Genomic DNA, 72089 nt, shown 5'->3' on the forward strand with positions numbered 1-72089 from the left:
GTGTGTGTGCACGTACTATATATATATATATTTATATGTATGAATATATATACATACATATATAAGCATTTAATATAATGATTTAATGATTACCTACCATAAAAGTGTGTGTGTGTGTGTGTGTGTGTGTGTGTGTATACAGACAGTTAACCTTGTTAGAACTAGAACTACTTCTATAATGTGCATAGAGTCTGATCATTTATGTCCATTACTACGCTCTATTATTTCCCTGCCACTAGGTCCAGTAGGAGTCGCTAGTTTTCATGGTGCTTGCACTGTTCCTTTTCTACAGTGAAGTTTTTTTTTCTCTTTCTCCAGAATTCTATAAAAAGTAGAAAATAAAAGACAAATTCATACGGTGGTGTAATTTAATGTTTGCACCTAATTGAACTTACCATTTTCGTTTTCTGCCTGGTCTCTATAGGCATTTGTGCTTATAACACTAGATGTAGACCGTAAGACATGACACACAGAAGGAGGCTTAACATATCTTAACCAGCATCTGTCCTATTTATCACATTAAAGATGTGGGTGATGTTTGTTGGCATTGCTATGTCTGTAAATCATTAAATAAAATAATGACAACATTTCCTTTTGAACTCCATAGTTGAATTCTTTTTACAATTGAATCTAATAGTATGAGCAACATTTAGGAGAATTTAGACAAACATACTTGAACTATGTTACCCACCACAGTAGTTTCAAACTTAATGCTATGTTTTTGATTCCTAAAAGAGCACTTGTGACATACAATGTAATTACTTGTAATTGAATATTTTATTTCTATGAATAAAAAGAGTATTTGCAATGTGTTATTTGTGCTGAGGTACTTATCTGTAATAAACTGAAACCCTTGCTCTCACCTTGCTATTTTGTTATATAATACATAAAAACTAAATTAATAACCATGAAGACAACAAAAGATGAGTTTTAAAATAATCAAAGGGGTTCATATTCATGTGTGTTTTTTTTATTATTTATTTTAAAAGAGAGCGCATACATGGGGGAGGAGCAGAGAGAAGGAGAGAGAGAAAGAACTCAAGTAGGATCTGCACTGTCAGTGCCAAGCCTGATGCAGGGCTCAAACCCACGAAACATAAGATCACGACCTGAGCCAGAGTCAGATGCTTAACTGACTGAGACACCTAGATGCCCCTCATGTTTGTTTTTTTTTTTAAATTTTTTTTTTTTTCCAACGTTTATTTTTGGGACAGAGAGAGACAGAGCATGAACGGGGGAGGGGCAGAGAGAGAGGGAGACACAGAATCGGAAACAGGCTCCAGGCTCTGAGCCATCAGCCCAGAGCCTGACGCGGGGCTCGAACTCCCGGACCGCGAGATCGTGACCTGGCTGAAGTCGGACGCTTAACCGACTGCGCCACCCAGGCGCCCCTCATGTTTGTTTTTTTAAATGTCATAATTACAGACAAATTTCAATTTATATTAAACATAGATGTAGATATGGGTGCAAAACTAACCAAATAAACCATGGAATCGTCAATGCATTTGTAGACAAATCAAGTTTTCTTTTTGAAAGTACTGATTTAAATTAGATGAGACCCATTATCCTCCGGTTAAATATATCAGAGCAAAGGGATTTCCATCTGCATTGCCATCACTGAAATAATCAAAAGGAAACCAAGTAAATAAATTTCAAAAACAGGCAAAATGTGAAAACACCACTCATTAAAAAAAAAAACAAAAACATTTGAAATAGTCATAACACCTAACCACTAATTGGAAAGAATAGCTGTTGTAAAGTGTGAAACTTGAAACAAGTCAAGGGGTGATGATAAAGTAGATGAGGCAGATTCTCAGACTTGACTAGAGGTACGTTTCCCTCTGGATTATAATGTGAAGGTTTGTTCTTCTGGGATTCAATAGAGAAGCAGAAGAGCTCAGGTGTGAGTGTGGGAAACCTCTCATTTAGTAAGTTCTGTTTTCTCCTCTGATAGCTTATTAAATATTCTGTTAAGTGTTCGGTACCAAAGGAGGGTTTATATCTCATCCCATGGAGAGAAAGTCTTGTAATTTTCATCGTAAATCCATTTTTCAGCGTCAAGGATAAGAGTAAATGCTTCCATTAGAAAGTTATTTTCTTAATCACTTCTCCTGTTTCTCCTTAGTATTATGGTTAATTAAAGTAATTTGTTGGATTACGGTTACAAAAAGATAAGAAAGTATGAAGATAATTATGTGCCACCTGGGTTTAACTATTATGCCAGTGAAGATTGCTGCAGTCCTTATGTTAAACTTTTAAAATGAAATCTTGTGTAATAATTACATAGTCCTTGTTAAGTTACATTATATTGGAATAAAATATAATAAGCATAATGTTTGGGTTTTTTTTCAACCAAGAGTCAAGGACTTGTATTATCAAAATAATTATGAAAAAAGCATTTAATCCGACAAGTAAATATATTTGTAGTGTTGTCTACATATGCTATGCTGTCACACAGGAGAAGGAAGGGGACATCTTCCAGAAGGAATGCTCGTTAAACCTTATGATGTCCGTATTTCACCTGAAGGGATGAGTAAGACATGATGACTATTTGGTATCATTGAATAAGTAGTTCAGAGAAGCAATCAGCAATATGCATTCATTAGTTATTTCAGCAAACATTTAATAAGCATCTACCATCAGTCCAGCCCTGGTCAGCATCCTAATGGCAGAGAATAGACAAAGACTTATTCTAGAGGGATAAAAGATGGTAAGTATGGAAACAAAAACAGATACATCAATTTTAGGTTCTCTGAAGATAAAGGAAGGAAGAAATGAGAAAATGAGGGCTGGCTGCTATTTTCTGAAGGGGTAAGGAAGCCTCTCTGAGAGTTACAATCAAGCAGATACCTCAATGGAACAGGCTGCTTATCATTGACATACTTGATGATTCAGTTTGAATGCTGAGATTGTGTGAAATTTGTCCAGGTTATCAGTATATGAGTTTAGATATTTTGTATTCTCCATAAAGAGAGTACTTTGTACCACCATCAACACAACTGTAAAGATATGTATTGGGATTGTTTCCGGTAATATAAAAGCAATAGGAAGGGCTCTTAGGGGTACAATAACGCCATTATTTTTTTTTCAACGTTTATTTATTTTTGGGACAGAGGGAGACAGCATGAACGGGGAAGGGGCAGAGAGAGAGGGAGACACAGAATCGGAAACAGGCTCCAGGCTCTGAGCCATCAGCCCAGAGCCGGACGCGGGGCTCGAACTCACGGACCGCGAGATCGTGACCTGGCTGAAGTCGGACGCTTAACCGACTGCGCCACCCAGGCGCCCCAATAACGCCATTATTAAGTGCCTTCATACACTCATGAGAAATTTCGTTAATGAGTATTAATGGTTAAAGAGATGCCATCCTGTTAAAATCCATGTAACAGAATAACGTGTGAAACATGAACTAATTCTCTTAACTTTATTGTAACTCAGTTTTCTTATTTGTGTAAAGATTTTTTACTGTCAAATTTCTTTGAATACTGTATGGGCTTGAACTGACAGATTGCTGGGCTCTTGAGCTCCTTTGAAATGCAGATTGTTTTGAGGTTCTTGGGCACACAGGGCTCTGTAATTATGCCACAACAACAGGGAACCTCTAGCTCAAGAAAGACATTGAACAGCTGCGGTGACCGTGTACAAACGTTTTCTCAGTTTCCAAAACAAACAGAAACACACACTGTTCAATGGCCTTTATTAGCAGACTATTCTCTAATTTCGTCTCATAACAATCTGCCAGTGTTTTCTTTAAAATTGCTTTCTAAAAGAAAAAAATATATATTACTTAGCCATTTTAATTCAAGTGAGGCTAATGCTTGGCACTCCATCAAGACTGCTATTTGAGTCCACTTTTTCCCCTGCGAGACTATTAACTACTCATTATAAAGACCATGATAAAAACATATATATAAATACTAAACCTTAATATGTACAAGTAGATTACATGTACATGTACCATATGTACATGTAGAGTCACTTTGAATTTATCCTTTTTCATATCAACTCTGATGGAATCAGAATTTGTACATAAAATCTCATTGGTCTGGTCCACTGAATCTTACGTAAAGAAATGGCTCATTAATTCTAGGAGACAGTCCTACAGAATGATTAGAGCCAGGGGCCCTGGAACCTGGGTTCAGACCCTGACTCTGCCACTCATGAGGTGTTTGGCTGTGGACTGGTTACTTTGCATTTCTGAACTTCTGATTCCTTATCTATAAACTGTGAATGTTAAGAGCGCCAGCTTCATAGTGATGCTGAAGTGATAAATACATCTGGCTTTAAGAGCTTCCCCTGGATCCTGGTAAGAGCTCAGTGCACGTGGCTTCCTCCTGTTTGTGCTCTTTGAAGTCGGGGTGACTATACTGAGCACAAGTACAGAGTGTATCCACGCCCCTCAAAGTAAAAGGGATCCTTTGCTATTTGATTAGAGAAGAAATCATCAAATAGTTCTAGCAATCAGGAACATGTATGAGCGACAGAGACAGAAAGCCTGACTACGTTGAAGCCATATACTGCTTTCTCAGCTAACCGGGCCTGGGGAGATGTGCTGTTACTTGTCTAGGTTCATTTGCACTGTGGTGTTATCAGAGAACCTGGCTTGTAGCCTAATGATTGCAACATAGCTGCTACAGATGGATACACCAAGGAAGTCCTCAAGGCAGAAGGGGTATGGGAGTGGAGGCAATCTCTTCTGTTCTTGCTCTTTTATCAGGAAATCAACAGATTTCCCACAATTTACCATCTGAATTTTGTTGATGACTTACTGTTATTCTCTGTGTCATATGGCAATTCTCCACGGTAAGAGCTACTGAAATAGCAAGCTGGGACCTTGCAATCTCCAACAAATTTTAGGTTATATTAATAGGAATGGAGGTGAGAAATACAGGTTGGGTAATATTTTAGTGTGTGCCATAATAGCCATCCAGGGAAACATCAGAATTAAGTTAGACTTCCATATACTTATTTTATGGTTTGGTATTTATTGTTTTAATATCAAATTGCCTATTGGAGAGTGATACTATAAACTTTTCATTGCTTAATTCCTCTGAAGTTTTAATTTAGCAGTAGTACAAGATTTTATTTTGTAGCTGAAATGTTTTCATGTGCTTTTGTTTGTTCGTTTGTTTTCCTAAAAACCATCAGCAGTTGGGCAAGGTGTCCCTAGAGCTCACTCAGTTCATTCATCGCACTTCAGCTATACTGGCTTTCTATTTCTCAAATAGGCCAAGTTCGGCCCTACTTCGTGGCTTTCCCACTTGTTCTTCCTTCAGGTTTGGAAAGCACTCTTCCAGCCCAAACCTACACCTATCACCACCATCTGCCCACCTCTGATTCCTAACCTAGGTTTGGTTCAAATGTCTCTTTCTCAGAGGCTCCTTCTCTGATCTGACGCCCCTTCTAATCAGCCTCTATCTCACTAATCCTATCTTATTTTATTCATTCTCTTGTTTTAATTTTCTTTCTTTAAAACTGTCTTATTTTTTATGCACTTACTTAATTGTCTGACTCTTCCAAATTTACAGTAAGTTCCTCCAACTGAGGGACATTTGTCTGATTCATCACTACAGTTTCTCAACCTAAAACTGTACTTAGCACACAGTAGCAATTTAATAGATACTTGCAAGACAAAGGAAAGAATTCTTAACACAGGGTTGTTCATTAAAGCAAGAGGAGTGATTTAAATATTAAACACTGAAATGTTTGATTACAGCAAGAGAAAAATGGGTCAATCTCTCCATTCCAACAATTGGAATGTACTTGAGAATACGTCTTCTTACACCTAACACAACCTGAATGGACATGGTAACAGCTCTCACTTAAATTATACCATGGCTAAAAAACCTCCTTTTATTGACACAGACTTCCATTACCCCTGGTCAAATCTTGCTGGCTTCGGCATCATTGCCTTTGCCTATATCTGTCCTGAGGCATCAAATATTTATTTAAAAATGCAATTCTATCCAATTAAAAGATGGGCAAAATATCTGAACAGAAGTCTCAGTAGAGAAGATAAACAGATGGCAAATAAGCATATGAAAAGATGCTTAACATCATGTCATTAGGAAATTGCAAATTAAACCAACAGCGAGATACCACTACATGCCTGTTAGAATGGCAAAATTCCAAAACACTGGCAACACCAAATGCTGGTGAGGATGTGGGGCAACAAGAGCTGTTGTACGTTACTGACAGAAACGCAAAATGGCACATTTTGTAACCCAGTTTTGCAGAATTTCTGGCAAAACGTAGTATCATTTTGCCATATGACCTAGCAATCATGTTCTATGATATTTAACCATATGAGTTGAAAACTTATTACTCAAAAACATGAATATCAGCCTGCAGAGCAGCTTCATTCATAATTGCCAAAACTAAGAAGTAATCAAGATGCTCGTCAGTAAGTTAATGGACAAACAAACTTGGCACCTCGATGCAAAGGAATATTATTCAGCAATAAAAAAGTGAGCCATCAAGCTCCCACAAGACACGAGAAAACTTAAGTGCATATTGTTAAGTGAAAGAGGCCAATCTGATGATGCTACATGGTGTATGATTCCAACTATTTGACATTCTAGAAAAGGCAAAACTACGGAGACAGTAAAAAGATATGTAGATGCCCAGAATTTGAAGGGAAGAGAATAGACGACCTATACGATGTTAAACATAAAGAATGAACCTTAATTTAAACTATGGATCTTAATGAATAATAATGCATTAGTACTCACCAATATTAACAGATGTACTACAATAATGCAAGATGTTAATAATAGAGGAAACCAGAGGAAGGGTGTCGGGGAACATGGGAATACTTTGCCTATTCTGTATTTTTCTATAAACCTAAAATTACTCAAAATAACCCACCTAACATCTGTTTTTAAATAATGCTCACAGAGTAATATTTAAATACAGAGCACCTGTCTCTAGTGTCTTTGTATTAACAACTTGTAACATGAAAACTGGAAACAGTGATTGATTGGCTTGGCCATACCTATCCACAGAAGAATTGATTTATTCTCTTTCTCCCTTAGATTAGTTGAATAACCAAAGGCCAAAAACGTTACCAAACCCCATTTAATTCTGGACTGAGATTCAATGTTTTTCAAAGTTCTGTTTTGAATGGCTTTTATAAGTGTTAACTAAACAAAATGTCAGACTTCTCAGAGATCAGCATGTCTTGGGAAATTTTAATAAAAAATAATTGTAATAATAATTTTACTGTATTTTAACTAACAAGTAGATATTTCATTTTCTTCCTCAAAAAAAAGGACAATTTTGGCTTTGAGGAAAAAATAAAATTCTCAGGTACAGTAAAAATGTGCACAGATTGAAATGTGTCATTCCGTTATCCATGAAATAGAGAATAAAGATCTTGCTTACTTACTAGAAAAACAAATTTCAACCCTAGAAGAACACTAAAATTCAGATACTTTAATACCTCTTAATGCTTCTGGATTATATGGAACAATGTAGTGTAGCTCATGTTATTTCACATAAACATGGAGAATATTTCCTGTGGGCTTTTGATTTTTGGACACAATCCAGGATGAATCAAGGCTTGAAAGTTCAAATACATTAAAAATGAAAAAAAAATTAATTGATGTAATAGTCATCAGAGTTACCGGAAAGTTGTCATCTTCTATTAATCTTAATAATCACGATACTATGTAGCTTTATCACTGTTAACCAGTAGAGTAGTTTCACAATGGTTTTTCTTTCTTTTATTTATCTTTCCTAACAAATATCTATTGTGCAATAAAGGTTACAGATCATGAAACTGCCGTGTCATTTACAAAGCCTGAGTGATTCATTGATTGCTGGTCTCTTGACTCACCCTTATAACTATCTAAAAGGTTATCTTCTCCTTGATGAAAGTCTTCCAGCAGGCAAGGCGATAGAATGTATCGATGAAATGTCTAAAGGCAAAAAAAAAAAAAAATGCAATTGCAATCACTGTGAAATTCTAATTGGGAATCTGTTTTAAGACTTCATAGTTGAGAGACAGTTCCATTTGTTTTCTCCCGCTTGTAAGCCAGTGTCTTAAAGCCAGCTGATGCTGGGGGAAGCTGCAATAACTTATCCTAAATTTCTTTCCTAGCGATTTGATGGCACAATCCAAAAACTAGAGGTTCTTTTCTGATAGTCTCAACCTTAACTGAAACCCGACTCTTGCCAGGACCACATGCGTTTCCAGCTTTCTTTTTTAGAGGATAATGAAAAGTGCTGCATACGTGAGGTCTGCTACTGAGCCTTTAATAAAATTTATCTCATGCAACAAGATAATAACCCTCTGAAGTAGGCGTTACTGCCCTGTTGTATAGTTGAAGAACCAGAGACTCAAGAACTTACATATCCTATTCAATGTTTCAAAACTACACTATGGCAACAATTGATTTCTACGTCCCTGATTCTACGCTATACATCCCTGTTCCCCCTCCTGGTGTACTGCATAGACTCCTCTGATGCGCGCCTGTGGTTATCACTGTCAGGTTTCTTATGTGCAAAGCTCTACCTCTGAGTCATCACCATGCAGTCACGGTGGGTCTCCAATGCTTGTAACTATCTCCATGATTTTAGTCAGCTTCCATTCCTAGCCACCTCAACTGTGGCTGCAAATGTCACTTTCCCTTTAACTCCTCAAACCCTCCACCAAACAAGTATCTATCATCAGGCACATGCCTGCTCTCTCTCTCTCTCTCTCTCTCTCTCTCTCTCTCACACACACACACACACACACACACACACACACACACACGACTTTGCATCCTACTTTACAGAGTAAAATTCAGGTTTTCTGGCAAAAGATTTCTCAGCATGCTGTCTCTCCCTTAACCCTTTTTTGAACCTATATTCATCATCAAACCTGTCCTTTCTGTCCTAGCAAAACAGACATCCTCAATCTTCCTGTCCAAAGCTAATCTATACCTGGGCTCCTGAGTCCACCGCTCAGGAACTGGCTCAACATTTTCTTCTCTTTCATGATTTCATATACATACATCTTTTGGAGTTTCTACTAAATCTATGTATATGTAAATTTTAGGAATGATTTTTGCCTCCAAGTAACAGAAAACACTCTATATATGGCTTCAGGAAATAGGGGTGACTTTTCTCACATAGTAGGAAATCTAGAACTAGAAAGTTACTGTCATTGGTTTAAAAGCTTAGCAATATCAGGGGCGCCTGGGTGGCGCAGTCAGTTAAGCGTCCGACTTCAGCCAGGTCACGATCTCGCGGTCCGTGAGTTCGAGCCCCGCGTCGGGCTCTGGGCTGATGGCTCAGAGCCTGGAGCCTGTTTCTGATTCTGTGTCTCCCTCTCTCTCTGCCCCTCCCCCGTTCATGCTCTGTCTCTCTCTGTCCCAAAAATAAAAAAAAAAAATAAACGTTGAAAAAAAAATTTAAAAGCTTAGCAATATCAGGACAATGTATTCTTAAATTCTCTCCTCTGTATCCTGTCATGTAAATATGCTGCCATTGTTTTGTACATTACACCCTTTTAGAAAGATCTCCAAAAGGTTTCCACTCTGATCTTATTGGCTGGAATTCATCAGCCAAACTTGTTGCACAAAGCTACCCCAAATGCTTTAGAGAACGGGAAGGGCAGGTATGCAATTTTTTAAGGCTAAAGAGTGAAGGCAGGAGAGAAGGAAAGGAATTGGGAAAAGGTACTGTTTTAGTGAACCGACGCTGTCTGTCAAAGCACGTGTGCGTACTTTAGTGTCTTGTATCTTCGAAACAGGAGAGTTATGCAAAAGAAAACTGTGATAGATCCAGATTCTTGATTAGTGTCCCTGTGTTCAGCTTGTGTCTTGTTCCTCCTCTGTCGTACCTGGACTGCTTCAGCTCTGACCCTCTGCAGGAATTTGTTGGCAGTTCCCTAATTTCTGGATCCATCTCCTTGAACACTTGGAGCTGTGACCACTTCTGCCCAGACACAGGAGTCACCTCTTCTGTTCATTCGCTTCTATCTGAAAACACACGACGGAGCAGCCTTGTGTGCTCAGTCCTTTTGACTTTGCTTTGATGTTATTAGTTTTTTCCATATTTTATTTCTGTGTTGCCATTTTGGGACTGTAACTGGAGAGACATTGAAAACTGTGTTGAATCTGCCTTCTTTAACTGTGAGCTTTATCTTATTATGTTGAGTGATTATTTGTATGTCTGTATTGGCTCCTAGGTTCTGAATTATGGAGGCAGGGTCATTTATTTACTTTGTTTTAGTTCTTAATGTGCTGCACAGTTCTTAAGTACTCGATTATTGATGAATGTGAATATAAATTAATTAGTTAATCACTAAATGCTCAGAAGGATTTGAAATCCAAATACCAGACTTGGAGTACAGGATTGTCCCTTTCCACCTGCCTGAAGCAGCAAAGTTTATTTCACATCTCAGATCTTCAGTTTCTCAATATTTAAATTAAAAATAATACTAAATGCACCATGTACTTCATTCATAGTCTATCCTAAAATAAAACCAAATAACAGAGAAAGTTGCTTGTTGAATTACAAAATGTAAGCAGTTATTATTTGACACATTTTTCTTTTGAAAGTCTTTATGTAGAATCTGACAAAATGATTAATTAATCTAAAATTATTAATTGAAATTCATCAACAATTTAGTGAATATTTACTATGTACCAATCACTATTCTTGGCACAAGAAATATGGTGACCACTAGATCAGTTCCTGTTCACATGAAGCATACATCCTGGTGGGTGAAACAAGGTAGGTGTATTCATTTTCCATTTGCTGCTGTAACAACTTACCACGGGCTTACTGTTTAAAACAACAAGACTTAATTATCTTACATGGCCAAAGCCTGACAAGTTTCACAGATTAAAGTCGGGATGTAGGCTGGGCTGTTCTCTTTTCTGGAGTCTATAGAAAAGAATTTGTTTTTCCTTTCTGCTAACCACTCCCTGCTTTTTAAAAACACATTGATAGTAAGAATCCTGGGAATTCTTTCCCATACACCATTAGGATGCATTGGAAACTGATGAAAAATACAATACACTAGCATTGCCAAGAGTTTTTTTCAAAACCATTTATATTCTCTCTCTCTCTCTTTAATTTTTTTTAACGTTTATTTTTAAGACACAGAGAGACAGAGCATGAACGGGGGAGGGTCAGAGAGAGAGAGAGACACAGAATCTGAAACAGGCTCCAGGCTCTGAGCCATCAGCACAGAGCCCGGCATGGGGCTTGAACTCACCAACGCGAGATCATGACCTGAGCCGAAGTCGGACGCTTAACCGACTGAGCCACCCAGGCGCCCCTCTCTCTTTAATTTCTAACTGAAATCTCCTTATTTTAAAAGAATTACATACAAAATCAGTTTACTAAAATTCCTTCAGGGCTAAGTCAAGTAAGGTACATTTATTTCTACTACCAACCCAAGAAGGTGATTATTATTTCTATTTCCTCTTAACATATGAGAAAACTCATAAGTGTTCAAAAAACTGTAACTTACCCAAGAGATGCTACCAGCTGGAGGTTGGCCAGGATCTGGATGAAGGGCTGAGCAGCCATTGGTACCAGCCTTGTGGTACATATTAGGCAGGCGCACCCACCTGCCTGAAGTCTGTGGGCCTTTTCCATGGCATCGAAAAAGAGGTCACATGTTTAGGAAGAGTAGAAGAAATACCAATTTATAAACCACACCAGGTACAAGTTACATTTCTAAAAAAAACTTTCTCTTGGATAATTTGATGAAGACTAAGACCAGGGGTGCCTGGGTGGTTTAGTCGGTGAAGTGTCTGACTCTTCACTTTGGCTCACGTCATGATCTCCCAGTTTCGTGAGTTTGAGTCCTGTGTTGGGCTCTGTGCTGGCAGTGTGGAGCCTGCTTAGGATTCTCTCTCTCTCCCTCTCTCTCTGCCCCTTCCCCACTTGCACTGTCTCTGTCTCTGTCTCTCTCAAATAAATAAATAAATAAATAAACACTTAAAAAAAAGTGTGGCACAATGTGAAAGATCAGATAAGGGGAAGAGCTGGGAAGGCAGATACCACACCACTCTATTGTGCGATACATCTGCGCAAACAATGGGAATTGTAAAATGTTTTCAAAGAGTAAAGCCTTACAAAATGTCACAGGCCCAAAAAAGAACAAAAGAAAGAAAATACTGGAGCATAAAGCATTCAAGCCCAAGAATCGTTTTGACAAATGGCCTGCAGAATCCCAAACCTCAGTGGCTTTTGATTTGATTGCTGGATACAGAGCAGAATCTGTGTTGCAAAGATTCATATGGGATAAACTTTAGAAATGGTTTAAAAAAATTCTCAAATCTCAGTGGAGAAAACCGAGTCAGAGAATAATGGGGCTGCTCGGTGAACCACAAACGCCCATGGGCTATGAGGCTCAGTGGGAAAGGAAAGATTTATTCCTCACTTGAAATGCAATGTGAGGCCATTGCAAGGATACAGATTTTGGAATCAGACAGACTCCGCTCAAATCCAGACAGTTGTTCTGTGTAATGGTGATACTCTCTCTGAGTATCACTGTTTATGTGCCTGAAACAGGAATTAACCAAGATCGAATGCATTTAATGGTCACACATGGTCTCGTATACTAAATCTCAACACATGAAGCCTACTTATTCGTTCATTTGTGGATCATTCCCTGAGTGCCGGAGAACTTTGTTAAGGAATGATCAGTCTTGGGGATAAAAAAACAAGTAAAAAGGCAATGTATTACAGTACACAGTGATACACGCTTTAGGATGAGACTATGGCATGCTGGGAACACACAGGAGTATCACCCTGAATGCCTGGGGCGTAAATAAAGGCACCTAGGAAGGGCAATATCTCCTTAGATGCCAGCGATGCATAATGGCAGTTCGCGTGAGGAGACTGGAACATATTATGAGACTAGAGAAAGAATTAGGGTGCTGCAACAGTCCAGGAGGGTCTATCTCCAGCAATGGGAACCGGAAAATAAGAAATGTAGAGATCTGAAAGAAAAGACCCAGTTAGGAAGCTCATCCCTTTTCTTTCCCTCCTCTGTAAAGTTCAAGCCAGGTTAGGAGCAACCCATAACTCGTTTTCTCTTTCATCCTTTTTTCTACTTACACAGTTAGGAAAAGGCAAATATCAAATATTTGTCAAGACACCGGCGAATCAGAACAGTAGTTGTCTTGGCAATGGGGCAGGGTTCTAGGGGAAAGGAGTAAGAGGAAGCAGTGGAGAGTTTTAACTCAAATGAAAGCATAATATTTAACAACTGGCATGTCCATGTCATTGTACCATCTGAATTTGAGCCCTGGATCAGGTTAAACAACTGAGAAATAAGGTTGTCATCACTGACATTGATTTTTTATGTTGCACTTACTTTGTAGTAGGTTAACATCCTCCTCTATATAACCCGTGCACGTGCACGTGCACACACACCTCAGAACACTTTATATCCCAGCTATGAACAACTGGGTCAAATGTTGAAACAAAGCACATTATTTAATTTCACGGAATTAACTGATCTAAAGGTCGGTGATTCTGGCACCATTAAGACTGTGCCATCAGTCTCAAATGACCCACAATTCAGAGATGATATGATTAGTATAAGACTTTTCTAGTTTCAAAGCACTTTCACATTATCAAATGTAATCCTCACAATAGCACAGTGAGGTAGATAGAGCGGGAACTCGGTCATTTACAAATGCTCTGAAAGTCAATTTCCACCAGCTGAAAGATGGCCAGGAGCCAAAGAAGCAGGTGGTATCATGATGTGTACGTAGAAAATGAGAAAATTGAGACCTATCAAGATAAAACTGATATCCTTTAAATAATATGCACTACTCTTGAAATGAAAAGATACAAATAAAGGGACACAAACAGAAATTTATTATTAAAGACATTTCACAAGTTGAATGAAAAAGGACTGAGAATGTTAGAATTCAAATGACAGGACTAACTTCTTTTTCTAAAAGCTTTTATTTGTGGGCTATTTGGAGTTGCAAAGGATTACAATTGGGTTTTAGGCTCGCTAATTGATGTGTGTCTAGTTAAATCCTAAAACAGAATTTACATAGTATCCTGAGTGGACAGGAGGCAATGGCATGTTTTCCAAATAAGAACAAAATAGTGGAAAATCTGTTGCTTTCTTAACCAACATTGGTTTAAAAATATAGTCCCAGTTTTTGTGAGAGTTAGTACTGATGTCCACACAATTGTGATATTTTTATATAGTGTGGTCCACAAAATTCCAGGGTAAAGGCAACATTTCCTGAGGGATCAGGGCAGGTTTCCTTGGAGGAGTTGGTACCTTGAAGAATGGGCTAAATTAATCCAGGCGCCTTTCAGTTTCAACAACCATTTTGCCACAATACACCTCAACGTTTCTTTGGGATTTATTCACTCTTGCCTTCTGTCTAGACCACATTGCAACCTTGTCATTTTCAGCCAGAAGAATGAAGACATTTGTGAACAAATCAAGAGGAAAATTGTACCAACGAAGGGAGAATCAGTGAAATGAGAATACAGATATTCCTTTTGGTATCTGTTTAGGTTATCTAGTACACACTGAATAGAGTGGACTCTGGGAGGTGCTATATAGAGGAGGCATAAGCCCAAATTAAATCTAGACCTTGAGGAAACATAATATATGGCACAAATACATTATCTTATATGATATTTTATATTATATAGTGTATATCGTATTGCACTACGTTATCCTATGTATGATACAGTATATAATGATGCACGGGAGAAGATGTGATGAAATGACTTAGGAAGCATCTGAATATATTGTATGGGATTTTTGAACAGGTAGCAATTCATTTAAGCTTAAGGGGCAGAGGTGGGGTAAGTGACAACAAAGACACATGGAGATGGGGACACAAGGCAAAGGACTGCAGATACAGTGTATAGCAAAAGAAACAGGAAATGCAGGGCAGAGATAGGCAATCATGTGGCACTAATGTTAGGAGGCAAGCTTGAGGGCGGTGAGGTGGGACTGTTAAGCATTGGGGACTGGATCAAGGAAGCCCTTGAACATCCTTATCTGGAAAGAAATTGGGAGTCAATCTTTTGGAGGATTAGCCCCACAGCGCTCTGAAGGATGGTGCTTGGAAGGCATGAGAGAAGCCAGGAGTCTGTCTCCCTGGGAGAGCAGCAGCACCCCCCCCCCCCCCCAAAGACTTACTGAGTGTGAGACACCATGAAAACTCTGAATGGGACAAGCCTCATAAATAGGATTCTGCTTTTTATTATCACTTTTCATTAGTTTTCTGAAACAAGAAAACCAGATTCTACAGACAAGTCAGTGTCAAATCTGTATCAAATCTGACTGGGAGAAAAAAATCAGTATCAAATCCGACGCGGGGGGGGGGGGGTGGAGAACAATAAAAAAAAGGTCCATTGAGTCTGTAAGGCATTGAACAATGGGTGGTGTTTGACTTGGGTGGATTACTGATGTGTGTTTTTAAAAGATTTTATTCTGAAAGGGACAAAGCGTTCTCCTGAAAGACTGGCCTCTTTTCTCTCTAATTTTAGTCCCCGTTTTCTACTCTGCTATTATATTGCTCTAACTTTTAAAAGGAACATTTTACTAACTCTCCTCACACCAGGTAATTCTTTCATTGCCAGGACAGTTAGAAGGTCATTGCTATGTGCTCTTTTTCAATCAAAGAGTGACACCCAGACAAAAGTCCTCCCCCAGCACACTCCCATTGCTTGGCTGCACTGCCCGGGCTGAGCTGCAAATGTGTCTCCTGTAACAGTTTAGCATTCCCCAGAACCTGTCAGGGGCACTGAGCAAGAGCGGGAGAAAGGCTTGCTGATATATTCATGGTCATTTATAACGTCGACAGCCATGCCGAGCAATGAGAGCTGAGGCATTTCTAAAACTAAAGAAATGTAAAAACGCTTGCCCTTAATCAGTGTGTCTCATGCTTTTGCATGCATTGTTTTAAGCAAACGATTTCATCTGAAAGCATTCTATTCCTGACAGTACTCCCCTGGGAGAATGTTGAAAACTCTAAATCTCAAATCAAGTGTGAAATGTTGCACAATTTCTAATTACCGAGCTCCGTGGAAAGAGTAGATCCGATCGAATGTGACACCGGGGGACTTATGGCATGGCGTATTAGGAACACCTGTTGTCGGGCAAAGTGACATCTAAGATGCTGGCACAATCTCCCAATTAAGGTGGTTAAAGCTAGCTTAGGGTAAAGCCAATAAAATTCACAGTAAAACATGCTGTCGGCTGAAAGATAACTGCACAGAATGGGCCTGGTGGGGGGGGGGGTTTGCTGTTTTTGTTTGTTTTGCTTTTTGAATTTCCTGCCAGCACCATTACCACACGGTTTATTTTCCCAATGGCTCCTTGTTAATCTACAGAGGGTGCAACAAGTATATTAAACTACAGCCATCCTTTGCTGACCTGGACGTGAATGAATACGGGCAGACGTTTGTTTCTCATGAAAGGACACTACGTCCCGAACAGCAGGTTTTCAAATCTCCTTGGTGAATATCTTGGAAATAAAAGTTTTAAATGCAGTTGCTGCCGTTACTTTTTATTGCACAGGGTTCCTGCCTTCCCCTGAGCTCAGTCTGCTTTGTGGGTGTTACTGCGTTTGTCTTCACAGTATGGTGTGCAGTTGTAGGCTATTATTCTGGTTTTACAGATGTCAAAACAGACATGCCGGCAGGCTGTGACTTCCCCAACATCACGAAACAGAACTGAAGCTGCCATTCGTTCCTGGACCTACTCGATTACCCATACATTTAAAGGAGAAAGAGGAGGGTGCGAGGTAGTTAGAGAAGAGTCAGAAGAAGAAGATGGGTATAGTTTTTATTACCAACCATAATCTCTATTTTTACAGGCTCATTTAACCTTATTTGTCAGGTCTGTGTATGGGAAGACTTAGGGCTTTGGGCTTCTGAATCTTGTACATCATCACAAAGCACATTAAAAGGCAGAGCCAGCATTTGAACCAAGCTGACTCTTGAGACTTTTCACTGCATTTTGAAGGTAAGTTTGTCATTACTCCCCACGGTTTAGTTTTCTTTATCCGTCAGAGGGGCTGCACAGAAACAACAGCTGTTGCTTAGATAAATGGGCTTTATTTCTTTATAGAAGTTAGGGATAAATCCTAGAAAAGCAACAGAGGCCAGGTAGAGGAAAAACAGAGGTTTGGGTTTGAGTGAATGTGCGCATAAAGTACACCTCTGCTCCTCACTAGGTGATAAAATCTTTTTATCAGGTACTTAATTTTTATCCCTCTCTGTTTTTCCATCTGAAAAGAGATACAAGCCTACCTATTTTGAGGAACTGACATAATAATAAAAGATAATGTGATTTTCTAGTACATTTACATGTCCAATAAATAGAAGCCATCATTATTTCATGTAGTTCAGATGCGTTCATCAATCAAAGAGGGGATGTCACAATTGAATCTTACTTCTATAGGGTAATAGAGATGCTAACACGTTGTTAGGAAAATATGTATCATGTGATCGATTTTAGAAAGCATTCCTATTGTAAAGTATTTCCTGTTCCTAATTCTGTCTCCGTTTGCAATCTTACATTAATAAGTCCTATGTTTTAAATTAAAATGATACATGTAAGATTTAATTACGGAATTAAATATATTTTAAATGGTAATTTAGTCTGAGAACCAAAGCCAGTGAAAATTTTTGTAAACATGAAGCAATCAGTAGCTACTAAATTCTATTTATCATGAGGTAAATGTGACAATGGAGCCATTAGAAATTAAAGTTCCATTAAAAAGTTCAATAACAATTAACTATCTCTTTCTCAATTGAAAACAAGCAATTAAACACTAATATTCAGTAAAGAAATGTAGATATTTTTATACTTAGCAGCTTTATTTGTAGGAAGATCATCACTTCTACTACAGCTAAAAAAGGCGAGGCATGGGGCGCCTGGGTGGCGCAGTCGGTTGAGCGTCCGACTTCAGCCAGGTCACGATCTCGCGGTCCGTGAGTTCGAGCCCCGCGTCAGGCTCTGGGCTGATGGCTTGGGGCCTGGAGCCTGTTTCCGATTCTGTGTCTCCCTCTCTCTCTGCCCCTCCCCCGTTCATGCTCTGTCTCTCTCTGTCCCAAAAATAAATAAACGTTGAAAAAAAAAATTAAAAAAAAAAAAAGGCGAGGCAGAGTGTTCAAAGATGTGACTTCCAAGAATCTTACATTTTGCTAGCTTTTTACTCCTTACTTATTTGAAAGTGGTAAGGTGATTCTGCTATAAAAATTCTCCATAAAAATTTAATATTTTATAATGGAATACTGAATGTTAAGTACACTGAATTGGAGGGTAAGATTTTGTAGTTGTAAATCAAAGGCAAAAATAGAACAGTTTTGTTTGCACATAAACCAAATATCCTACAGATTGAAACATGACCAATGTACCAAAATGTTAGAAGGTATTCAGCGTCATTTCACCCTCAATAGTTCAGCTGTGAACATTACTGCTGTCATTTAATACCCCAAATTTGTTTTAGAATTAAAAATGTTCAATTTGGGATTGGATGAACCGAACAGGCCTTTTTACAATAGCCATCATAAGCCAATTTGAAATTTCTTGAGACAATAGGTACAGCTCAGACCAAGGAAATAAGAGAAATCCTCTATCATCTAAAACTTCTTAGTGGCCCGATGTCTTTAAAAGTGAGCTACAGTGGTCTACTGAGACTCGCTTCAGGAAAATCAGAAGACCTTTAAAATAAGGCAACCCAAGCAAGAGTTGAGAAATTAGCCTTCTGAGTGCTTTTAAGTTCATTCTAAGCACTCATTAATTTATGGAATGCTTACTAGAGTCTGCTTCAGTGTAAACAGAGGCATTTGAAGTCCAAATCAGGATTTTGAACAGGAAGCTCGTAACTTAGAGATCACAGAATCATTGATCCATGGGAACTTTGGAGATGATCTAGTCCAATCTTTTTCAATTGAGAGAGGAGAACATTAAAGGTGTTAAAAACTTCAAAAAGTTTTTGCATACATCAACTTACGCATTCTCAGAGCACCTTTTTCTATGTAGAGGCATAGATAATGGTCATGTCATTTTACAAAAAAGGGAAACAACTCATAGAAACTATCTCCTAGTTGGTCATTGGAAGAAACAAGCAACCCTGGGAAACTAAGGATACTAGGACCTTGAAGGCACCCACAGAAACTTCAGGAGTATCTGTAGAGATGAATGGTAACTGAGAATTACCAAAAGTCTATAGGACCATTTCCAAAGGAGATTCAGTTGGGATGTCCATTGGCCATAGCACTGTGAGCCCTACGGCTTTGGCAGGAGCCATTTAGCTACTAAAGTTGAGGAGCAGAATGAAATAAATGGGCAAGTGGACAAGTTAATCACAAGTTAATCAGTGTCCAGGTGAATTTTAAGCACCAAGAGAGCTGAGCAGCCATATTCCCCACGCAGTCAGAGGAAGAACCCAAATGATGGACTGCTTGCTACTGTGGATCCAGCAGAAGCCCAGGGAGGCTGAAAATGCAGTTATTATAAGAGGCTTGTAGCAAGACAAACACAGATGTGAGGTCAGGCTCTGCCTCTTTCTTTTGGCTTTGGATTTGGAGAAAATCACTTATTTCTCAGAGTCTGAGATTCTTCATAGTTTTGTCTCCAGAGAATTTGCTTTTTAAATAATATAATTCATGTTCAAAAGCTTTATTGCAGAGTGCTTAGAACGTAAAAGCTTGAAATAATAAAAAACCTCTTATTTTCGTTATTATTATTTAAAATATACCCGTTAAGGGGCGCCTGGGTGACTCAGTTGGTTAAGAGTCCAACTCTTGATCTCAGTTCAGGTCATGATCTCATGGTTTGTGAGTTCAAGCCCCATGTTGGGCTCTGGAGCCTGCTTCGGATTCTCTCTCTCCCTCTTTCTGCCCCTGCCTCACTCGTGCTGTCTCTGTCTCTCTCAAAATAAATAAATAAACTTTAAAAAATAAAAAAAATAAATAAAATATAAAATATACCCCTCGAGTCAAGAAGTTTTTTTTTTGTTTTGTTTTGTTTCCCCAATCACCAGGCCTATAAGCAACATGATGACATCTGAACATGGAATAGGTGGATGGCAAAGGGGTGGCAAAGGGGAATATATTCCTTCAACTTAGGTGACTAATCCAAATTATTGGAGACAGAATGGAAAGCAAGTTTCCTTCCTTCTAAGTCATTTATTCCCCTTTAATAAGCCATTAGAGTTTCACAAATTCTTTTTGCATTAAAAACAAAAAAAAGTCCCTTTGTTATTCTCAAAGCTGTATTTAAATTAACCCACAAATATCTAGTAGAACATTCATATCTGTTATTTTGAATTTTATGGAAACTCTACCACTGCTTTTGGTAAAGTTGCTAATTCAGTTAAACAATGGGAGGCTCTCACGTCACTATTTTAATGCTCTGCCTTGTTGACGTTTGTAAATATTCATGCAGAAGAGCCACTCAACATACTCAGTATTGTTGTCTTGACAGATAAATGCCTAGTCTTCAATTACAGGAGATTTTTTCCCCCCTGAAGCAAGCATTACATTTGACTAAAGCATGAAAGAAAAATCAAGTTTGTAAACAGATTTACCAATCAAAGGACATTTAAAAAAATTTTTAAAGCAAAAACTATACTTTTTTTTGCCAAATAACACAATATTTTTGGTTTTCCAACATATATGTCCTGACACTCCTGATCTTGATACAGCTTTTCCCTGCTCATGGCTCCTTTATCACATCTTACCAGAAAACTTATTAAGTCATTAATAAATTAGTTTTGACTGTTCTAGAATTTCAAATAAATGGAATCATACAATATGTACTTGTTTGTTTCAACTTCTTTCATTTAGCATATCTTGTGATATATACACACTACTACATGAATAAGTAGTTTTTCCCTTATTTCTGAGTAGCATCCCGTACACAGAATGATCGATTCGTTTATCCGTGAACCTTTCATGGACATTTACTTTGTTTTAGAGTTTTTGGTTATTACAAATGCAGCTTCTCTGAATATTCAGACACATGATTATTTTAAACACATTTTAGTTTTTATTAAGTAGGTATCTAAGAGTAGACGTATATGGTTGTAGGTTTGTTTGTTTTATAAGAAACGCTCAGACCAGTAGAATATTAATGGGTCCCTAAAACTCATTTTCTATAACTATGGTTGTCCAGGTAGCTATGGGCCTAAGTGGGAGAAAAGTGAATAAATAACTTAATCATATTACATGGTAGAAGCCAGAGCAAACACTTTCACCAAGAAACCTGGTTTAAGTGTTCCTGCTATTAAACAACACACGATCCTGCCTCTAAAATAGACTCTCTACGTGTTCCCATGATCATTGCAGCATTATTCACAATAGCCAAGACATGGAAACAACCTGTCCATCAATGGATGAATAGATCATGAAAATGTAGTGTGTGCATGTACATTTATATATATATGTGTATATATATGTGTGTGTGTGTGTATATACACATATGTATATATATGTATACATATGTATATATACACATATGTATATATATGTGTATATACACACACACATATATATACACACATACACACACACACACACATATATACACACTGAAATCCTCACATGTGTGACAACATGGATGAAATTTGTGGGTATTATTGTTAAGTGAAATAAATCAAAGACAAATTACTGTATGATCTCATTTATAGGTGGAATCTAAACAAATCAAACTCAGAAACAGAGAATAGATTGGTGGTTGCCTCCAGGGGCTCGAGTGTGGGAGAAATGAGGAGCTGTAGGTCAAAGTATACATACTTTCAATTACAAGAGGAATAGATTCTGGGTGTCTAATATATAACATATTGTATACTTGAAATTTGTTAAGAGGGGCGCCTGGGTGGCGCAGTCGGTTAAGCGTCTGACTTCAGCCAGGTCACGATCTCGCGGTCCGTGAGTTCGAGCCCCGCGTCAGGCTCTGGGCTGATGGCTCAGAGCCTGGAGCCTGTTTCCGATTCTGTGTCTCCCTCTCTCTCTGCCCCTCCCCCGTTCATGCTCTGTCTCTCTCTGTCCCAAAAATAAATAAACGTTGAAAAAAAAATTTAAAAAGAAATTTGTTAAGAGAGTTAATGTTCTCACCACACACACACACACACACACACACACACAAATGGTGACTACGTGAGGTGACGATATGTTAACTATCTTTATTGTGGTAATCATTTCACAATATGCAGATGTCGAATGATTATGTTATACACCTTAAAGTTACATGGTGTTGTTTGTTAATTATATCTCAATAAAGCTGGACAAAAATTTAAAAATTAAAAAGAAGTACACTCTTTATAACAGTGTGAGAACAAAGCCTGTAGTAGAGTGAAGAATGAGGGGACAGACTAAAACCGCATTTGTTCATTAGCTAAGAAATCACATTTTCAGCTGATTTTTCGTTTATTTAACTGTAGAACATCTTAGTACTAGGCCTGTGCTGCTATGTACAGTCTAGGCACAGTTAGCAAATTCTTAAGGATGCCAACTCAAAGTTTGACTTTATTATGTTGGACACAAAGGAAAGCCAGTAATCAAGAGAGGAGGATGGCCAAGATTTAGCTTCATAAGATTCTATGAAAGCATAGTTTGCACAGTCCTTCACACCATTACTTTCCCTTTCCCAACTCGGTCAGACCTGGAGACTGTCTAGATAAGGTCAGCCTGCACAGATATTCTCTCCTCCCAATATAATTCTGTTGAGTGAATCCAGCTCAGGTTTGTATATGCCTTTACTCATTTGGAATTGAGAATGATTTGCCTAATTTGACCATTGTATAAGTAAACACACTCATAAGATATAAGGAAAGTATTAGAACTTTTTTACATCTTTTTTTGAAAGTTTATTTACTCTGAGAGAGAGAGAGAGAGAGAGACAGAGAGACAGAGAGACAGAGAGCTGGGGAAGAACAGAGATAGAATCCCAAGCAGGCTCCACACTGCCAGCATGGAGTCCAACGTGGGGTTCGAACTTATGAACTGTGCAATCATGACCTGAGCCGAGATCATGACCTGAGCCGAAATCTCGAGTTGGATGCTTAACCACCAAGCCACCCAGATGCCTATGAACGTTTTTATATCTTTAACATGGGAGTGGTCATGCTGTTGCACTTATTTGTCAAAACTCAGCATTTTGCTAACAAGCACTTTTCAATAAAAATGTAGAAAAAAATAATGTAATTTGACATGAAAGTCAATTAGAGAAGCTTATTAAATTCTCTAGATTTGCCAGTAATCTGAATGATTACTGTATTGAATACATGTATTGAATAATTCATCAGCTGTTTATTACATTTAACCCTCCCCCAATTACTGGAAATTTTTTCTTTTCCTTTTTTATTTTGTAAAAGGATTAAATTTTTTCACCTGGGAGATGCCAGAAGTTTAATTGCAGTTTTATTAACATGAAGCTTTTGTTACTAGAAAGGGTTTTAGCTAACACTATGTTCTGTGCTCAAATTAAGGGACCTCACTACAGCATTAGGGTATTTATCATAAACCCTCAGTCTATTTATTTATAGGACAAGCAATGGCTAATTCTTTCCAGTATTGTAAGCCACAGATAGTTGGGTATTTTGCTTCTAATTGTCTGATCTACTAATTTGAAACAAATAAAAAATAGTTAAGTAATGCTGTTTTTAAGCTGAACCAGAATAATAAAATTTAAGGTAATTTCATTCTATGTAAGTGGACTGCTCTTCCAGAAATGTAAAAAAGAAAAAAAAAAAGATTAGTAAGATAAGTACATAAACATATATAGAATATACTAAAACATAATTAAATATCAGGTGAATGCATGATAACTTAAATTGTACTAAATAGAAATCATGTTATATTAACTAGGCTATCCTGTGCATCTGTTAATATTATACAATTTGACAATTTAAATAATCTGTCATGAATTCTTTTAAAATGCAAATTATTAATTTATACATATTTTATATTAATGTAACGAATTCCTATGATAAGCATGGGATGATTCTAGCATAAAGGCTCTTGCAGTCTATTTTATAGGCAAAGCTGAATTTCATATATGAATAAAACAAGAACTTACAACTGGCACTTAGAATCTGTCTATAAGGGGTGCCTGGGTGGTTCATCAGTTGAGCTTCTGACTTTGGCTCGGGTCATGATCTCATGATCTGTGAGTTCGAGCCCTGTGTCAGGCTGTGTGCTGACAGCTCAGAGCTTGGAGCCTGCTTCAGATTCTGTGTCTCCCTCTCTCTCACCCTCCCCCATTCATGCTCTGTCTCTCTCTGTCTCAAAAGTAAATAAACATTAAGAATTAAAAAAAAATCTGTCTTTAAGAATATAATACTCTAGGGGCGCCTGGGTGGCGCAGTCGGTTGAGCGTCCGACTTCAGCCAGGTCACGATCTCGCGGTCCGTGAGTTCGAGCCCCGCGTCGGGCTCTGGGCTGATGGCTCAGAGCCTGGAGCCTGTTTCCGATTCTGTGTCTCCCTCTCTCTCTGCCCCTCCCCCGTTCATGCTCTGTCTCTCTCTGTCCCAAAAATAAATAAACGTTGAAAAAAAAAAATTAAAAAAAAAAAAAAAAAAAAAAAAAAGAATATAATACTCTTACCTGGACCAGAATACAAATTTTGTCAGTATTTGTGGTATAAGTTAATAAGCAGAATATATTATTAATTTTTAACATGTGTTTGAGATTAATTTTAAAAAACCAGGTTTTAGATTGGTGACATTCATTAACATACTTGCTTTATTTCTTTTGAAAGATAAAAGCACCTCAATAGATTTTCTAAACTGCCAGCTTCCTAAAAAACACAACTGATTCTTTTCTTAATGTATATGAGTTTATAGGTCAAAGAAAATAAAAGATAAATTAGAATAAATGTAAGCATCTAAAATTACCTTGCTCCTTGCAATTCTGCACAGAAAGGCTTACATCTCTATAAAAATGGGACAATGGAGATCAAAATAAATTAATTCATCTACAGTGGTCTTGAAATTGAATCAAACACACAAAGGTAATTGTCTCCTACACCTACAGAACACGTTTCTCACATCCTTAAAATTTCAACATGATGTTTTCAGTAGGATTATGCGTGCCATATTATAAATGTTTTATAAGTTTGCAATTATAAGAAATAAAAAAAGACATTCTTCAGGTACATTATGTTCCCACCATGTTTTTGTAAGATTTTCCTAATGGAACATTTAGTGTTTATCAAGTCCTACTACGAGCTATTCAAGTTTTTCATTTGTCTGAATCTCAGGAAATCCAGATGATGTGCCATAATATAGCAACTAAGAGCTCTAGATTAGACTTTGACAAACTTGGCCCCAAGTTCTAGGTCAGTCTTTTGGCAATTGAGGACTCAGATTTCTGTCAAAACCCTGACAGTCTCATGGAATCGCCACCCTAATCGGAAATGCCTACTTCCAAACCTCTGGGTAAGAAAAATAAAATCTGTTTTAAGCCACTGTTTTCCAGATTTGTTATCTATGGCTAAATATGGTTATTAACTAATATGCTAATTGTGTCACTGTTGGTAGATTCTAATTCCATTCTGAACCTCCTTTTTATTCGTTCATAAAATAAGTATAGTAAATATTGAAAGAAATAATCGTACTGAGTGTGCTGGAAGAAGTAAATGAGAACACACATCCAAAGTGATTAACCCAATTGTTGGCAGTGAATTTGCACTCAACAGATTGCAAATATTAAATTTATGTACTGTTTAAGAGGCAAGGCTTCCTTTTCTTGCCCCATCCATTTTCAGTGTTACATTTGAGAGAAACTATCAGCAGTCAAATACTTGAAGATGGAAACAATCTTGTGTCTTCACATCTCTTTGTATTTTTTAACTCTAACAATACAACAAATCAGGAATCATAGAAATCAATCCAAAATTGCTGTGAATCTATGCCCTTGAGAAGTCTCCAGAGCAACACTGCTTACTCAAAATATAGAGAGGAACTGATGCTGTAAGGCTGGATGTAGTTCAACTTTAATGAAAGCAAAATGTGAGAAAATAAAGTACAATCAGATATTCCATACCTTATAAATGAATAAAGTTAGATGGTTTTATTTTTACAAGACTCTAAAAAGGCAGAAGTAATGTTAATTTAGACAGCTGAATTGTTTCAGATAAACAATGACTTGAGAGTAATTACCATAGCAAATGTGCTAATGATTTTGAAAAGATTATTCTAAGTAAAATCCATCTAACTGAGGAAATAAAAACACAAAGCATTAAATCTCAGATCCTTTTTAAAGTGAAGCATTACTTATTTACTGCTTTTAGGAGATTTTTCCTCAACAGAGCAATTAATTTTTCCTAATTTAATATATAATGAAGTTTCTTATGCATAATTATATTCCTTTCATTTACATTTCTAAGAAACCATTGAACTTCAAAATAAAAAGTTCATTACAATGCTAATATTTAACACTTCAAAAAAATCCCCCTGTGCAAGTAACTAAATTAGTTGCTTGATTAATTCTATTTACCATATTCCTTTTCTGTTTCAACCATGCCATTTTTTTCCCCAGATTCATTCAAGAGCTTAATTCTCTATGATTTATTGGAAAAGCAAACATTTTTCTTGGTTTATTTGGTTGACTTGTTTTCATGTGTGAACTCTGCATTTTTTATTTTCCTGCTGTCAATTACTTCCAAAAAGCAATTTTTAAAGTTGTCCATCAGGCATAAACTGTGCAAAGGTATATTTTGCCCACCAAACCCTTCTGAAAATCTTCCACGTATCACCCATTACTTAAAGTCTAAAATATGTTCCTAAAATCTTTGTAATATAAGATGAAGGTATCAGATTATAGAATAAAGTTGTTCTAAATAAGAGCTGACTTTGTTAGAGTTCTAAAATATCTAAAATAAAAGATTAGAGGATACTTTATATATTTTTGTATGTGTAAGTAGAATAATGGGATGGGAAAACTGATCCTCTCTTTAGGTTACATGGGGGTTCGTATATTTTATTTGTTCCTTTATTTAAAATATCCAGTGAATGTTAAATGCATACATAGCACCGTGATAAAATGAAGGAGGAGCCTATGCAGTATTTGAAAGCAAGGTCTCTACCCAATTCCTTCTTGTCTCCCCCAGCCTCCAAAATGATAAGGAAAGAGAAAGGAAACACACCAGATAGTAGAAAAGAAATGGAAGTAAAGGGAAAAAAGGATGGAAAGAAGAGAGAGAGTGTCTTGAGTTGATTAGAAGCATGGCCTATGGTAGAAAATAAGTTTATCTTCAAGGCCGGCTCTTGTACTTTAGACAAGTGTGTATTCCTGGGCCTCATTTTCCTCATCTGAATAATGGGAATAATATCCACTTCATAGAGTCCTGGGAGAATTAAATGAGATCATGTCTACAAAGTATGTGGCAATACCTAATATTTGCCATATCTGGCAGACCCCTATCAGAGAAGTCATCAATTTGAAGCAGATTCTTTCTCATATCTTTGTGGACAGCTTGAATAAAGGAATCAAGATCAAGCTAATTTTATCTCATTAAAGTGATGAATTAAGTGAGCTCATAATTTGAAGTCCAAAAGAATTCACTAATACTACAGAGCCAAATAATGAATGGCAATAGAGCAAGTAAAAATTCAAACATAGAATAAGGAAGAACTGGCTCCAGGAATTTAAAAAAAAAAAAAAACTGATAAATTAGGACATGGGAGGCAAAGCTAAGTATAATTAGAAAGGAATACTAGATTCGAATATTTAATGATTCAGGTGTCAGTCTTTTTATTCTGTAATGAACAGTTCCTCCTTAGAATCCTGTGTCTTGCCTCAGCCACCTGGATTTAAAAAGGGTAAGTTAAAACTGGAAAAGGTGGAAGAATGAATAATAGAGATGGAATTAAACCCTTGTGAGTAAATGACAGAGTATTTTAAGCTCTTTGACTTTACAAAATGCTATAATGTGATACGATTAACAATTCTATCTTTGTTTCTCAGCAGTGAAGTGAGTTATCAAAGCAAAAATCTTATAAGACAAAATTAAACAGGCAAGATGGACTTTAGTCAAGGTAACTCTTATAGGGAAGAGTCTAGCACTTTGAACTCTGTTGAAACAAAGGGAGGGGGCTCTAAGCACTGGGGTGAGCTTGTGGAAAAGTACTGGAAGACATTAGGGGAGGTTGATCTATGGAATATGTGTAGAACATCCAGTTATTTCTCAGTTTGCAAATGTTTGTTCCTATGATTATGCCATCAGTGTTTGCTAATTAGTGCCTGAGGAAGTTGGGCTCTGACCCTCCCACAGATAGGGACACTACCTTCCTTGATATTTACATTTCAAAGAGATGGCCCCCATTCCAATATGAGTCCTGCTACCAACATTTCCCATGGAAAAAAAAAAAAAAAAAAAAAAAAGAGATGGCTCCCAGGTTCCTGAGAAAGGCATTGTTGGGTTACAAAACTGGCAAGAAGCTCTTCAAGAGATTGACATCTTAGATGGGCAATTAATTAATTAATTAATATAATATAATAATAATGTACAATTACAAGTTTTCTAAAGTAAACGCTCTTAGGAAAAAGGGAGGTTAGGGCCAATGTCAGGAGGAAGTCTGTCTAAAGTTTAGTCAAGCTGAGGGGAATGTGAAGCCAATCTTGGTCAGAGTATTTGTTTTCCAAGGCCATAATAAAGCAGCAAAATAAGGATAAAAAAAGAAAAGAAAAAAAAAAGAGAAGAAAAGAAAATGGAAAACAAAACAAAACAAAACCAAAAGATTTCAAATAAAAAGAAGAGATTTTAGTTAGAATTAAGAATCACGAAATAAGTCATCACTTCCAGTGTATTGCAAGTATAATAAAATATTGAAAAGTATAGTTTGGAGGAATTTATGTTGTACCTATCCATGATGAGCATCTTTGTGAAGAAAAACTTTTTTTTTTCCCTAGATAGCTAACATTTATTGCTCTTCAATGATGGGAAGGTAGACCAATGGATCTCTCATTTTCTGCCTAATAGTTTCTTAAAAACACCAACCACCTTTAATTTAATAATCCTAAGAGAACGAACTAGTTGTGTGGTCAGTGCACTCATGAAACAGAGTAACTCTAAGACTAGAGTAGAAATTCAGTTCTTAGTGTGGTAAAATGCAGCTTCCAGATAATAAGAATAGTTGATATTCCTTGAACATCCATGCTTGTCCCATAATGTGGTAGGATCATATGAAAATTTTATTAAAATTTACTTCATTAAAATTTAATCTTACAGGTTAAATTTACAGATTTCTTCTGTTATTATTGTCATTTTGCATGTTTTGTAATGCAGTTTTACAAAAGGACACATATTGGTAAATTTGATGGGGAATTCAGTCAGTCCAAGAAGGGCAAATACTATATGATTTCACTCATATATGGAATTTAAGAAACAAAACAAATGAGCAAAGGGGAAAAAAAAAGAGAGAGAGAGAGAGAGAGAGAGAGACAAACCAAGAAACGGACTCTTAACTGTAGAACTGATGGTTATAAGATAGGAGGTGGGGGGGCGGGGGGATGGGGTGGGGAGGAATGGGGATTAAGGAAGGCACTTTTGATGAGCACTGGTGATGCAAATGTTGAGTTACTAAATTACACCTGCAACTAATATTACAGTGTATGTTAATTAACCTGAATTTAAATAAAAACTTATAAAATAAAATAAAAAAGGATAATTTATCCTAATTAAGAAGAAAAAGAAAAAGATTTAGAACCAGAGTTCTTCTTCCAATTGTATTATTATATGTTTGCCTCAGAACATAATAAAATAAAATAAAATAAAATAAAATAAAATAGAAAGAAAGAAAAAAGTAAACCCTCTCTTTTGGAAATGGCAAATATTAGCCTGTAGGATTAAATTTAAATTTAATTTCACAGAAAATTCTGTTTTCTACAAAAAACAAAAGACTCAATTATTTCTGACTTGTACTTTAGTGCAATGTATATAATATAATAAAATGAGGCAAGCCATTGGGTAAGGTTTGAAGTAAAAACATGATGCAGTTTGTATTTTAAAATGTACTTATAAAGAGAAAATAAGGCTTTATAAATTACAATATGAAGACCACTGAAATAATTCAGCTTGCTACATGGTATCTTTTAGTAAAAAAGAAAATTCATAAAAGGTGAGAGAGAAATCATGATGAACTGATGCCTCTAGATGATTCATTTGTTTCATTCCCCTGACAATTTTATATTGCTAGTGAAAATAATGTCCATTACACAACAGTGCAAATTCATATACATTGTCCTATTTACTACTTATGCCAATAAAAGACCATGTTGCAATAACCCACTCCAGATAGTTTAGGAAGAGTAGTATCACAACTCAATGTTCAGTCTTTTCCCCCTCCAAAAAGTGAAATGACTTACCCCAGGGGCATCCTCAGTTGAAATAGTCCTCATGTAAATGGTTTCTTAGAAATATTACAGAAGCAGTTATAGCACATCATTCTGTAAAGAAAGTCTGGGAGTAAATAGTAGCCTACCAATAACACTCTGGGGATTTCTATACATAATTGATGTTTATGGTCTTCAAAATCTGATGAAATCAATAGAATTTCCAGAGACTCAGCAATTGCTCCTTCTCCAGAAAGTGGAATTTTTAAAAAATACAGTTGACACACAATGTTACGTTAGTTTCAGGTGTACAACATAGTGACTCAAAAAGTTTATACATTATGCTATATTTATCACAAGTGTAGCTACCATCTGTCACCATACAACACTATGGTAAAACCACTGACTGTATTTCCTATGCTGTACCTTTTATTCCTACGATTTATTCCATTTCTGCAACCTTGTATCTTCCACTTTCCTTCACCCATTTGAACTTCCAAATCTCATAGGCAAATAGTGAAAGGTGTGATAAAGGCAATTTTATAATTTTTCAAAGCCATTCCATGTGCATGTTGCTTTGTTTATGCCACTCATAAAATCTTTTATTGATTGATTGATTGATTGAATATAAGGGATAGCCTGTACCGGAATCAAGTGCTCCTCGTTTTCTCTCACCTACAACTAGACCTCAGATTTTTTTTAGCAGAATCGTCCTGGCAGGCAATAGTAATCATTTATAGATGATATTTGAGTTGACATTTGTTTACTATATTAACATAATATTTGGGCAGGAGGGAACAGAAGAACACATTTTTATGATATGGGCACTTTTTTTCACAATAGGTTATAGAAGGAAATGGAGGAATACAGCAGATTAGAATTCAAGTTGGCTATACGCACAAAAGAACAAGGACAATGATGCTCAGCAGGACATTTCAAATATACTTTAATCATGATGTTCCATAGCCTCGGGGGGTACCAGTGAAGAGATTACTGTGTATGATAAACCAAAGGTCCTCGGAGCTGAAAAAGTTCTGAAGGTTACCTCCTCCAACTCTGTATCTGGTATATTTGTCTCTGTATCACCTTTAAAAGTGGATTTCAAGATTGTGCCTCAATTATCTTTACAACTGAGAGAAGTTGTTTCCTAAAGGTAACTCGCCTTTATTTTAAAGCAGCTTCAATTATGACATTATTATTATTATTTTTTTACTGCATAATCCTTAGGCATGGGCTTTCCAGACATTTGAACACAGGTGATTTTTTTCCTTATTTATTTTATAGTTCGCTCAACTGAATGTCTCCTCTTTTCATGTAATTTAACATCTTACATGGTTTCCTTATCTGCAAATGGAGAGGTTTGTGCTACATCCATATAGTTATTAGTTTTTGTTTACTTTTTAAGTAATGGAACTCTTTATATAAAACAAAAATCCCATGTGATATCCTTTTAAATAAAATTCAGATAAGAAGTGTTAACTTGTGATTAGAGAGGGTGAAAAGCCAAGAACTCAATTACTTGACTTCCCCTTTGGCCTTCTTGGAAACCCTAGCTGGAAGTCTAGGGCTCTCTGGCAGGAACACTGAAAAATATCATTGCATGCAACTATGAAATTTATGTCTAGCTGAAAATATTAATATAATTGCTCAAGGTTAATTATCTCTTTCCCCCTAGATGGCCTTCATAGGTGGTTCTGTGTCTGTTCGGCATTCTGGTCACTTTTTTGGACACACCCCAATGTGTCTCACTGCAGGATCTATCTTCAAATGCCCCATTTTAAAAACTCAACATTGAAATTGAATTTAATATATGTAAAACTGACTATTTTGCTGGCTTTTAATAGAAAATAAATCAATTATAAGTGGTTTACCCCAACATAATTCAGATAAACACTGAAGATTTGATTATGTGAGCCATCATGGATGAAATATAACATTCCCTTCCTCGTCACAAGACTCCTCTCAAATAATATCTTAAAAATTCCAAGAAAAAACAATATTGCTGAGGCAGCTCACATGCCTGTATGATCTTCATATGTCATTAGATACTAAAACATCATCCATACCTAACCTTACATTTCAATAAGCAAAGTATATATAGGTGTGGGTGGTCACATTGATTTGTTTTCCCAATCTAATGCCTTATCCATCTAGAAATGGTCAAAAGAAAAATGAGTCACTTGGATGCAAGCTCTGCTACTCTGCTCTCTTTGATTACACAGGACAGAGTCGTACCTTCTGGAGCGGCAATTTGAATTTTAATGTGCTTTAGGAATATGTAACTATGAAAATTATGTAACAGAATACTGAAGAAAAATATTGTTTTTTTAGAGGTAAAATGAAACATTTTCATACTCTTTTCTAAGAAATTTAAATCTCAACCAAGAGTATAATATTTGATTTAAAAATATTTTGTATTGGCACAGTATTAATGTTGTGTTTTCAAGAACATTATATTTAGTCAACAATTTCTGTCGTGTCCAGCATTTTCTTTTAGTTTGTTTTCCATTGGTATTCTAGGGAAGGAATGGGGAATTTGAATAAGAGTATATCTATAACCATCATTCTTAATTGAAAGAAGATATTTTCTATTTTTCTGCTGAGTTACTTTGAAGATGTTTTCTATCAAAGTGTCAAATGAATCAACTATTATATTACTATTTAAAGTATCCTATTTTCACTGGAATTAGTAACATTGTATATAAAAATAACAATGAATCCCTAAAGAATTGTGCCATTCATTCTGTGGCTCTTAATTTTCCAACCATTTAACTTTGTTAAATGAATGCATTAGACCAGGTGTAAGTGACTTGTAAGTCTCCTTAAGATTACAAAAAGAAAAAGTAAATGACTGCAATGGCCTTTGAAAGTCAGATAAAATGGCACATGTAAGCATAGATAATAATTCTGATATTTTTCAAAATCAGATTAATGTCAAACACAAGCCAGAGAGATCTATTTAGCAGTCAAAAAGAGCAGAATCAAAGTCCTAAAGACCTCTGTATCACCTAAGGTATATACAGTTTAATTAACAAGCTATTCAAATTAGTTGTTTCGTACCATTTTTGTTTAGAATTAGTCAAAGTTGCATTCATGTCTGAGTTACATGTTCAAACATTCATAATATACAAAAATAATTCAGCAAGTGTTTATCAGGGTCCTATATATAAATAGTGTTAATAGTACTGCTTTGGATACAATGATGATAGGGACAGATAACCCGTCCCCAAATTGGGGAAAGACCTACATTAAATAAATTAATACACAGGAAAATCCCACCTAATAACAATACTATAAAGAAGCTAAAATGGAGTCATGTGGAAAAGAGACTGAGAGGGCCTCTCTTGGAGGTCACCTTTTTTTTTTTTTTTTTTTTGTATTTTCAAGTTTTTATTTAAATTCCAGCTAGTTAACTAACATACAGTGTAATATTAGTTTCAGGTATAGAATTTAGTGATTCATCACTTACATACAACACCTAGGACTCATCACAAACAGTACCTTCCTTAATACCCATCACCCACTTAACCCATCCCCTTGACCACTTCCCCTCAAGCAACCCTCAGTATGTTCTCTATAGTTAAAAGTCTATTTTCTGGTTTCCCTCTCTCCTCTCTTTTTTTCCCCCTTATGTTCCTTTGTTTTGTTTCTTAAATTCCACATATGAGTGAAATTATATAGTATTTATCTTTCTCTGACTTATTTCACTTATAATACACTCTAACTCCATCCACTTCATTGCAGATGGCAAGATTTCATTCTTTGTGAAGGCTTAGTAATATTCCAGAGTGTGTGTGTGTGTGTGTGTGTGTGTGTGTGTGTGTGTCTATATACAACATCCTCTTTATCCATTCATCAGTCAATAGACATTTGAGCTGTTTCCATGTTCGGCTATTGTTGATAGGGCTGCTATATATATGTCAGGGTGTATGTGTCCCTTCAAATTAGTATTTTTGTATCCTTTGGTAAGGTAAATACCTGGTAGTGAAATTGCTGGATGGTAGGGTAGTTCTATTTTCAACTCTTTGAGGAGCTTCTATGCTGTTTTCCAGAATGGCTATAGCAGTTTGTATTCCCACTAACAGTATAAGAGGTTTCCCCTTTCTCTGCATCCTTACTAACATCAGCAAAGTGCAAAAGAATGAAAATGGACCACTTTCTTACACCAGACACAAAAATAAATTCAAAATGAATGAAAGACCTAAATGTGAGACAGGAAACGATCAAAATCCTAGAGGAGAACACAGGCAGTAACTTCTTTGACATCGGTTGTAGCAACTTCTTACTAGATACGTCTCCTGAGGCAAAGGAAACAAATTAAAAATGAACTATTAAGACTTCATCAAGTTAGAAAGCTTCTGCACAGTGAAGGAAATGATCAACAAAACTAAAAGGCAACCTTCAGAATGGAGAGGATATTTGCAAATGACATATCTGGTAAAGGGTTAGTATCCAAAATCTATAAAGAACTCATCAAACTCAACACCCCCAAAACCAAATAACTTAGTCAAAAAGTGGGCAGAAGACAGGACTAGACACTTTTCCAAAGAATACACATAGATAGCTAACAGATACATGAAAAGATGCTCAACATCACTGATCATCAGGGAAATACAAATCAAAACTACAATCTCATACCTGTCAGACTGGCTAAAATTAACAAAAGAGGAAACAACAGATATTGGAGGTAACTTTTGAGCTGAGAACAGATGAGAAGGAGACTGTTCTGTTGGGGGAGCATTTTATGTGTAAGTTTTATCAAGTATAGGTGTACTGGTTGGAAATATATGTGCCTGTTGAAGTGACAGGAAAAAAAAAAAAGGCTAATACAGCCCAATTTGGAACCAAATAATGTAGAGCCATTTAACTGAGAAAGGGGGAAAAAAAAAAAGGATTTCTAACAAGTGGAAGCTGGCTTGACATTCATAGCTAGTCAGTGACGTTTTCCTATTGAACAAAATGTCACAGAATATCAGCATCAAATAAGACAACTCTGGAGTCAGGATGAATCAAGAAATATAAGGCCACTCAATAATAAAGTCTGAATGCAGACAAAAAGCATGAACATTGTCTAAAAGTGATCAAACCTTCTATCCAGACTAATGTGAGTGACTTCTGCCTTTTTCCCAATCCCAGGTCCAGTCTCATTCCATTCTTCCTACAGTTTACATAAGAATTGTTAAGGTACTTAATGGAATGCCTCGATGGCTCAGTCGGTTAAGCATCGGACTTTGGCTCAGGTCATGATCTTGTGGTCCCATGGGTTCAAGCTCCGTTTTGGGGTCTGGGCTGACAGCTTGGACCCTAGATCTTGTTTTGGATTCTGTGTCTCCCTCACTCTCTGCCTCTGTCTCCCTCATTTGTGCTCTGCCCCTCTCTCTTCTCTCTCAAAAATAAGTAAGAATTTAAAAGAAAAGTATTTTTAAGATTCTTAATAATTCTTGACAGCATTCAACCTAAATCAACACCCCACCTTTTTGAACCCTTCTCAAAAGTGACTAACACATGCTCAAAATCTTTGTAAGTCATTTCTAATACCCTCCTACAGAGATGACTTGTGGTTCTCCAATTAAATATCATCTCTGTCATCAAAATGAGTCAATAAACAAAACTTTGTTCAAGCAAGTAGATGCTGAGAGATCTTTCATTGAAAGGAATTGACAAGACCATTATTAGGAGGAGCATGGCATAGTGTTTCTTCTGATTACAAGGAGAAATTTGCAGCACCAAATACTTATATCAGAAAAGTAGGAAAGATTTCAAAACAGTGACATCCGCAACTACTTTAATAGCTGAAAAAGAACAGCAAATTAAATCCAGAATAAGAAAAAAATACATATAAATGCAAAAAGGCACTTGACAAAATTTAATTTCTATTTGTGATTTAAAAAACAACTCTTTGCTAACTAGAAAATACGTGTCTATAAAAACCCTACAGCTACCATCACACTAATTGTAGAAACTGAATATTTCATCTGTGAAATCAGGAATAAGTCAGATATGCCCAATTTAATTCAAATATGCCAAATTTAATTCAACATTATTGAATAGAAACCTTTTTGCAGCTATTAAGATGAACATATGATTTAAAAATGTTAATCTATGAAAATATGAAATACATTAATTGATTTTTACATGTTAAATCAAATTTAGATTCGTAAGAGACCAAACTGGAGGTCTTAGCTGGTACCGTAAAGCATGGAAATGATAATAATATCTAGGAAAGGAGGAAATAAATCTGTCTTTATTTGCAAACAGCACATTACCTAAGTAGAAAAGCTATCTACAAAAAACTAATATGTGTGTTATCATGGTTTCAGGTCATATATCAGTTTTTATGTCTATACACTAACAACAAAGTATGCAAAATTGAACTTTCAAAAATAAATAGCATTTAATAGCATCAGAAAATATGAAATAGTTTAAGATAAATATGACAAAAATGTGCTAGGTCTGCAAGTGCAAATGTGCAAAGCATTGTTTGAAAAATGAAAAAGAAGGGCGCCTGGGTGGCTCAGTTGGTTGGGCATCAGACTTCGGCTCAGGTCATGATCTCACGGTTCGTGGGTTCCAGCTCCATGTTGGGCTCTGTGCTGACAGCTCAGAGCCTGGAGCCTGCTTCGGATTCTGTGCCTCCCTCTCTCTCTGCCCCTCCCCCCCTCAAAAAAAATAAATGAAAATTAAAAAAATTTTTAAATTAAAAAAAAAAGAGGGGCGCCTGGGTGGCGCAGTCGGTTAAGCGTCCGACTTCAGCCAGGTCACGATCTCGCGGTCTGTGAGTTCGAGCCCCGCGTCAGGCTCTGGGCTGATGGCTCAGAGCCTGGAGCCTGTTTCCGATTCTGTGTCTCCCTCTCTCTCTGCCCCTCCCCCGTTCATGCTCTGTCTCTCTCTGTCCCAAAAATAAATAAACGTTGAAAAAAAAAAATTAAAAAAAAAAAAAAGAAAAATGAAAAAGAACTAAATAAATCGAGAGATTCACTATGTTCATTGACTGAAATACTCATATTGCTTACATGTCAGTTCTCTCCAATTAATCAATAGACCCAAAAAAATCCTGCACCTGATTTTTTTGGTAGAAATTGGTAAATTGATTCTAAAATACATATGAAAATGCAGAGAATCCAGAATAGCCAAAATAACCTTGAAAAGAAGCAAGGATATGGAAGGATTTATACTACTTAAGTAAAGCCTTATCATAAAGCTACAGTAATTGAGACAGAGTGGCATTTGCATAAAGATGACAAAAAGATCAATAGAACCAGATGAGTTTAGCATAACCACAGGCATATGATAAGTTGATTTTCAACAGAAGTGCAATGCTATTCCAGTGAATAAAAGATAATTTTCCAACAATTGATGCCTGAACAATTGGGTATCTGCATTCAAAAAATTGAAACTCTACATATTGTACAACGTATAATATTAACTCAAAATGGATCATAAGTTAAAAATAAACTATAAAAATCAGAATAAAACTTCGGTGAAAATCTTAACTTTTGGTTAGGCAACTATTCCTGAGATACAGCACCAAAAGCACCACCCATAAAGGAAACTTTTTCAAAGTTAAAAATACCTGTTCTTCAAAAGGTAAACTGAGTAAATTCACTAAGTAAATTGAAAGACAAGCCATAGACTGAGAGAAAGTATTTGAGTAGTATATATCTTTCGTTCTTAATGTTTTACATATTTTTGAGAGAGATAGAGCATGATGGGGGAGGGGCAGAGAGACAGGGAGACACAGAATCCAAAGCAGGCTCCAGGCTCTGAACTGTCAGCACAGAGCCCAATGTGGCGCTTGAACTCATGAACCATGAGATACTGGCCTGTGCTGAAGTTGGACGCTTAACAGATCGAGCCACCCAGGTGCCCCTTGAATAGTATGTATCTGAGTAGAACTTATATAAAGAATATATAAAGAATGACAAAAACTTAAGAATAAGAAAACAGAAAGAAAATAAGCAAAATAGTTTTATCTACACTTTACCCATTATTGCTAGATTGGCAAATGGATGGCAAAATAGCTCATAAACTGGTTTCAATACACAAAGACTTGTACAAGAATATTCATAGCAACTTAATTTATAACAGCCACAAACTGGAAACAACACAAATGTCCATCAACGGGTAAATAGATAATTAAATTATTATATATCTCTAATAGAATACCACTTAGCAATAAAAAAAATGGCTAACTGCTAGAACACGCAATAACTTGGTTGAATATCAAAATAAGTTGGCAGAGTGAGAGATCCCACACAAAAAAGGACATAGTGTGCATATAAATTATTATAAAATGTAAACCAATGTATTTGACAGAAAGCAGATTAGTAATTTCCTGGGGAGGGGAGGACAATCTTAAGTTCCACATGTTAAACCCCCTGAGTAATTCTAGAATCTGCTCCAGAAGAAAAAAAATCCAGATGAATGAACAATTGCTGCATCACAGACACTTGAAAATTTTAGATTTATTTAAGGCTTCTCGACTCTAGTCTCTGTTCGGAAATCTGGGAAATGGCAAAAGGGGACATCTCAGCTTTCTTTTCTTTCAAGCTCCAGTGCTCCTCTTACTGCTGGAGAATTTATGGTAGTGGTGATTTCTCAGCATGGCCATGAATATTCCCAACAAGCAGTCCCATTACTCCTTCCTCCCTAGGACCCCCGTCTCAAGGCCACTGTTAGATACTGCCTTCACATTCTGCCTAAATAACCTGACCCTCTTCCTCCTAATGTTTGGTCTTAGGACCTTGGATTTCCTGGAGGTAAGTCATTCAAGCAACAAACACTGCGTACAATTTCCAGCCGTGGAATTTTCTCTAACACTCATACACGGGCATTCTTTCCAGGAATGGCCTGATAGTTGTTTTTCATGGGCTACGACTGGATCCGCATAACCTCCACTCATAACTCTTGAGAAATTGTGAGAGGTAAGACAAACTATCCAAGGCAAAGCTATATTGAGAAGTTTATGTAATACAAAGCAGTTTGAGTTCTTTGTGTATAATCTCCTATCCACATGGTTTCCAATACTTTGCTTTTAAGAGCATATTTGAAGACATTAAAACATTTCCAAAGCAACAGCAAACAAGTCAGACATAATTGCATTTCAATCATCTCCTAATGGTAATGATGTCTCACAGCATCAATGAAAACATACTGTGTGCGCACTATTTATTTGATTGACTTTCAGCTTCTGTTTGACTAGTGTTGTCTACTCTAAATTCCTCAATCTTTCCTATGCTCATTTTAAAGTTCTTAATGTTTAAGTAAACATGCTCTTTTTTCGATGCAGATATGACTCATTGCCATAGGTCTTCCTTTTATTTAACAGAAGAATATACCCATTCTCTTACCTACTCAGCACAACTATCTTTCTTTCTTTCTTGTCAATAAGAAGGAAGGAAAGAGAGAAGGAGAAAGAAAGAAAGAAAGAAAGAAAGAAAGAAAGAAAGAAAAGAAAAAAACAAGAAAATTTTTAAAAAGGAAAAAAGATAAAGAGAGAAAGGGAGAGAGGAAGGAAGGCTTTGAAAAGAAAAAGAAAAGAAAAGAAAAGAAAAAAGAAGAAGCCTAAGAATATGCCATATATGTGAGAACAGATACAAATGATGTTTTGCAAGGAATTTCATTTTAAAATACTGAAAGCAAAATAAGGAAGGAAGGTAAAAAAAGGAAGAAAAGAAGGAAGAAAGAAAGGAAGGGAGGAGGGAGGGAGGAAGAGAGGGAGAGGAGGAGGAAGAAAGGAAGTTGTGTCTAATTGGGGTGTCTCTCCATCGGATGGGGAGCCCCAAATGTGGGGTGACAATAGGGTGGATGCCAGTGACTGGAGGAGAAAGAATTCACTTGGGGCAGAACAAAGGAGATGGAAGTTTACTGAATACACCTCAGGCGCTGAGGGCCTGACAGCAGAGGAAGGCTGTCTGCAAAGAGGCAGTGGGTGGGGTCGTTTTTAAAGTGGGAAGAGAAGTCCCGGGCTCTGCACTAACAGCAGGGACCCAGTCTGGTCTTCTCTTTCTCCTCCTTCTCTCTGTCCCTCCCTGCTCATGCTCTCTCTCTTTCTCTCTCCCCCCAAAATAAATAAATAAACATTTAAGGGGGGGGAAGATAAGGAGGTAAGGTGATGTGTGGCATCTTCCCTTTTCTGGCAACTGTCCCTGGTTGTTAGCAGCCTATTGGTTAATTAGAGCCTATGGGTATTTTGGGGTGTGTCGCCTGATGGGTCTGCCTGTGTTCAGCCAGGTGGTCTCTGTGGCCCTTTCTACATTTCATTGCTCAAGCTTGTTTGCCTGAAAGTGGCCTCTACGGAAGGGGGGAAGGAAAGAAGGAAGGAAGGAAGGTAGGTTGGATGCAGGGAAGGAGGGAGGATAGGAAGGAAGGAGGGAGGAAGGGAAAGGAAAAGAAGGGGAAGAAGGGAGGGAGGAAGGAAGGAGGAAAGGAAGGAAGGAAGGAAGGAAGGAAGGAAGGAAGGAAGGAAGGAAGGGTGGATGGAGGGAAGGAGGGAGGAGAGGAAGGAAGGAGGAAAGGAAGGAAGGAGGAAAGGAAGGAAGGAGGGAGGGTGGGGAGGGAGGAGGGAAGGTAAGGAAGGAAAAGGAAGGGGGGAAGGAAGGAAGGAAGGGAGGAAGGAAAGAGGGAAAGAGGGAGAGAAGAATGAGAGAAGGCAATGAGAAAGTCCACTTTGCAATACTGCTGACTGTAGGTCACCGCACCAGCATTCAGAGAATGTCATCTGTTAATTGCCTTGCGTAGTTGTTTTAATTAGCCCAGTTCTTAGGTCTCCCAAATGAAAATGCGGGGTATTCCTTCACTGATGAATGTGTCCAAGAAGTTAAGACAGGTCATTTGGGGGTTCCAGAGCTTTTATTAGTTGCTTCCACATTTCAATGGCTAATCTGCTCTCTGACTTCCTGCACCCTATCAGAGACACTTGTCAGAGGGCAGGGCACACTGAGAATGAGACCCCTGTAGTGCAAGAACATCCCTTGATGACAATTTCTTCTTTACTCTTCATTCTCTTTCATTATTTTTGGTCTCTGTGCTCCCTGAAATTTACCTGTCCACTACTGCTAGGGTCGGAGGGAGACACATCTCTGGAAGGGAAAGCCATAGGTCCCTGTGTTGGGAGCTGCCGAGTCACTTTCTCCAAATGAGGCTTGCTTCTCCCCTAGTGTTTTAGATTCTGAATAGCAGAGACACATCTTTTTAAAAAGTATAATTTATTGTCAGCTTGGCTTACATGCAACACCCAGTGACAAGTGCTCTCCTCCATGCCCATCACCCATTTTTAACTTAGGCGAGGACCAAGCAGTTGCGGTGCCCAGGCCCCACTGGTGACAGAGAGCAGTTGGCTCGGGTCACTCACGCTCCGGGACCCACCTGGTGCTGAGGCCCAGCGCCTGCAGAAAAGGCAGCATGTAGTGCGCGGGGCTGAGCGGCACAGGGCGCCTGCCAGGGTTCTACTTCCCTCGCGTCCTGTCGCTCTCCGCTGCCCGGCTCTGTCACTGGCGGCTGCAAGCCCGAACCCGCGGCGGGCAGACAGACATGGACGGAGGAACAGGCCCCGCTGAAAACGGGGAGTGAGACCCGAGGTGGTGTCCCCTGAGAGGCGAGTCCTGCCCCGGACTGTCTGGCACCGCTGCTCCCGAGTCCGGAGGGCGCGTGGTCACTCGCGCTGGAGGCGGCGCGGGGAGAGGGAAGAGACCCAACGAAGGCCCCACGCTAGGGTGTACCAGCTGCGCACCCGTCCTGGGCCACCATTGATTCCAGCTTCTGTCCAGAATGGGAAGGAACAGGGGAGGGGATGGAGGCCAGAGAAATCGAATCGGACAATAACTAGATGGGTATACTAGGCAGGAAATGAGTCCACATTCACAGGGAGAGACTGTCGGGCATTTAGAGTCATGGGTAGGTGTGCCTCACCGGATTAAACAGTTTGGGGTTGTAGAGTGGGCGTTTACACATATTTTTCTAATTAGAAATGCATAGCACTCCCCCAATTCAGGTGCGTGGGTAGCGGGAGTGAGCAATGCCCAGAAATGTACCCTGGTCCCAAATGCAGCTGCAAGTTTTTCTTTCTTTCTTTCTCTCCCTCTCTTTCTCTCTTTCTCTTTCTTGCTTTTCTTTCTTTCTTTCTTTCTTCCTTTCTTTCTTTTTCTCTCTTCCTCTTTCTCTCTTTCTCTTTCTTGCTTTTCTTTCTTTCTTTCTTCCTTTCTTTCTTTTTCTCTCTTCCTCTCTCTCTTTCTCTTTCTTGCTTTTCTTTCTTTCTTTCTTTCTTTCTTTCTTTTTCTTTCTTTCCAAACATAAAATTTTTTATGTTTTATTTTTGAGAGAGACAGAGACAGAAACAGAGTGTGAGCGGGGGGAGGGGCAGAGAGAGAGAGGGAGACAGAATCTAAAGCAGGCTCCAGGCTCTGAGCTGTCAGCCCAGAGCGCTGTGTGGGGCTGGAATCCCAGAAAGAGTTAGATCATGACCTCAGCGGAGGTAGGACCTCAACCCAGTGAGACACACAGGCGCCCCTCAACCGCAAATTTCTTAACAGGAAAATGTGGATTATAAAAAGGGTTCCGGGCAATAAGGAGCCGCTGCTTCTACCTTTTGCAGATTTCTGATCTTCCTCTGGCTTTAACTTCTCTCCCCCACTGGCAGCTGACAGTGACCTGGAACTGGTGCCCAGAGTGTCCACTCACCTGCAGGGGCTCATTTCCTCAGGTGAAGCCCCTGAGGGAGACATCAACTGAAGAGAAATTAAGCGAAATGCTAACAGTAATTAACAAGGTTTGGTGGTGTTGGAAGGAGGTTTTTGTTACTACATTTTAAAAAAATATTCCAAAATTTCCATAAAAAATGGAAAACCCAGTGGACTCTAACTCAAGGGCAGTCCTTTCCCTCAGGTGAAACCCACAAAGGAGGAATAACTGAAGAAGTAATCAAAATAATAACAGTCATTAATGGAGAGTGATGGGATTGGAAAGGAGAGGATTTTATTATTCGATTTTCTATTATTTCCAAATATTCTATCAGGTGCATGCCATATGCAATAAACTTTACTTTGAAAAATAAATTAGAGAAATAAAATTATGAAACTCTTCTACAAAAATCTTTTGTAGAAAAAAACCCTGGAAAATCAAAACCTATTTCGCACGCTGAGATAAACAATTGTGGACCTTTGCAATAAAATAAGTAACTTGGGACCCTGCAAAATAACCTGGCTAAATTGTTGTTTACACAGCATTACCTATTCACTATTTCACCGCATTCCCTCAATCTTGAAACAGACATGGGAATTAATCACATGCTTGTTGTCAAGTTAAGAAAACGAACGTCATTAAGGTAGCTTATTAATTTTTCTCTGAAAATTGAGTTATTGGGTTTTCCTGCACCTAAACAAGCCTTCCTCTTGAGAAAAACACAGGTAACCTAGCGCTTGGATCAAAGTTGGGGTTTGGTAAAGATTGCTTTCAATAGAAGGGCACACATGGGGGACATACATTGGAATGCCTGTACAAAGGATTCACCCCAGGTTTTCCATCTTGGGAGTATACTAGTGACATAAGATTTGTAAATACAATAGCTCCCTTTAACTCATCCTTCTTCTATGAATATATGTAAAACTCCTTCCTGCCTTTGCCAAGCCTTATTATGAAGAGAAAGCACATACACTAACCTATTATTTCCTTATTTTAATGGAATTGAAGTAATAAGCATTCATGCAGAAATAATATATTTAAACCTCCATATCGCTAAAATAACTGAGAAGGAACATATGCAAACTGGATACACTCCATTGGCTAATAATAAAAGTGACACAAATATAAGTAGGCAAAATCAACTCATATTTGAACTGTATATCATCTGGTAAGAGAAAATGACAACACCTTTTGCTAATACAGGACTCTGATGTCAAGGTTACAAGAGACAATTTTATTCTGCCCTTGCTAGACTTTGCTAACAATAGCTTTTCCATTCAGTTTGAAAATTAATCATCTGAGATGCATTTTCCACAATGACATGTGACTATTTTCCATTAAGAACACGTGTAAAGTAGGAAATACTGTTCTCCTATGAAGCTATCATTATGTTTGCATGATGAGTTTACATTTATTATCTCATATGCTCATCACAGAGGTCAAGTGAATCCAGGATTTTAATTTTTGCTCTCTTTTTTTGAGGAGCAGGTGGTCACAGAGAGGTCAGGTAATTTGCTCATAGTTTCTCAGTTACAAAAGAAAAAAAGAGAGTGTGTATTTCAACTCTGTTTCACTTCACAACCTGTTGTGATAAAGATTCCTCTGCAACCACAGAAAGGGAAAACTTTTGCCTCAACTCTACTCAATTTTCATTACTTTCTTCTAGACATATTAGCATAAAACAGCAATCCTCAGCATCTTTATCCATTTAGGAAAGAAGATCAAAATAAACTTTGTTTAGACATATTACCACATTGTCTTTGTAACTTATATCCAAAAATAATCCCTAAATTTAATTGACCCGCTGTTCATTTTCTGTAGGGGGAAAAAAAAACCTACCTATCTAAGAGAGAAGAGACGTGTGTCAACAAACTTTATCTTCAGAAATGAACCCATATAAGATTTTGGAAACACTTTTGGGGGTTAAGAATTATATCTTCAGTTGTTATCGTTCAGTCACACATCAGACGTGGGGATTACAGAACCATAGGCCTTCATTGTTCAGGATACTCTCCTCTGTCACAGGGAAACTACAAATTCAGAAATTGATTTTATGCCTTCAGAGGGTTGATGTATGAATTTTAAAGGTCTAGCAGTGCAGACAGCAAGAACACTTAACATAGAACAATCCATAGTGAATTGCAACTGTTACTGTTGCTAACTGATGAAGATACTGCATATCTAAGTGTTATCTTACATATGAATAAACCATCTCACTGCAATCTCTCAGAGTCCAGCTTGATTTTCTTTCTGAATTTCTTTTTGTGTGTTGTTGTGATTGTTGTTGTTGCTTAATCTTGTTTTTAATCATATACCTGTTGTATAGACAAAGAAATCAAGCCTCGTGAATGTGGTTTTATTTTCCTTTGAAAACTGAGTCATTGGGTTTTTCTACATCTAAGCAAACCTTACTCTTGAGAAAAACACAATCCTTGGGGTTCAGTCCTTCAGGCACTGCCATATTCTTAGTCAAGTTGAGCTTATTATCTTTTTCATGATTTTGACTTCTACCAACATTAGATAATTCCCAAATATGTATAAATCTGAAAGTCATCCATTATTCCTACTTCTTCCTCCCCTCTCCTATCAACACGACCTGCAGACCTTATCTCCTATATGTTTATTTCATCCACCCTGCCACCCCCATCTTCATTCTCAAACCAGAGCCCTAGTTTATGTATTCATGACCACTTGTCTCTAAATGGAACTACTTCCTCCCAGGTGGTGAATATACATCCCCTGGAGTGATTTGTACAGATTGCAAATCTCATGGGCTTAAAGATTCTTGGTAATGGCTGCTACTTTTCTTTAGAATACATGCCTCTTCTCTTGCTGTTCTCTTCCATGTTGCATTTGAACATATTCATTCCTCCACTGAAAGTGTATATTCTAAATAAAACCAAAGTGATTGTAAAAATGAAGAAATATAACGTGTGTGGCTTTCATTCTGTCCTTCTATCTGACATATGGAACTTTTACCAGCCAGACATGTTATACCTCATACTAATGCTTTTTAGGATTTATTCTTTTTTAAAAAAATTAAAAAAAATTAATTTAATTTAATTTAATTTATTATTATTATTAGTGTGTGTGTGTGTGTGTGTGTGTGTGTATGAAAGAGAAAGAAGACGCACCATATAGGAAGATAGAATGTTAAGCAGGCTCTATACCCAGTGCAGAGCCAGACAAGGATCTCGATCCCATGACCCTGAGATTATAACCTGAGCCCAAATCAAGAATTGGATGTTCAGCCAACTGAGTTACCAGGGCACCCCCAGGATCATTCTAACAGATTCCAATATATATTTTCTATCTGTCCTGCTATGGGTAAGGAGAGGTTGATATGGGAGTATTCAGAGCTTTCAAATAGTCTTGAAGCCAAAGAAGGTTTTTCAGAAGACGCAACACCTGATTATATTCTTTAGCAAGACAATTGGATTTCCATATATTTTATTGATTACATAATGTTTTCCACATATATGGTATTTAATCTTCACCAAAATGTTATAGACTAGGAACATTTATCTTAATCTTACTGATGAAAAGAACTAGGCTCAGGGATGTTATATAAGTTGCCCAAAGTCATGCAGCCAGAAGGTAGTTGGAAAGAACTTGAAATCACATCAACTTTAAAAAGAAAAAAAAGTGAGAAAACTGCAAGTCAGTAATTAGCTTAAGGTCAAGAGTGGCTGGGGAAGATTGGACTTGATCTTCTGATTTCTTGTTCTTTTCTAGTTCTACTTCCCCACTCCCCTATTTGTCATTTCCTCCAACAACAAATACCACCTTACATTTACTCTGTACACTTGATTTAAGATACTTCCTGATCCATGAAAACATTTGGAGATCAAAACTAATCTTCTGAAATTTTCAAATAGATTAATGTTTACCAAGCACTGTAAGTGCCAAATGTTGGAGCTCTAATACCTGCTATAAATAAGCAGGTATTGATTGTGTGGTCAAGGCACTCTCTAACCTACTTGAGCTTTTCCATTCTAAATTTTTGCAATGAAAATGTTGAAACATCATTTTTACCACTTTCCTAGTAGTTAAACTGCCTATTTTTCACATTTATTTTAGTGTACTATTCTTGTGTTATTTTTTTTAATTTAAATCCAGTTGATCATGGAAAAATTCACTGTGTTGGACTAGTACTATAGAGAATACTGATACATACTATTACCTTTTTTTTTTTTTTTTTCATTGCTGGGGACCTTAATACACTTTCTTTGGGAATTTCTGTTATTGTCCCATAATCTTCTGAAATACAACCATGCTTATGGTTATTGATTGTGAATTTTACTCCATAGGGTCATATAAAAAAAAAAATGTCAGACAATCACAATCACAATGGCAGGGGAGTATGTCTCATCAGACTGGATCATTCATGCTTGCCTCACATGCTACTGACTTCAAAGCTGAAATCTTAAGACCAAACCAACAGTCACCCACCAAATACTCATTAAACCATTACACCTACACATGTGCTCACAAACTTTTGTATACATACATGTACATATGAGACATTAAGTATTACATGGGAATGTATATATGTATATATACCACTGACATAATAGATACAGGTATATAATCAAAATATGGAAATACATCCAAGGCTCATGGGTAGATGCATGCTACACATGTGACCAATTAGTGATTCCATCTCTTGACAAAAAGAGTAGTGTGAGTACTGGCAGGAATCATGCATGCAAATCCATAGCACAGAAGATCCCATCAGATATGCCATTTGAAGAATTCTCAGATGACGTTTGAAGCCCCACTTCACTCCGTTTCTGTGGCTCCCATGGAATGTGAAAGTAATGCTATCTGCCAGTCATCTCACTTTCCCTGTGCTAGTAGCGACTAGGTGGGATTTTGCACCAGGTCAGACCTTAACTTCATTCACTTTAAACAGATCCCCATGTTTAGTTTCCACAGTCTGTGCTGGCTTGAAGCTTAGCAGCTATTCCTTGAATCTACTGTTTAATTTTTTTTTTTTTTTTTGATAGAGAGAGAGAGAGTGCATGAGTGGGGAAAAGGAGTAGAGAGAGAGAGAGAGAGTGAGAGAGAGAGAATCTTAAGCAGGCTTGATGCTCAGTGCAGAGACTGCATGTGGTTCAATCCCACCACCCTGAGATCATGACCTGAGCCGAAATCAGAGTCGCTTAATGGACTGACTGAGCCACCCAGGCACCTATGGATGTGATGTTTAGAGTATAAATATTGAGATTTCTAGAAACTGAATTAAGCTCCTTTTTTTTTTTTTTTTTTTTACAATTAGGCTGTGTATGACTTTTGGTTATTGTTAGAGACATATTTAAATGAAAATATTAAAACATTCTGATATCTCTATAGATGTACAGGTTGAAAAATGTTGTGCATATTATTAGGTGTATGCAGATGAGAAGCAAAAGGGTTGTGTTGACAGCCATATTTAATGCTTTAAACCCTTTTGAAGTTGTATGCTAAGAATCACAGTGTAATCTATCATTAGAATTCTTTATCAGTTGATGACTCAATACATATCTCTTCTAATTTTGCTATAAGGACATCATGTCTTCTTGGCCAAAGCCCTAAAATGGCTTCCCATGTTCTTACAGTGTTTGAAACAACCGTATAAGATCAGGCTTTTCATGGTCTCCTTGACTTTCCTCCTACAAATACCCCTCACCCACTAAGCTTTAGTTGTAATAAATTCCATGAGGTTGGTTCCTTAGATATACTAGGCACTACTGCCACTTTAATTGCTTTTATATTGCCTGTTTCTTCTCTCCTAAGTGCCAATGTACAAATGTCACCTTTTCAATAAGCACCCTTTTAAAAAAAATGTTTATTTTTGAGAGAGAGAGAGGAGAGAAAGAGTGCGAGCAGGGTAGGAGCAGAGAGAGAGAGGGAGAGAAAGAATCCCAAGCAGGCTGGATGCCATAAGTGCAGAGCCCTGCTCAGGGCTTGAATTCATGAACTGCAAGATTGTGACCTGAGCCAAAACCAAGAGTCAGCTGCTTAACTGACCGAGCCACCCAGGGGCCCCTTAATAAATGCCCTTTCAGTGACTAATGATTGTCCTCTTTATTGTTGCAACCCAGTCTGCCAACTACACGATCCACCTTCTTATTCTGCTCTTTGTTTAAAAATCTTAATTATTCTTGGGGTGCCTGGGTGGCTCAGTCATTTAAGTGTCCGACTCTTATTCCGGCTCAGGTAGTGATCTTGAAATTTGGGGATCTAGCCCCACATTGATCCCCTGCTTGGGGTTTTCTCTCTCCCTCACTCTCTGCTCCTCTCCCCCCTCCTCTGCATCAAAATAAGTAAATAAACAGTTAAAAAATCTTTATTATTCTACTGAGTAATTACCAAACCCTACGTTTATTGCAGCATTATTGACAATAGCCAAATTATAGAAGCAGTCCAAGTGTTCATTGATAGATGCATGGGTAAAAACATTGTGGCGTATATACAAACAGATATTACTCAGCCATAAAAAAGAATGAAATCTTGCCATTTGCAATGACAATGAATGGAGCTGGAAAGTATAATGTTAAGAAATAAGCCAGAGAAAGACAGATAGCATATGATTTCATTCATATGTGGAATTTAAGAAGCAAAACAAATGAATAATCGAAAAAGAAACAAACCAAAAAATAGACTATTAACTATGAAGAACAAAATGATGGCTACCAGAGAAGGGGTTGGGAGATGAGTGAAATAGGTGAAGGGATTAAGAGTACACTTATCATGATGAGCACAGAGTGATGTATGGGATTGTTGAATCACTATATTGTACACCTGAAACTACTATAGCACTGTATGTTAATTATATTGCAATTAAAATATTAAAAATATTTATTATTTACTTACTATTTTATTATTTGTTTGTGTTTATTTCCATACTAGAATATAAGCTCCACGAAAGCAGGTAACTTACTGAAGTTTAGGCAGATGGCAGGAGAGACCAGGATTGCAAATTAGGCAGCCCAGTTCTGGGATCGGTACTGTTAACACTGTGTCCCAAGCCACATGCGACCCTGTCACCTTCCCACATGCCTATTCCCTTCCGAATACAACCACTTATTTTTGTCGTACCTCTTCCGACTGCTTGACTACCAATTATCGTTGATTTCTTTCTGTCTCTTCCTCTACTAAAGGTAAGAGGTCCTTGCATGCCTCTTAGCTCCTAATACCGTGTCTGTCAGTGGACATTGGAATGCAGTGTAACTCTTAAAATTTTTATTATTTTTTTTAATGATCTAACTCACCAATAGTGAAAATGTTATCATCCATAGAAGTAGACCATCTGTATTGGTCAGAACATGGGAATAGGTATTACAAAGTGAGACTTTTCATTTCTTTTAAAAAGAGCTGTGGATTTTGCAACATTTTGCATGACTTTGGGGAGTCACCTTTCTTTCCTGCCAATCCAGTCCATTTAGGAAAACAAATTAATCTAGCACAGCCGATGGGAATTTGTGTGTTAAGAAGATTGAACTTTTATCACAAGAAGTAAAAAATAAAGTTCGTATTATTTATTTTTCTCTCTTTCTGCTTAGCTAAGATTGGAGACAAGAAAGGACTGAGTAAGCGGCCACAGAACTTTATCTATCTGGGGGAAATTCATCCAATAAGGTATGGTAACAATTCTGCTTGTGTATTGGAGTTCGAACTTTGACTTCTTGGAAATGTTTTAGCTTCATTTCTGGGAAGAGTATATTTTATAAATGCTACTTCCTGGGGCTAAATTGTACTGGGGGGATTAAAGTAACTCGAGTTTTGATCACTTTCCAATGACGTGTGTGTGCGTGCGTGCGGGAACTCCCATCTAACATACACTTGCCTGGCAAATTGTGTTCAGGTTTTTTAAAGATACAGGAACAAAGGTGGCAATTTGCCAAGCACTTCCTAGTCGTAGAGGAAACAGAAACTTGACAGAAACTTGTGAATAATACATCCGTAGGGTTCGTCAATTTGTGTTCTGACATGAAGCTGGTGTGGTTTAGAGAAAGTGAATTTGTCTTTTACTAGTATGATCACAGAGTGGCATTTTTGATTTGTTGATCTGTGAGATTGTTTTGTTCTAAAGAACACTATAGTCTAGCTTGAGTGCCAGCTCAGCTTCAATAGAAAGCAGTCAGAGGAGGCCTTCTTTCTTGCTTTCTTGCTTTCTTGCGTTCTTCCTTTCTCAGCCTCACAATCCAGATGTGGTTTCAGCAGTTACGTACTCACAATATATAGGTATGGATATAGGCATAGCTCATCTGTTTTTAATAATGTAAGAAAATCAGTTTTTCTTATCTTTTGTCTCTGTTTATTTAAAAATACCCTTAATCATTTATTTATAACATTGGCACTTATAGAATACTTTATTTAGCCAACTGATTTCAAATAAAACATTAACATATCTTAATTATATTAGATCAAAACTTCTTGCTGAAAACTGACCAGGAGCAAGAGTTATTTGCTAATACTTTATTAGAGAGTGTAACTTCAAGAATACAGAAATGAGGGGAAAGGAAATTGAGGCAGGAAATGAAGGAGAGAAAATTTGAGGAACCCTGGCTATCACTTGGATCAAACATTAATGATGACTCAATCTCGTGAGAATGTCTTCAGATAAATCAAACTGCACACTAATCAGTAATGCAATGACTGTTCAGTAAATGTTCAGTTACTGTTCCCCATAATGGTTCTTGAAGAGTTTACCACTATTTGGATGATTTTTACTTTTCCAATTTAACAACTCCTTCACACACAATCTAGTAAACACATATTGTAAGAATTAAGATTTTGACGTTATGGTTTCAGTCTATAAAACACACTCACAAATGTACTAGATATAGCAATTTCTAGTCTGTGAATATCAATAGGAAATAAATTTGAATTGCTTACCACATTTGAATAAGATAAAAATATTTTATTTCACATGCATATGCTGATTGAGCAAGATGAAGAGGTTGGCTCTTCTAGATCTGTGCATTCTTTTATACGTGTGCACTGTTTCCACACGTTTTGAAATATCCTGCCTTTAGTCTTTTGTTTGCTCTGTTCCTTTATAGCTTTAATTCTTAAGTGCACTTTGAGTGCAGACCGAGAGCTCCAATAAGGGTGAAATTTGGTGAAGTTAACAATGCAGAGCAAAAAATGTGTTATCCAAAGAATGACTTCCTCATACCCATGTTCCACTAACAGTCACCCACTATCAAATCTTATTTTCCTCCTTGGCAAGTAAAACTAACTTGCACTGTATGTAAATTCTATTCATTTCCCATGTGTTGCTAGTAGTAATATCAACTTTATTACTTATTTTTCAGTTGCTATATTTTTATCTTAAGAAATACGATACGGGTGCCTGGGTGGCTCCGTCGATTAAGCATCTGACTTCAGCTTAGGTCATGATTTCATGGTGAGTTCGAGCCCCGAGTTGGGCTCTGTGCTGACAGCTTGGAGCCTGGGGCCTCCTTCGGATTCTATGTCTCCTCTCTCTCTGCCCCTCCTCTGCTTGTTCTCTCTCTCTCTCTAAACTAAATAAACATTTAAGATAATAATAATAAAAGAAATATGGTAGTTACTTAGATTGAACTGGAATGCATCATAATTTCATCAAATACAATTAATGGAAAATTTTTTGCTTAAAATATATTTTACTTATTGCTGTTATTTTCAGGATCTAATTATGATTTTAAACAAAGGATATACATATTGCATTTCAGGACAGTCTATTCAAGTGAATAAAAGAATGCATTTACTGGATTTTGTTTTCCATCAGTAAATGTTCACTCTCATGGGCATTGGCTGCCCTGCTTTTCCAGGTTGTTTTTTTTTTTTTTTTTTTAATTTTTTTTTCAACGTTTATTTATTTTTGGGACAGAGAGAGACAGAGCATGAACGGGGGAGGGTCAGAGAGAGAGAGGGAGACACAGAATCGGAAACAGGCTCCAGGCTCTGAGCCATCAGCCCAGAGCCTGACGCGGGGCTCGAACTCACGGACCATGAGATCGTGACCTGGCTGAAGTCGGACGCTTAACCGACCGCGCCACCCAGGCGCCCCAAATTTTTTTTTCCAACGTTTATTTATTTTTGGGACAGAGAGAGACAGAGCATGAACGGGGGAGGGGCAGAGAGAGAGGGAGACACAGAATCGGAAACAGGCTCCAGGCTCTGAGCCATCAGCCCAGAGCCTGACGCGGGGCTCGAACTCACAGACCGAGAGATCGTGACCTGGCTGAAGTCGGACGCTTAACCGACTGCGCCACCCAGGCGCCCTCCAGGTTGTTGATCCACAGACCTGGATCCACAGATTCTCAGTTGTCAGCAGCTGGAAGGAAATGAGCAAAATCTAAGGTGAGAGGTATGAGCTGTGGTCAGCTGGCAAACTGGCTTTCCAAATAAAAGAACAAAAGAAGGAAGGAAAGAGAGAGAAAGAGAGAGAGGCTGCAGTGACAGCAGGGGTGGTGAAGACCAAGGAGGGCCATTCAGATTTCTCCCTGAGGGATTTCTGAAGGCATAGAAACAGGATCAGTGACTTGTAGTTGGATTATTTGGGTTAGTTGGATCATTTGGATAAAATGATGCACTAAAACAAACAGTTGTGTCGTGTTAATATGGAGACCTGTAGGAATGTTATGGACCTTCTGCTTGCAGATACCATAAGACAACCAAGCCTCTAGCACAGCCTTGGGTCATGAATGGTCCTTGATTTCTGTCAAATATTCATCTTTCTTACTTCTTTTAGTTTCATTATTTTCTATTGTTTTTTCTGTTTTCTATTTCATTGGTTCCCAATCTAGTCTTTATTACTTCCTTCTTTCTGCTATAGGCTTAATTTGCTCTTCTTTTTCTAAATGCTTAAGGTGGAAAATTAAATTATTGATTTTCTACCCTTAGAATTTCTTTTCTACCCTTAGAACTTAAAGCTATACATTTTTCACTAAGAATTATCTTAACCGAATTCCATAAATGTTGATATGCGGTCCTTTTTTTTTTTAACGTTTATTTATTTTTGAGACAGAGAGAGACAGAGCATGAATGGGGGAGGGTCAGAGAGAGGGAGACACAGAATCTGAAACAGGCTCCAGGCTCTGAGCTGTCAGCACAGAGACCAACACAGGACTTGAGCTCATGACCCATGAGATCATGACCTGAGCTAAAGTCAAACATTCAACTGAGTGAGCCACCCAGGTGCCCCAACAAATGTGTTATTTAGATGTGTGTTCTTTGATTTCCACTTACTTGAATATTTCTCAAAATTCTATTTATAATTTCAAATTTGTTTCCATTGTGGTTGGAGAACATGTGTTGAATGATTTCAATACTTTTAAATTTATGGAAATGTATTTTACTGCCTGGCATATGGTATCTCCTGGAGAATGTTCCGTGTGGGCTTGAAAAGAATGTGTATTCTGCTCTCATTGGCTGGACTGTTTTGTAGATACCAGTTAGCTCAAGTGAGTTGGGAGTTCATTCAAGTGTTCTATATCCTAGCTGAATTTCTCCCTAGTTTTTTTTTTTTTTTTTTTTCGTTTTTTTTTATTTATTTTTGGGACAGAGAGAGACAGAGCATGAACGGGGGAGGGGCAGAGAGAGAGGGAGACACAGAATCGGAAACAGGCTCCAGGCTCTGAGCCATCAGCCCAGAGCCTGACGCGGGGCTCGAACTCACAGACCGCGAGATCGTGACCTGGCTGAAGTCGGACGCTTAACCGACTGCGCCACCCAGGCGCCCCCCTAGTTTTACCATCAATTATTGATGGTAGGAATTTGAAGTCCTCAATAATCAATGTTACTGTTTCTTATTAATAGTTCTTCCTTCCTTCCTTCCTTCCTTCCTTCCTTCCTTCCTTCCTTCCATTTATTTATGTATTTTGAGACAGAGTGTGTGAGCCAGGGAGGGACAGGGACAGAGGGAGAAAAAGAATCCTAGGCACGCTCCACACTGTCAGTGCAGAGCCTGATGCAGGGCTCAATCTCAAACTGTGAGATCATGACCTGAGCTGAAATCTAGAGTCGATGCTTAACCAACTGAGCTACCCATTCGCCCCAATAGTTCTTTTTCATTTGGCTCAGTTTTTGTCTCATTTTGGAGGACAGCAGTATTGGTAGCACATATACATTTACCATTGTTATATTTTTTCCTCCTGAGTTGACACTTTTATCATTATGAAAATTTCCTCTTTGTTTCTTTTGCTATTTCTTGTTGTAGAATCTTTTTTTTCCCTGATATTAGTGTAGTTTCTGAGTTTGTTTTTATTTTTGTTTTAGCAATTACCCCAGTGTTGGAATAACTTGGTGTAAACAAATGACTGGTCAGAGGTTGACCTCAAAAACCCCTTGACCCAGTAAAGATTCTACTGTAACAATGCAGCCATATGTGGGTTGGGTGTACATTCAAAGTTCAAGTAGGTTCTGAGTCTGCCATAGTTTTTGCTTTCTCTCAGGCCCCCTCGAGTCTCTCTTATGTGTGTCTCCAACCATGTAACAGCAGGGGTTTGGTACAGAGTGTGGACTCTCATACATGAATCTGTAGTCTCCCAGTTAGTCAGGATATAAACATATTAAACATGCCCCCTTTCCCACCTGATTGTCACTCGTATCCAATATCCCCCCCCCCTTTTAAATTTCTAAGTATAGGTAAAATTCAGAAAAGCTGAAGGGAAATATGTTTTATATAGTTGAAGTAACCAAATTAGAGAATGCATAAAAGAAGTATAGCCTGTGACATGTGAGGCCTAGACAGTGAATTCATGGCAAGAACACTTATCTGAAGAATTTTTTATAAAATTAAACAATTCCAAAAAAAGAGAGGATAACTTTCTTTTTTTTTTTATCTACTTTTCAATGTTTTGTTTTGTTTTTTTTTTTTTTTTTTTGAAAGAGAGAGAGAAAGAGAGAGCATGAACAAGGGAGGGGCAGAGAGAGAAGGAGACACAGAATCTGAAGCAGGCTCCAGGCTCTGAGCTGTCGGCACAGAGACCCATGTGGGGCTTGAACTCACAAACCGTGAGATCATGACCTGAGCCGAAGTCAGATGCTTAACTTACTGAGCCACCCAGGCGCCCCAGGACAAATTTCTTTCCTGCCGTGATTCACCACGTCTGGACAAAAAATTGCAGTACTAACTATCACTTTTCTTCTAGAATCTCTTCTCTTGTGTAATAAATCATTTATTGTTTTCAACCAATGTTCTTTTTTATTCTCCCTGCAGAGAATTCTTCAGATGAGACAGAGATTTACTCAGTAGCAGTTTGTCATGACATGTGGCCTTGAACATTTTACCTTAAATACATTCCTATTTCTTCCTTATAGGCCTTAAAAATATAAGTGATCATAATGAAATCCTGCTGCTGCTAAAAGTCTTATGCGTCTCCATGGTCCTATTGAAATAACGTATTTCTAGAATCTTCTCTTTCGTAGCAGGTAGGCTTTTTTTTTATAAAAGAGTTTTTAGTTTTTGTGCTTTTTCTTTTTAGTATTGTTTGTGAAGAATAGGTTTTCCTAGTTTTACATATATATGATGAAAAGAAAGGTATTAATAATATATCATGTGAATAGCACTGTGAATGCTATTCATTCACTAATGAATGAAGAGCTCAGCTACACTCGAAAGTCCTCCAGCATCCTTCATTTTAGGAGAAAGCTTTCTCAGAACCTGGCAGAAGTAGCATCTGCAGGCTTTAGCTATGATCGTACTTATTTCTAGACATTTTTGTTCCTTACCAAATAGGTTCAATCACATTAACCATCTACTCCTATAGCATTAATAATTTACATAATGACTTAGAATCTATTATTAATCGTAGGTAGCACCAGCATAATAGTATCAAGTTATACGAACCCTGGATGCATTTTTTTAGTTTACGGTTTCCCATTGCTGACTGAGTTATTGTTAGCTCTTTAAAAGGTCCCTCGTGACAAAATGAGACGGGAACAATTTCCATCTACTATAATAAGCCCTCGCATCTAGAAAGGGCTTTTAACTTCACGAAATATTATTACTTGCACTGCTTCATTTCATCTAAAAAGCAGTCTTGTCAGGAAGAGAGAGCAATTGCCTGATTGCTATCTGAGATAGATCTCAGAAATCGAGACAGAGGCTTTTCGTGACTTCCCAAGATCACACTGCTTGCATCAGAACTGGGTTGATACCCCAAAACGCATAAGGGAAAAGGGGGACTAAACTGCTGTTTATTGATTAGAATGACTCAGGCCCTACACTACACACTAGAGGCAACGTTTATCTCACTCCAGAGAAAACTCCAGTGAGTAGGATGTCTTTCAAAGCAATTTCACAAACGAAAATTTGAAGCTCTGAGGGACAAAGCAGTTTACCCAAATTATATTCCTAAAATCAGAGCTAGACCTAAAACCTAAAATTTCTGGACACCTGGGCTAAGTCAGTTGAGCCTCTGACTTTGCCTCAGGTCGTGATCTCCCAGTTCGGTTCGTGAGTTCAAGCCCCACACTGGTGCGGCTCTCAGCCTGTCAGTGCAAAGCAGGCTTCACATCCTCTGTCCTCCTCTCTCTGCCCCTCTCCCGCTTGTGTTTTCCCCCACATAAATAAATATTTAAAAAGCCCTAAAATTTCTGACTGGCAGTTCAACACATGGTTATACCCACCCTATGCCTACGTGAGAGCCAATATTAACATTTCTTAATGTGTGTTAAGTACTTACTATACAGCAGGCATTGTGTAACGAACTTTTAAGTTGGCTATATTTCTAATTTAGAGATGCCATAGGAAAATAGAGGATGCCACATTTGCGTTAAGACTTCCCTGCTTTATGTGCCCAATCCAGTTACTTGCGATGTGCTAAAGATGGGGCGAATTAATCAATTTGTGTGCTAAGTCCCTTGGGTCCTTCCCTTAAATCGGAGCTACAAGCAGCACTTGTAATTGGTCATGGCAAACAATTTCAGGCAGGTAAATATCCCTATCAAGGCTAAGTTTAGCTACTCAATATTTCGACACCTACCTCTTAAAATCAAGCCAGCTATGGGAATTTTCCTGGCATTAATGTCACTTTTGTATACCCTTTAACTGGAAAGGCATTTGTTAATGTTCTCTGGCATCACTGCATGAATTCAGTAACTACAGATTAAGTCTGTCCAAATCCTAAAGGAATGGCATTGTTTACTTTTTATATCTTACTGGATTCACACACTACTGGAGAAATGATTTTGGCATCAAAATAAAATAAAAGCCATGTTACATTAAACGTTAATCAACTTGTTAAATTTCTGCAAACATAATATCATGCCCTAGAATTAGTGTTATGAAGGGTAAGTATTCATATGTCAAGTTAAATCACATTTGATGCAACTCTCATTTTTTATTGGCTGGTCTTTTCGTAGAGGATAATCTTCCTGATGGAGGTGACAGGAAGAGGAAGATTTGTGTGTGTGTGTTTGATGTTGGCTTACATATGCCAGTTAGCATTTTGACTTATTAAACTTGAGAAAGCCTCAAAATGGACCTTTTAGAACTGCTTCCCAGGGGGGGCACAAAATAGGGCACATTCTGATTCAAAATGGTGTCTCCGTGGATGGCATTTTGAAGAAAAATCATATACATAAATGTAAAATCCTAAGTCTTGCTTCTGTAAAGCAGCTTGTTTAGACATTTGGGGGGAAGAACATTAGATTTTCATTCCCTTGGGCTGAGTGCTTCAACTTCAACATGGAATTTTTTCAAAACACAATCTAGTTTTAATAATTTGTTATAATATTAATGAGGCAGAGGTTGATCCATCAAAGATGGATCTGCTATAGCACAAGTCTATCATCTGTGCTGAAAAAAGGGCCTTAAATCAGTTGCTTAGATGGGTTCTTAAAACAGCATTTCAAAATTTATCTTCCTATTGGCCATTTTTATTATTATTATTTTTTTTTAAATTTTTTTTTCAACGTTTATTTATTTTTGGGACAGAGAGAGACAGAGCATGAACGGGGGAGGGGCAGAGAGAGAGGGAGACACAGAATCGGAAGCAGGCTCCAGGCTCTGAGCCATCAGCCCAGAGCCTGATGCGGGGCTGGAACTCGCGGACCGCGAGATCGTGACCTGGCTGAAGTCGGACGCTTAACCGACTGCGCCACCCAGGCGCCCCGCTATTGGCCATTTTTAAAGTGGACTGATTTTTTTTTTTTTAATTTTTTTTTTCAACGTTTATTCATTTTTGGGACAGAGAGAGACAGAGCATGAACGGGGGAGGGGCAGAGAGAGAGGGAGACACAGAATCGGAAACAGGCTCCAGGCTCTGAGCCATCAGCCCAGAGCCTGACGCGGGGCTCGAACTCACAGACCGCGAGATCGTGACCTGGCTGAAGTCGGACGCTTAACCGACTGCGCCACCCAGGCGCCCCTGATTTTTTTTTTTAATTTGAAGTTAATTTTGTATTAAAAAGTGCAAAAATAAAAATTGTTAAAATTGAATAAAAATTCAAATAAAAATGTTTAACACACTTTCTTCTTTTCTCTTTTAAATAGCAAATGCAATCAAACGTACCAGAGATAAGCTTCCTCAAAGAATAAGATGCACTGAAGTTTTTATAACTATCAAAAAGTGCTTACTGGCTTTCCCATACTTATTCCTTTAAAAATAAAAAAAAAAAAACCACATAGTATTTATTGGAGGAGTGGTTTAATGACTGGAATTTATCAATTGATGGCTTTGTGTTGTTAAAATTATTATTACAAATCACCATCATCAGAACTGATCTCTCTCATCACCTTCCTCGCCTCTATTACAATACGGTATTTGGGTATCTACATGAAAATGTACCTTCCAGATCAGAGTCTGAGCTTCTTGAGACAATGGGGATTTTCTTAGTACTTTTGAATCTCTATAGTTTCACCTGTGCCCAATTAGAATTCAATAACATAAAAGTGAATTGATTTTTTTCATGTGCCAAGGAAATTAATTTGTGATTAGATTATCTTGAAAGCCATTTGCCTTATTTTCTACATATTAGAGAAAGTTTTTTTTTCTATTAGTTATATTTGTTTATCAGATAAAATAAATCTACAATGACTATTGGATTTGATGCCTCTACTGTATACCGGGACACATATCTATATCTATCTATATTTCTATCTATATCTGTCTAGATATAATCAAACCTAATAACAACCTTAATCTACAATGACTATTGGATTTGATGCCTCTACTGTATACCGGGACACATATCTATATCTATCTATATTTCTATCTATATCTGTCTAGATATAATCAAACCTAATAACAACCTTATGAGATCCATCCTACTATCCTCCTTTGGTATGCTGAGTAAATTTTCCAGTTTCTCATAGCTAGAAGGGGAGAGTGTGCTAGGCTTCAAGTCTTTTATTTGTGATTCAAAGATGGCACACTCGAGCAGCATGCCTAAGAGAAGAAATCTAAAAAATGTAGTTATGCTAACTTCATCTTAGCTTGCTGTTTTACAGATTGGCAAATTTGTAGATTAAAATTTTACATTTGTTACTTAAGAATTTTGCATTTATAAGTCAAAATGTACGGCACTTTTAATTCTGATGAGGCACGTATTCGCATCCCAGTTTGTGAGTCACAGAGCACTGACCAGGTTAGTGCAAATGTTTGTGCACGTACCATTTAGGCAATAGGTAAAAAATCCTTCCACACTGTCTGGAATGTCTGAAAGCTCATTTCTTTCTAGAACTTCCTGCTTTCACTAAGTTTATTCCCAAAGACATATAATGAAAGCTGCTGTAATACCGAAGTTGGTAGTCTAATTGTGAGCATGCTTTTAATCATGTTTTGCTCAGTAAATATAACTTACTGATCCAGGAAAGTTGCTCTTTGTTATGAGATAACATGATGCATATGTCATAAAATTTTCTCTTAAACAGATCGTGAGAGCACATCATTCGTAAAAGCAGTTGCCAAAAACTAGTTATTGGCTAAAGTTAAGTTATATATTTACTCGAAAGTAATGTGCACTTAAAATTGTTTAAGACTGAGATTGTAGAAGTCAATATCTTCCCTGATCCTTCATTTGGTATAAACTATGAGCTAAATTAAAAAAAAATTTTTTTTAACGTTTATTTATTTTTGAGACAGAGAGAGACAGAGCATGAACGGGGGAGGGTCAGAGAGAGGGAGACACAGAATCTGAAACAGGCTCCAGGCTCTGAGCGGTCAGCACAGAGCCCGACGCGGGGCTCGAACTCACGGCTGGAGAGATATGACCTGAGCCGAAGTGGGACGCTTAACCGACTGAGCCACACAGGCGCCCCTAAAAATTTATTTACATAGTAAAAATTGCCCAAATTGCTAATTACAATAGTGATTGGTTTATCTTTCTATCCTCTCAGACTTTTTTTTTTTTTTTTTTTTTTACTCTGGGATCTTTTTTCTCTTCTCATTCTTCTTTTCCTTCTCTTCCTCCTCCTCTTCCTCCTCCTCTTCTTCCTCCTCCTCCTCCTTCTTCTTCTTCTCTTTTTTTTTTTTCTTTTTAAACAAAGTTTCACTCCCAGCTTGGAGTCAAATGTGGAGCCTTAACTCACGACCCTAAGATCAAAGCCTGAGCTGAGATCAAGAGTTGGACACTTAACCTACCGTGCCACCCAGAAGCCCCTCTTCTTCTCTTCTTTTTAGGTTTGTTTTTGTTTGTTTTATTTAGAATCTATAAATGAAAAATGGATAAATTTTTAAAAGTCAGCTAACAGAGCTAAGACAGGTAATAAGACACTTGAAGAAGCATAGGATCCAAAACAAATGAACCAATATAGAAGAATATTCTACAATTTTTTCTAAAGCAACTGTCCATATAATCTTATACCTCTTTGTCTAGAATTATCTGTTTGAACAAATAAAAAAGTGCAATTCTTACCAGCAATATATATTTTCTTGAAATTAAAATGCAAGCGGCACCAAGGAAGAATTTTTTCCTTTTAAAACGTATCGTAGACATAATGGTCTATGTTATTGTTATTGTGTTCTATTTTATAGCTTTAGCTTCCAAGTGTTCAGATTTTAAAATTTGCCATTAAAAATGAGATTGTTTTGATTTTTTTTTTTCCAACGTTTATTTATTTTTGGGACAGAGAGAGAGACAGAGCATGAACGGGGGAGGGGCAGAGAGAGAGGGAGACACAGAATCGGAAAAAAATGAGATTGTTTTGTACAGGAGTGCTTTGTACCAAATCTGAAGGTGCAACATTTTTCATATGATTTTACAACATTGTATGTGTCTGGATACTTTTTAAAAAGTGCTTTTTTTTTTTTTTTTAAATTTTTTTTTTCAACGTTTATTTATTTTTGGGACAGAGAGAGACAGAGCATGAACGGGGGAGGGGCAGAGAGAGAGGGAGACACAGAATCGGAAACAGGCTCCAGGCCCTGAGCCATCAGCCCAGAGCCCGACGCGGGGCTCGAACTCACGGACCGCGAGATCGTGACCTGGCTGAAGTCGGACGCTCAACCGACTGCGCCACCCAGGCGCCCCTTTAAAAAGTGCTTTTTTAAAAGCAGTTCTTTGCAGTTGCTGACGCACATTGGATTTGTTGTCTCCTTTAAAGATCACAATGACTTTGAAAGGAAGGTGATATTCCCATTTTAAAGAGGATGAAACAGAAGTTGAGAAATGAGTTACTATGCCCTGAGGAAGAAGTTGAGGATGTTGTTACTAAGAACCTGCCCTGAAACTGAACCTTGGGTTTTCTGGTTCTAAATCTGGTACCTGCATACATTTTTCATTCGCAATAGAAATACGGAGGAGTATCAAAATTGTCCACCCATCTCCCACTAAGCAGAGAAAGATAGTAAAATTCAGTTGTGTTCATAGCCTTCACTTTATTAATTCCTTTATTTCTTCCAACAAACGTTTTTAGTAGCATGAACTCATGATGGTGAAGAGTTGGTGGCCTCTCCATCCTCTTCTATTGCATAGGGAATGGAAGAGAGGGTGGGACTGGCCCAGGCCCTCCTACCCGCACTGGAGCCTGGTGGGCCTAAACAACCAGCAAATATTGCCTAGATCTCTATCAATCACTACATAGTATCCCATGACCATAAAGGACGGGTCCATCTGCGGGCACCTGAATGGATGGAAACTGGAATTTCTGTTCCAAAGTTGGAGAAGAGAAGCTTGCTCTCTGCACATTTGGCAGCAAATGGGTATAGTGTTAAAGAGAAATCAATAATAAGGTACACGTTATTGAAGTGAAGGCAGTCACTGTGGAACCAAAGGAAGAGCGAGCCCTAGAATCAGAAGACACTAATAAGGTAGAACAGTGAGAAAGAAAGAAACTGGGCCTTTAATGACATAATTGGATCAAAATGGCAATGAAACTCACCCTACCTCTGTAATTGCAGTTACATGAGCCAGCAAATCCCTGTTATTGTTTCAGACAATTTGCATTTGGTTTTCAGGTTGCTTATAACTGAAAACATTCTAACTGATATGCTGTACATATTATATAATTATATCATCAGTTTGAAAGAATGTAATACTTGTTTATCAAGGCAAGTTAAAGCACCTTTCATTTATAATCACAGAGTTTTCACGGAATAATGATGGGATGTTGTGTAATTAACTTTAACTGTGTACCTCGTTATTGATTTTTCTTTAACACTGTGCACTTCAAGCCTAGATAACTAGCCCCTTTTCTTAAATTATTTTGTGACAGTCTCAAGTGGCCCCTCTGCTGTGATTAAAGAATAGATATATGCAAGAACTCACCTTCTTGCTAATCACTCTCGCTGACCTCACTGACAACACTCTTGTCTCAGGATAGTTGCCAGTCTGCAAACTACTGGTCAAAGCTCAAGTTGGTTGTTTGGAATTACAACAAAAAGTTTGATGGAGGCTGGTCAAATGCAGCCTTGCTCCCATTTGGGAGAAAACCCATGAATGGGCTTTGTCGCGCTGGACAACATGATCAAGTAAAGGAGAGAGTTGAAGCCATAACCTATGTTACAAGCAGGTTAAAGAGAGCTCAGGTAGGCAAAGAAGGACTAATGTGCTGCCAGCCAGATGGAGCTGAAACTCCGCATAGGTCCTCCATATCTCTGGATATCAGATTCCACGGGAGGAATTGGATTGTGAAAAGTGTAGTGCAAACAGACTTCCAAGAACTATGTCCATAGGGAAGATGCCAAATTTAAACCATGATGCACATGCAAATTGAGTTAAAGAACTGGAAAGCAAATTTAGGTCAGGAAGATAAACTGAATAAGTAAGGTAAAGAAAGTGGTATGGAAAGACCCCTGGGTGGCACAGTCAATTAAGCCTCCGACTCTGGCTCAGGTCATGATCTACCTGTTTGTGAGTTCGAGCCCCACATCCTCTCCATGCTGACAGCTCAGAGCCTGGAGCCTGCTTTGGATTCTCTATCTGACTCTCTCTCTGCTGCTCCCTCGCTCATGCTGTCTCTCTCTCTCTTTCTCTCTCTCTCAAAAATACATAAGCATTAAAAATATTTTTTAGGAGCCCCTGGATGGCTCAGTCAGTTAAGTGTCTGATTTCAGCTCAGGTCATGATCTCACAGCTCCTGAGTTCAAGCCTTGCATTGGGTTCTGTGCTGACAACTCAGAGCCTGGAACCTGCTTCAGTCTGTGTCTCATTCTCTCCCTGCTCCTCCCCCATTCATGCTGTGTCTCTCTGTCCTTCAAAAATAAATAAACATTGAAAATTTTAAAAATATATGTTTTTAAAAAAGAAAGTGGTATGGAAAACATGCACATAGATCAGATGATTTTACTAGCCAAACTCTGTGGAATGGAATCATTTTACAAGATCTCCACTCTAACCCCTGTCATCATGTTTCTGCTGGCTTGCCTCATTACATAGGCATTCTGTACCCAAGCCATGCATCCAGCCCCTCCACCTCCTCTGCCTAAAGGCTGCAGTCTGAAGCAGCCAATCCACATCACATGTTTTGCTTAAGGCAGTGGATGAGTTTGGATCTTGTTGCAATGGTAGATTACTGCATAAGAGAGAAAGGCTTCTTGCCTCCTACTGCAGATATTCTGAGACATCCTTAGAGTTGTATGTTTGCCTTCCTAAGAATCAGTGACTAAAGCTTTTGCTTCATTTTGAAAAGCAAATGTCCTTGGGAAATGTAAATTTCAAACAGTTACACTCATTCACACTGAGCAGAGTGCTCAGAGAGAAATTTCCCATGGAGGGCGGAAAAGGAACATATGGGACACACTGCTTATACCTTAGTGATACCACAAGAGAAACACATATTCTATTTTTATGGTCATAGGAAGTTCAAGAAGAGTACAGGTCATATCATGAACAATGATTTATAATGAATTGGATGAATAATTACATCCATAACTTTTCTAGTGACAGATAATATCACACTTACCTAAAGAATGTGTATTTGAAACATGTTTGAAAGTAACTAACTGAAAATCAAATGAAACCCATATATGATTTCAGTTAATAATAATCTGTTTCTAGAGAGTTAACATATTATCAGATACCACAGGAATTTGTATAAGACTTCTCTTTTATGCAGAAGCAGCCTAACAATCATATATAACATGTAAAATTTGGACACTACCTAAAAATGTTTGCATATTTGTTGACATAGAAAAGTAATTTAATTAAAAATATATTGTTAAGAAGATTTTGTAATCAGTCTAAGCTGATGAAATTCAAATGTAATGTCTATTCCTGTAGTAAATAAGCCCAAATGTCCTCTATTGCTTGTTCAAATTTTTATCATTTTTAAAGATAATCAACTGGATTTTTCTTTTGTATTCATGGATTTTACTTTTTTATAGGATAATAGAGATGTTTTTAGGTTGTTATCTATAAGTACATCTCTGCATAAATATATACAAAAATACAAGTAAAATGTCAAAGTTACATTAGATATAGCCATGACTGTATTTTAAATTTTGCATTTTTTTTAATCTGTAAAAGGAACTTGATTTGACTACTTTAACTTACCAGATGTGGATATATCATCTTGGTATGATTTGAAGAGTTATTATCACACTTAAATTCCTCAATGATTTGTTACTATATTAGTTTTCTCAGACTGCCATAATAAAATACCCTAGACTAGGGAACTAAAATAACATAAATTAATTTTCTCAATTCTGGATGTTGGAAAGTTCAAGATCAATTTTCTGAAAGATTTCAGTTTCTGGTGAGAGTTCTTTTTGGCCTGCATATAAACTTGCCTCACATGGCAGAAAGAAACTCTGATCTTTTTTCCTCTTCTTATAAAGACGCCAATTGTCTCAGATTTGGACCCTATTCTTATGATTTTATTTAACCTTAATTACTCCCAGAAAGGCCCTATCTCTAAGTATACTTGCATTGGGGTTTAGGACTTCAAAACATGAATTTGGGGGGGAACATAATTCAGTCCTTAGCAGAGACCTTTCAACATCTGTGTAGCTTATGCTTCTTCCGTTTAATATCTGCTTTGATTTGAATATAAATTTTAAAATATTTGAATAAATCAATGAGACATAAGCATGTACATCTATTCTGCATCTGATTTGGGAATTTCAAACCTCTTCTTTTTTTAAAGAAAAAGTACCTAAATATGTAAATTATAAATTTATACATACTTACATGTATATACAGATTTTTATCTATTACAGATGGCATTCCTTTATTAAATAACTTGAACCCCATACTATACTTTGTGATTTTTGGAAGGAGTAACAAAAAGGTAGCAAAATACTTATGTGCAGGTACCGGTTACCTTTTAATATGACTGGGATTTAGGAATATGAGTTCATACCATTCTAAACTTTTTCTCCCTGGTATATAAATAAACATATGTTAAATAACATTTCTTTCCTGATATCCTTATAAAATACATCCTGTTACTACTTTTGATGCTGAACTTGCAAATTCTTAAGTAGACTACTTTGTCTCTTCTCTCTTGGAAGCCACTGCTAGGTCCCTAGAAATAGTTCTTATTTTCTCAGTCACTTTTAATTGTTCTTTTCTCTATTATACTGTGTCTTTCCTTATAAACAGTGACGAACTGACTGCCAAAGTACAGTTGTTGTTTTCTTTTTACTTAGAAGTCCTCTTGTCTAATGTGACAATGATATTTCACATACATAAACTAGAAATCAATATTCGATTTTTCATCAAAATTATTTTTAAGTCATAAGATAGAGTTGTTGTTACCCCACTTGATGGCATTTAATTTTCCCAGACTGGCTCCCCATTACTCCCTATTCACAGACTGTAATATGCAATTTACTTGTTTCACTAGCTCGATGGGAAGTTTTATGGTTGTTCTCAGGACATAAAATATTAGACTTCTAAAACAAATTAAAGAATGTTACTACCATATTTATGTATGATTTTTATTTTATTGCTTAAAATATATCTATAAAAATAACATTTCCCCATCCTAACCTGTAATTTTTATTCCAATAAAATGTATTAATCCTTCCAGAGGCATTGTAAAAAAGACCAAGATCTCTGGCCGTTGGGTGGCCATATAACTAATTGTGTAAGAGTCCACATCTCTGACGGTTTCAGTCCCAGAATCAGAGTCGATGCTAATCTCTATCTCAAATTCTTTCTATAATAACCACAATTGTGCAATACACAGGCGCTATCACTGAGGTTCCTTTTCTCATCTGAGTTTATGGGCCTCTATTAATGAGAAAATAAGTAAAGGGAAGAGTAATTCTGTGTCAGAAGCGGAAAAGTAATTTAAAAGGCAGTGTGACTTTCAAAGGAATGATGCTGTTTGGCAACTTAATCAAATCTTTGTTTATAGGAGTAATGGGACATACATTTACTCTTTTACAAAATATGAGCCAGTGAGGTTTGTGGAGAGTCTGATGACTTTTCTGGGCTCTGACCATACATATAGGTCCAAATTGGTGTTTTTAATTAGATAACAAGTATTTTTTTTTTTAATTTTAATGTTTATTTATTTTTGAGAGAGAGAGGCAGAGCACGAGCAGGGGAGGAACAGAGAGAGAGGGAGACACAGAATCTGAAGCAGCCTCCAGGCTCCAAGATATCAGCAAAGAGCCCAACGCGGGGCTTGAACTCACAAACCATGAGATCATGACCCAAGCTGAAGTTGGACGCTTAACTGACTGAGCCACCCAGGCATCCCTAGATAATAAGTATTAAGAAATACTTCAAACAAATATCTTTTGTTGCCTTGGACATTATAGAATCACATTACCAAAAGGACCATGAAGGTTATTTAATATTTTAAGCTCTTATTTTCAATAAGTATCCCCAAAATACTAGATAATATTATCTGTGCTAATAGACTAAATCAGTGCCACAATAAATACCCAGATATATTAATTCCAGAACATATCCAAAGCAATTCTTCAGTGTGTTTTAAAATTTTTCATTGATAAAATAAATTCCTTGTTGTATAACTATTTCCAATAAATTCCTGATGGCTCCTTAGTACATAGTATGACATCTAAACCTAGACTTGCCATTCCATACAGCCCTCAGCCTCCTCCTATATACAAGCGCACGCCCTGAAATCCAGTTATTACTTATTCAACAAAATAGACCATACATTTTTTTTGAGGGTGACTTGGTGTGACCCTTCAAATTCTGATAATTTATCATATGGATTTTTCTTTTCAATCTTTTCTTCTACTCCCACAGGACATGCTGTGAACTTCTAGAATGAGAAACAAACTCCATTCTACCTATCCTCATTGTTTTGAAAAAGAGTGTTTTTTTTTTTTTTTTTTTTGCTCTCCCTTGTACCCTTTAGATGGGGTTTTCCTTTTTCATTTATGAAATTCAAGCACTAACTTAAATGTCAATTACTTATGGTTTCTTCATTTATCTCAACCATCTGAATCATTATTCCTTCTGTTGGGCTTCTTTAGTAACGTGCTCATTCAATATTATAATACAGAAAAAAAATAGAGATAATAGATGACATTATCAGAGTATTGTCCGTGTTCCAGGTACAGTTTTAAGCAACTTTAAACTCTCAGCGGTTTCATGAAGTGGGTGGTAGTCAGACAACAATATGGCAGCCAAGTGCCCAGTTGTAATCCACTGGAAGGATAGGCCTGTTTGTTGAGGGACAACTATATGCATGAGTCATCTTTCAAGTTGATCTTCTGGGTCCAGATGAGCCTTTTGATGTCACAACCCTGTTCAACCTCTTGACAGCAACTTCATGAGAGACCCTGAACCAGAATCAGCCAGCAAATCTACTTGAGGATTCCTAAAGGATTTTCTTTTTCTTAAACTTTTACAATACTCTTCTAACTCAACTCTTTGCCCTCAGTCTGTCTTCTCTCATTTTCACCTGCAAGTCCTAAGTCCTTTCTAAGAAGAAAGCTTGACTCCATTATACTCTCATTAAAAACTCCTCCATGGTGTCTCATCAATCTTTTATTTAGTCCCTCTGTATGTCTCTCCCACAAGCATCCACTGCAGTTCTTTCCACCACATTCTCCATGCAATAGATAAAATAGACCTTCAAACTTGTCTGTGCTCTACAGGTCTAAGACCTGTAAATATGTTATGTTACCAGACAAATGAGACTTTAGAGATATAAGTAAGGACCTTAAAATATGGAGAGCATTGTTGATTATCTAGATAGGTCAAATCTAATCACTAGGAGGTGAGGTCAAATCACTAGGTCAAATCTAATTGCTAGGAGGTGAGGTGGGGAGGGAAAAGGAGGGCAAGTGGAAAGCATGAGAAAGAATGTGAGCATCCTCTGGAAGCAAAGGCTGGTCTTCTGGCTGACAGTCAACAAGGAAACAGGGATCTTAGTCCTATGATAGGCAGAAATTCAATTTGATCAACAACCTGGCTGAGCTCCATGCAGATTTCTCCCCACAATCTCCATGAAGGAAGGTAGCTGACACCTTGATTTCAGAATTCTAATCTGTAATTCCAAGCAATGGGCCCTGTTGAACCATGCTGCATCCAGACTTTGACCTACAGAACTGAGAGACTATAAATTGGTGTTGTTTTGAGTCACAAATTTGTTACAGCAGCAACAGGAAACTAATACATTGTATGCATCAGAAACCTCATTGAGATTTCTAAACTATACTTTCTTATTTCCAGCTTCCTTGCTTTTGTCAGTTCTCTTTCCTCTTCCTGTAAATTTCCCCTGTCTTTTATTTATACGAGAGATTCCTCTTTTTATTTTTTTCTGAATAGATATTCTATAATCTCCCTAATAACAAGATTAGGTGGGTTTTACATTTCCTATTGCCCCAACATGCTTGTGACATCTCTATTACTGTAGAGCAGTGGAGTGGCTAATATTGGAGTGCTAAAGTTAAATGGAATAGAAGATATTCCCCAGGTCTACCACCTACTCGTTGTGCAGCCAAGTGTTAATTATCACAATGGTGCTTCCCCAGTTACACTGAAATTATCTATTACTGAAATCATGTCTAGACTGTAAGCTTCTGATGCAGAGACCATGATTTATTCTTATGTGTATTTCCAGGTTTAGACATAGTGCCTGGTACACAGTAGCCACTTACTTTCTCTTTACCAGACCAAATTTGTATGTCAACCTGTTGTATCACTCATAAAGATATTTATCAGTGATATCATAAGGCTCACTATGAACTCATCTAAGTTTATATTAGGTATCTACATGTCTTTACTTTACATATAAGGAAGCCAAGGCATAAAGGGGTTTAGTGTCCAAATTAATAGATGAGAGAGCTGTTTTCATACTGAAAGTTCTTACTCCAAAATCTATACCCACTCTATCACAGCACATTCTCAGCATGGAAATTCTTCCTTGGCTGACAGATTTCCTCATTATCTATAAACATCAGACCTAGATCTGAGACTTGTCATCATTTACATCATGGGATATAAGTTATGCTCTAAATAGTTCCTTATGCATAATTTGATTGGAGGTATAAGAGGCCCAGTGAATGGCCCTTCCTTGATGCTTGAGCAAACCTTACACCCTGAAAACTGTAGTGGACAACTTGAATGGATTAATTACTGTACTGTCTTAAGTCTTCCTTTATAAAATGACTGTCCAGGGAATAAGAAGATTATTCACGAAGAAAAAGAGCTCAGCGAGTTTAAACTGTCCTATCAAGTATCCAGGGAGCTGTTCACAAGTGAACCAGAATGAAGAGAAGTAATTAAAGCAGCTACTGATAAGTATCCAGTCATTTTGTTTTATGGAATTTGAATATGTTAGATGAGCAGTGAGGATAGAATTTTTGCCTCTGCCTTGAGTCACATCAGGCAAGTTGCAATTGGAATATTCAATTCCAAATGTTTTTGTGGTGAACAACGCATATTTTTTTGCCACCGTAAAGACTTTTCCTTCTTGCCCGCTGGGTGTCTGGAGCTTGTCTGTCCTTCAGAAACTAGTATAGGTCTTTTCTCTCGCCTACAACTCTCCCAGACTATAATGTGATATATTAATTTGAATAAATAAAAGCGCAAAAACATTTTTTTTATTTAAAAAATGACAAATTCTGTTTCGACCTAATATACTTGCTCTGATGTCATCATTTATTATCTTTACTGTTTTGCAATTGAGGTGCTCTGAAAGTGCTCTGGAAAGCTATTTAATAACCACACAAAAGCTCCGAATTATAATACATACAGAAAGTTACCTATACATGTGCATGTTTGTACCTTTGTATACACATGCATCTATATGTATAGTCTACACAATCCAGAAAAAACTATATTTAAAAAAAAAAATAAAAAGAATGTTAACGTTCATTGAATACATATTGAGTGTCCCCTTAAGGAGTTTAAGCACATCTTTTAATTTCAGTTGTAATTAGTGCCCCAATTTTAGAGACAAAATAGATTAAGAAAGTTTAAATCCACTAAATGAAATCCATACATGTTATGAGGAAATAGAGCTAATTTTCACACCCAATCCATATGTCTACAAAAGCCTCCCATGGATGATCTTCTAAGCTCTTTTCCATTTTCCTCTTAAATTTTTTTTTAATGTTTTATTATTTATTTTTGAGAGAGAGAGAGAGAAAGAGAGAACAGTGGGGGAAAGACAGAAAAAGACACAAAATCCGTAGCAAGCTCCAGGCTCTGAGCTGTCAGCACAGGGCCCAACATGGGTCTCAAACTCTCAAACCTTGAGATCATGACCCCAGCCAAAGTTGGACGCTTCAACGACTGAGCCACCCAGGCACCCCTTCCCTTTTCCC

Source organism: Leopardus geoffroyi, chromosome D1 (assembly GCF_018350155.1).
Source record: "Leopardus geoffroyi isolate Oge1 chromosome D1, O.geoffroyi_Oge1_pat1.0, whole genome shotgun sequence".
NCBI lineage: Eukaryota > Metazoa > Chordata > Mammalia > Carnivora > Felidae > Leopardus > Leopardus geoffroyi.